Here is a 54,410-nt window from a genome sequence, read left to right on the forward strand (position 1 = left end):
GTGGACGGCGGCAGTGGGACTCTGCCTTTTTAGAGGGGCCGCTCAGGCCCATCCCGGGCCAAGAATCGGCAACCTGGCCGCGTACAGCGGTCTCCGTGACCGGCTGCATGAGAATCGCGTGCCGCAACGGGGCGGTGTGGCCCGGTTGCGGGAAATCTCCGGCCCAGCCCCGGCTGGGAGAATCCCACCCACAATCTTTAATGGAGAGTTGGGAAGGCCATAAGCCATACATATAGGAGCAGAATTAGGCCATTTTGACCTATCAGATCTGCTCCGCCATTCAATCATGGTGCTATGTCCTCATCCCCATTCTCCTGCCTTCCCTTCATAACCCGTGATTTCCATAATAATCAAAAAATCCCCTTATTAATCAAGGAAAACCAGATTTATGCTTGAGGTGCTGTACCTAGAGGGCTAACAGACCAAAAAGCTGGATGGGTGAAATCAGACGCAGAATAGTATTTCTTAGAACTTCAGGAGCAGGAGGAGGCATATTAGCCTCTTGAGCCTGCTGGCACAGTTCAATACGATCAGGCTGAACTCATCAGACCCCCAACTCCACTGTCCTGCCCCGTATCTCTGTAACCCTTCAAATATTACCAGTAACAATGTCTAATTCCTCCTTAAATTTACGCATTGTCCCAGCATCCACCGCACTCAGTAGCGAATTCCACAGATTCACAACGCTTTGAGAGTAGTTTCTCCTCATCTCTGTTTTAAATTAGCTATCCCTAACTCCTGAGACTATGACCTCCTGTTTTAGAATGCCCCGCAAGAGGAAGCATCCACTCCACGTCTACTTTATTACCTTATATACTTCAATTTGATATTCCCTCATTCTTCTAACTCTAAAGAGAATAGGCCTAAACTGTTTCATCTCTCTTCATACAACAAACCCCTCAACTATGGAATCAATCTAGTGAACCTCCTCTGAACTGCCTCCAATCCACTCCATTCTTTCCTCAAAAAAGGGGACCAAACTGTGCACAATACTCCAGGTGCGGTCTCACCAATGCCTTGTATAGTTGCAATGACACTTCCTTACCTTTATACTCTATTCCTTTAGCTATAAAAGCCAATACTCCATTTGCTTTCTTTATTACCTGCTATGCCTGCATGCTAGTTTTCTGCGACTCATGCACAAGGACACCCAGATCCCTCTGCATCAGAGCACCCCAAAGTCTCTCCCCATTTAGATAATAAGTTGCCTTCCCATTTATTGAACCAAAATGCATGACCTCACACTCATCCACGTTAAACTCCAACTGCCACATTTTGGCCCACTCTCCTAACCCATCCAATTGTAAGGTTCTTATTTCCTCCTCGCAACTTACTGTCCTACCTATTTTTTGTGTGGTCTGCAAATCCTCTATCCCTGTATCCAAGTCGTTCATATAGATTGTAAATAGTTTGGGCATGAAGGACTGAACCCTCTGACACCGCACTAGTTACATCTTGCCACCCAGAAATAGACCGATTTATCCTGATTCTCTGTCTTCTGTCCGTCAGCCAGTCTTTTATGTAATGGTGACGGGAAACCAATAGCGTTTGCATCAAGATCCTTGAGCAAAGCAGAAATGAAGTATGGACCGATAGAGGGAACTCTAGGAATCATTTTCAGAATTGTTTTGTTACCAATGCCTATTAGCTCAGTGGGCTAGACAGCTGGTTTGGAATGCAGAACAAGCCTAGCAGCGCGGGTTCAATTCCCGTACCGGCTTACCTGAACAGGCGCCGGAATGTGGCAACTAGGGGCATTTCACAGTAACTTCATACTTGTGACAATAAAAGATTATTATTATGGACAGAAATTTACATTACAGATCATCGACCACTGACAATAGTACTTGGGTTGCACACCAGTATTCCATCCCTAACAGCGAGCCCCATGCAGAGATGGATGTTGGCCGTTTGTCAGCACACACATGCACGATAGAATATCATCAGCCAAATCTCCATGGGAACCTTGATGGACTCTCTAGATTACCTAATGAGTCGTCAATGAATAGTTTGAGTGGTAATAGTTTATTTTTCTATTTCCAAGAAATTGATAACAATCCTGTAACTGCAGGACAAGAAGTATACCAGAAATAATCCACTAGAGAAACCCGTAATTGAAGCCGTAAGTGACCCACTGACTCAAACTATTCGTACAGACTGGTTGACATCCTCTGCGACATGAGGGTTATCATTCCATCAGCATTAAGAGAATGTACCCTGAACCAACTTCATGAAGGTCATTGTGGGATAGTATTGATGAAGGAGATAGCTAGAAGCTATTTTTGGTGGCCCGGGCTTGATAGCAAAAACGAGGAGAAGACGGGCATGGGTTCAGCATGTCCTAAGGTTCAAACCTGCTGCCACTAGCGCCATTCCACCCATGGGAATGGTCAGAAGGGTCATGGTAAAGTGTTCATATAGATTATGCCGGACCATTCGAAGGACGAATGCTTTTCATTATGGCACTCGAAAAGGCCTGAGTCGTCATTATGAAGACCACATCCTCGCCGGGAACAACAGAAAGACTGGGTGAGAGTTTTGCAAGATTGCCTTTCCTGAACACATTGTTAGGGACAATGGGCCCAATTAATTTTGCAAGAATTCACGAATTATCTAAAGGCAAACGGAATGCAACACATCCGTTCAGCTCCTTATCATCCTGCCACAATGGGCTGGCTGAAAGTTTGTTCAGACAATGAAGCATTATTGAAGGTAACTCATGAACAAGGATCATTGTCTAAATGACTAAGCCAATGACTGATGACATACAGGAATACAACACATTCGACAATCCAAAGTTCCCTGGCATTACTCATAATTAAGGGCAATTTAGCGTGGCCAACCCACCTATCCTACACATCTTTGGGTTGTGGGAGCTGTGGGGGAAATTGTGCAAACTCCACACGGACAGTGACCTGGGACCTCGGTGCCGTGAGGCAGCAGTGCTAACCTCTACGCCATCGTGCAGCCCCGGCATTACTCATGATAAGCATCAGTCACACACCGTTTGATTTGCTGAAGCCGCCTAAGACAAGAGAAATTGTTGAGAAGAAACAGCAAAGTCAGGTTTTGCAAAGTGAGAACAGGGCTGAATGCCATGCTTTTCAGAAAGGCCAGAAAGTATTGATAAGGAACTATACCACCAGTGAAAAGTGGCTATCTGCCATCGTCTTAGCACAGACAGGGCCAGTATCCTACATCATTTAAACTCGGGACTATGTAGTGCGAACAAGACACGCTGACCAACTTTTAGCAACTGGAACTAGTTTGCCAGAGACAGGGTCAACCGAGAGTCTGCAACAAACTGTGTCAAGTGAAAACCTAGACATTCCTGAGAGCCTGACAATATGAGGAACAACTGGGGAAGACAGTATCCCAGTTGAGGACACTTCAACACCGAGGCAACCCGCAAACACGCCGTTGACTCCAGTTGAGACAACTATGGATGGCGTCCAAGCTAAACCAAAAACACCACAGGTTTCAGTCTTCACGATAAAACAGAAGCCTGAGGTTCATCAACAAATTAATGACATCATTGGCCATTTGCACGGGCAAACGGGCAATCTATCCTAACAGCCTGTAGGGGAAACTTCTTTCCAATAAAGCTCTTGTTTGTTTGTATCCTTTATGATCTGTCAGCCTATCCTTTAAAAAATACTACACCTTGATTCCCTGGGAGACAAAACACCTGTCTATTTCATTCTTAAATATTGTCGATGATAGAACATCTGCAGCTCTCTGGGGTTGGAATGCCAAAGACCCATTTGACTGAAGTAATTTCTCCTTATACTGAGTCCTAAACGTCCAGTCCCTTATTCTGCGACCTTGCCCCTGTGTTTTACATTCCCTGACCAGCGGCAACAACCCCTCCGCATCTAACCTAGCAAGCCCCTTCAGAATCTTATATGTTTCGATTCAATTGCCAGACAAATGACAGTAAAATCAGCATCAGGGGCTTGCTTCCTGGTAATTGTGGAATGGGGGTGAGGTGGGGGATGAGGGGATTGGGTGCAGGGAGGGCTGGCCCTGATTGTGACATTGGGAGAGAGGCCATCAGGGCTAGTTGTGGAAAGAGGGAGTGGTTGGCCACTGCAGCAGGGAGAGAGACTGTAATCAGCTTAGGGATAAAGGGTTTTTCTCGCCCACAAGGAGTGCTGCTAAAAAGGGACTTAACTTGTAGTGCCAGAAATCAATCCCTTTCACTGCTGCCTACCTCCACACGGCAACTAGAAAATTTAATCTAAGTTTTTAATTCCAGTGTGGGAGTTCAATTTAAATGTTTGGATGAAGTTTCCCACCCTTCAACAGCCAGATATTCAGACTCCTCAAAACCCAGCACCCTCAAAATGGCAATGTACAGGTTGGGAAACTGTTCGCAGTTTTTCTTTAATTTTTCAACTTCCATGATATTTTGATGCTGATAAACAGCATCTCATAGGATACAGAAAGCGTAGCATTACCTGTAACCTAGCAAAGAAGTTCATTAACATATAGTGTCCCACTAGTGTCATCGTCACCTATTTCTGCAAGCATTTTTGAGTGGGGGGATTAATATCGAGGCTAATATTTCCAACAGTAATGACAGTGCAAACAAGAATGTTGATAACCTATCTGCCTGCAGACAGTGCCTACAGAGGCTTAGCAACGATCAACTGTTAGTTTTCTTGGCAGAGCTTGGTCCCGGGGAAGGGAAATCATTATTCCTCAGGGAAATGACACAAGGCACAGATAATGTATGAATTATTCCAGCTGCAATCTCAATTACATTCCACCTTAAATGGTGTAAATTAATTGTTAAATCCATGCCAGCAGAATTTTGAAAGCTACTTGTTGTCAAAGGTGATGACACAAGCATGAACGTTCGTGTTTATTCTTTTCACAACTGTGTCAACAGCACTAACGAGCAGCATGGCTGGAAGCAGAGTTTCAAATCTGAGTCATGGCAATTCCCCACATGGGCTATGTGTGCAATTAGTGTTTTGAAAGTTACTGCCATAAACACAAGTAATTGCAATTGCCACGTGTGAATAGCTTTTTTTCCGCCCTCTGTTAGGTTTATGCATATGGAGGTGTCAAAAGTTTCCAGTTTACAATTACATGCTCAGCACATTTGCTGAAAACATTGCAATCCTAGCCGTACAATACACAACCATGATTAACTCACGCCCTGACTCACCAAAGCCTGTCCACCAAGGCACAAGTTAGGAGTGTGGTACCGTCTGCACTTGTCTGAATGAGTGTAGCTGCAACAGCATTGTGGGCAGCACGGTAGCATGGTGGTTAGCACAATTGCTTCACAGCTCCAATGTCCCACGTTCGATTCCCGGCTTGGTTCACTGTCTGTGCGGATCTGCACATTCTCCCCGTGTGTGCATGGGTTTCCTCTGGGTGCTCCGGTTTCTCCAGTTTCCTCCCACAGTCCAAAGATGTGTAGGTTAGGTGCATTGGCTATGCTAAATTCCCCTTAGTGTTTTAAATTGCCTTTAGTGTTGGGTGGGGTTACTGGGTTATGGGAATAGGGTGGCGATGTGGGCTTGGGTAGGGTTCTCTTTCAAAAGAGCCTGTGCAGACTCAATGGGCCGAATGGCCTCCTTCTCCACTGTAAATTCTATGATAAACATTCAAAAACCTTGACATCATCCATGACAAAGCAGCTCGTTTGATCACCACCTTGTTCACCACCTTAAACATTGACTCAACCACCGATGCAAAGTGACAGCCGTGTGCACTGCCTACAAGATGCACTGCAGCAACTTGCCAATGCACCTTTGACAGCACCTTCCAAATCTACAACCTCTACCACATAGAAGGATAAGGGCAGCAGACTCCACCAGCTGCAGGTTCCCTCCAAGCCACAAAACACCCTGACTTGAAACTCTATCCTGCCGTTCCCCCCACCCCCACCTTACCACCACCCCCGCCGGCTTTCCCCAGTGTGCAGGAGCAGCATCGAATTTCCTGCTGAGAAATGGTGCCAGCAAGCGGAATTATCGGGGAATATAGTGGAGCCTCAAAAAAGAAAAGATTCAAGTTGCAAAACAGAAAATGTAGCTGATGGTACTTCGGCCCTTATTCCCGAATGATGTCTTGTCCACAAACACTTGTCGAGTCGTTAAGTCATCCAGTGGAAGATTGAGTCTGAGACAGATTTTAAGCATATTCATGTAGACCGGAGGTGGGCAAACTTTTCCGTGCAAGGGCCACATTCAGAAATTCACAATTTTAAAGTGCCGCATAGTATATTAATTAATAGTCCCGGTTGTAACCAATTAGCGTGCGGCATATACCTCAGCGCTTCCCCCGGCGGCATCCTGCCTTTAGCCCTCTTTTTCTCTACTTTTCAAAAACGACGCTTCACCCGGTTATGATTCTGGGCGCCTCATAGAGAACATAGAACATAGAACAGTACAGCACAGAACAGGCCCTTCGGCCCTCGATGTTGTGCCGAGCAATGATCAGCCTACTCAAGTCAACGTATCCACCCCTATACCAGTAACCCAACAGGCCCCCCCCCCCCCCCCCCCCCCCCCCCCGCAATTAACCTTATTTTTAAAAAACATTTAAATTTAATGACTTGATCTTGGTGGGCCACATAAAGACCTGCGGCCCGCGGGCCGTAGTTTGCCCACCCCTGATGTAGACCATAGTCTCGAGGAGCTGGTTCCAACAATCTTAAATTTTCTTAGCATGGATTCAAGTACCGTGGTCCTTTTCACAGAAACAAAAGAAAAATTAGGCTGCATTTACACCGCAGCTGTCACATTGGTGCAAAATGGCTTTGATTCGCACTGAAGTGCTGTTATGGTGTAAATGAAGCTTGATGCAAATCCACACTTAATTGAGATGGAATTTCTCCAGATTCAGGAAATATCTTTCATCATGTGGAATTTTCTGCTGCTTAGTGTTATAACCCCATGAGACCCACGGGGATGACCCGATTAATCTCCTCGTGAAGTACGAGCTCTCCCGCTGAGGGGTGGCTCCCTTCAGTGGGCTAGTTAATTCAGTATCATAAAAACCGGTCCAGGTAGGAGCTGAGCTGCAGGGTAGTCCTGAATGTTCCCCCACCATTGGGAACATTCTTTCAGAATCTCCCCGGTTTAATCCTGTTAAGAGTTTTATAAGTTTCTATAAGATTCCCCCCTCACCCTTCTAAACGCCAATGAATATAATCCTAACCGATTTAGTCTCTCCTCATATGACAGTCCCACCATCCCAGGAATCCGCCTGGTAAACCTTTGTTGCGCTCCCTCCATCCAAGAATATCCTTCCTCAGATAAGAACAGCAAAACTGCACACGATACTCCAGGTGCTGACTCACCAATGAGCTATCCAATTGCAGTAAAATATCTCGATTCCTTTTTTTGTAAACGCATTTTATTACAAACTTGTATCAAAGTAGGTTACAGCAAATAAACACCCCGGGAAACATACTTCCCAACAATAGGTTATACAGTTTGTACAGATTTTTCTCCTTTTTCACATCCCCCCTCTCTCCCCATCACCCACCCCCCACCCCCACCCCCCTGCAACGAACAGCTCCTCAAACACAGTCACTAACATCCCCCCACCTTTTCTCAAACTCCCCCGCTGAGCCCCTTAACTCATACTTTATCCTCTCTAACCGCAGGAAGTCATACAGGTCACCCAACCATGCTGCTACCCCCGGTGGCGATGCCGACTTCCACTCCAGCAAAATTCGTCGCCATGGAATCAGAGAGGCGAAGGCCATGACATCGGCCTTCCTCCTCTCCATGAGCTCCGGCTTCTCGGAAACCCCAAATATCACCACCAAAGGGTCCGGGTCCACCTCCACCTCCACCATCCTGGCTAAGACTGCAAAAAGAATCTTCCCAATTTTTTGCAACCCCAAAACATGTGTGCATGATTTGCTGGCCCCCACCCACACCTCTCACTTTCATCTGCTACCCCCTGAAAGAACCCTCTCATTCTCACCCAAGTCATATGTACCCTGTGCACCACCTTAAACTGTATCAGGCTTATCCTTGCACAAGAGGAGGTCCCGTTTATCCTTTGCAGCGCCTCACTCCATACTCCCCAATTGATCTCCATTCCCAACTCCGCTTCCCATTTCTCCTTGATCTTCACCACCCGCTCGCTTCCCTGCTCCCCCAGCCACTTATATATATCCCCAATTCTTCCATCCTCTTCCACATCCGAAGCAGCAGGGTGTATCCCGGCAATCTAGGGAACCCCTTCCAGTCCTCTCATGCAAAGTCCCTAACCTGTAGATCCTGAACTCACTTCCGCTCAGCAGCTCTACCCTCTCCCTGAGCTCCTCCAGACTGGGGAACCCTTCCTCCAAATACAAATTCCTCACCTTGACCAGCTCCACTTCCCTCCACCTCCTGTGCTCAAACCCAGCTCAAACCCATGATTCTTGCACAGCGGCATTAGCACCGATATCCCTTCCACCCTAAAATGCCTCCTCAGTTGATTCCATATCTTCACCATGGACTGTGCCACTGGACTCCCTGAATACCTACTCGGAGCCATTGGCAATGCTGCCGTTACCATAACCCTCAAACTAGACCCCTGACAAAATTCCTCCTCCATCCTAACCCACTCATTTCTATTCCTAGACTCAAATCTTCTCACTATGAAGGCCAACAGACCATTTGCCTTATTTACTGCCTGCTATACCTATGTGCTTACTTTCAGTGACTGATGCATATGGACACCAAGGTCTGACTGAGTATACATCTCTCTTAATTTATGCATAAGAACATAAGAACCAGGAGTAGGAGTAGGCTATCTGGCCCTCGAGCCTGCTCCGCCTTCTGAAAGTCTAAATAAACCACATCCACCGGTTCTCCCTGGTCAATTCTACTAGTTACATCTTCAAAGAATTCTAGTAGATTTGCCAAGCACGATTTTCCTTCCCATCCCCCTGCCATATTAGATCAAACCTCCCCTACCCCCACCACCCCCCCCCCCCCCCCCCCCCCCCCCCCCCCCCCCCCCCCCCCCCCCCCCCAGTCCCAGTCCTGCCCAGGTGTAACCTGTCCAGTTTATACAGGTCCCACCTCCCCCAGTACCAGTTCCAATGTCGCAGGAATCTGAAACTTTCCCCTCGCACCATCTCTTCAGCCACGTATTTTCCAATACATTCTATTATTTCTACTCTGACTAGCATGTGGCACGGTGATAATCCCGAGGACCACTGCCTTTGAAGTCTGACTTCTCAACTTTCTTCCTATCTCCCTATATTCTGCTTTTAGGATCTCATCCCTTTTTTTACTGATGTTGTTGGTACCGATATGCACCACCATCACTAGTTGTTCACCCTCCCCCTCCAGCATGTCCTGTATCCGCTCTGAGACATTCTTGACCCCAGCACCAGGGAGGCAACATACCATCCTGGAGTCTTGTTTGCACCTTACAATTAAATTATCCGTAACTATTTCATTCCCACACTTTTTACTCCTCCCCCCTGCAGCAGAACCAACTGTGATGCAACAAATTTGGCTGTTGCTGCTTTCCCCTGAGAGGTCAATCCCCTCAACAGTATCCAAAACTATATATCTGTTTATAGTTTTATAGGGAATGGCCAAGGAGATTCCTGTAGTGCTTGTTAAAGCCTTTCCTGAAGTACATGTGGACAACATCCACTGCCCTTCCTTCATCAATCATGAATCATCTACAAAACCATGCTGTCTATCGCTATTAAAAGTCCATTTGTTTCCAAATATGAGTAAATTCTGTCCCTATGAACCTTTCCCAATAATTTCCCTACCACTGACGTAAGGCTCACCGGTCTATAATTTCCTGGATTATCCCCGCTACCCTTCTTAACATTGGCTATTCTCCAGTACTCTGGGACCTCACCTGAAGCCAATGAGGATACAAAGAGATCTGTCAAGGCCCCAGCAATTTCCCCCCTTGTCTCCCTGAGTATTCTAGGGTAGATCCCATCAGGCCCTAGGGACTTACCTCCCTTACTGCTTTTTAACACGCCCAACACCTACTCCTTTTTGATATCGACATGACCCAGAATATCTACACCACCTGCCCTTAGATTCATCATCCACCAAGTCCTTCTCATTGGTGAATACTGATGCAAAGTACTAATTTAGTATCTTGCCCATTTCCTCTGGCTCCACGCATATATTCCCTCCTTTGTCCTTAGGTGGGCCAACCCATTCCCTGACTACCCTCTTGCTCTTTACATATGTATAAAATGCCTTGGGATTCTATTTAATACTGTTTGCCAAATACTTTCATTACCCTTTTTAGTCCTCCTAACTCCTTGCTTAAGTTCATTCCTACTTTCTTTATGTTCTTCAAGGACTTTGTCTGTTCTCAGTCTTCTAGACCTTAGGAATGCTTCCTGTTTATTTTGACTAGGCTCACAATGTCCCTCGTTATCCGAGGTTCCCAAAACTTTCCATACTTATCCTTCCACTTCACAGCAACATGCCAGTCCTGAATTCTAATCAACTGATGTTTGAAAGATTCCCACATGTCAGATGCTGATTTACTCTCAAACAGCCGCCCCCAATCTAAATTCTTTAGTTCCTGCCTCATATTGTTGGAATTCGCCTTCCCCAATTTAGCACCTTCACCAACGACTACTCTTATCCTTCTCCACGAGTACCTTAAAACTTACGGAATTATGGTCACTGCTCCTGAAATGCTCCCCTACTGAAACATTGATCACCTGGCCGGACTCATACCCCAATACCAGGTCCTGTAGAGCCCCTTCCCTAGTTGAACTATTTACATATTGTTTCAAGAACCCATCTAGATGCTCCTTACAAATTCTGCCCATCAAAGCCTCTAGCCCTATGTGAGTCCCAGTCAGTACAGGGGAAGTTAACATCACCCACCACATCAACCCTGTTGTTTTTACATCTTTCCAAAATCGGTCTACATATCTGTCCCTCTAACTCCCACTGGCTATTGGGAGGCCTGTTGTAAACCCCCAACACGGTGATTGCACCCTTCTTATTCCTCAGCTGTACAGTAGCACAGTGGTTAGCATTGTTGCTTCACAGCGCCAGGACCCAGGTTTGATTCCCGGCTTGGATCTCTGTCTGTGCACAGCCTGCACATTCTCCCCATGTCTACGTGGGTTTCCTCCGGGTGCTCCGGTTTCTTCCCACAAGTCCCGAAAGACATGCTTGTTAGGTGAATTGGACATTCTGAATTCTCCCTCAGTGTACCCGAACAGGCGCCATAGTGTGGCAACTAGGGGATTTTCACAGTAACCTCATCGCAGTATTAATGTAAACCTACTTGTGACACCAATAAAAGATTATAAGTGATTTTTCTTATAAATCTTGGACAGTGCTTTGATTGCTTAGCTGAAGTTAATGAAAAGTTGTTAAACCCTTTTATGTGGTTTCCACACTGATCCCTTTGTTTAAGATCCTTGACTTTCTAGCCTGGTGTAGAGAAGCTGACACGGGGAGAATGTGCAGCCTCTGCACAGACAGTGACCCAAGCTGGGAATCAAACCCGGGTCCCTGGCGCTGTGAAGCAACAGTGCTAACCACTGTGGTACCGTGCCACCCATATACAAACATCAAAGCTACTGCCTATCATCCTAATTCCTTCTTGGAAATAATGGATAATTTGAAACAAATACAAATAAAACAAATGAAACCAGAGGTATTCAGCTATAAAAGGTGCACAACCCTTTCATGTCTATGGCCAGAAGGTAATCACTTCTAGATTGCTTGACGGTCAAAGTACAAAATGAGATAAAGCTGGTTGAAATATTCTGAGAACAAAAAGATTACAGGAAGAAATAATAAAATACCTATTAAGAATAAAGTAGGAGTGATTTTTTTTAAAAATCCGTTTCTGGTCAAACAGTGAGCACAGTAAGAAGTCTTACAACACCAGGTTAACTCCAGGTCAAACAGTGACTCAGCATAAAATTGTCACCCTTATTTTCAAGTCTTTTCATTGTTTCACCTCTCACTGGGTGGGATTCTCCAATCCCGTGGCAGAGTGTCCACGCCGTCGTAAACTCCGTCGCATTTTACGATGGCACGAACTGGCCGCTCCCACGACTAATTCTGGCCCCTCCAGTGGGGCAGCACGGCACTGACGTGGTTCGCGCCACTCCAGCTGCCGATCCCGGCACTAACTGTGTGCTGCGGGATCCGCGCATGCGCAGTTGCGCCGGCACTAATGAGGACATGCGTAGTGGCATTGGCGCCAACGCAACATGGCGCAGGACTACAGATGCCGGCGCATAGGAAAGGAGGCACCCTGCCACAGTGGCTGGCCCGCCGATCGGTGGGCCCCGATCACGGGCCAGGCCACATCGGAGGCCCCCCCCAGGGTCGCATACCCCCTCCCCCCCAAAGGCCGCCACCCGACCCTTATACGCCAAGGTCCCACCGACCCAGAGCTGGTTAGAGCGACGCCGGCGGGACTCGGCTCTTTTCTTATGGCCGCTGGGCCCATGCGGGTCGGAGAATCGGTGGGCCGGCCGCGTAAAGCGGCCCGCCCTGCTCCCACGCTCTGCGGAGAATTGCGTACCGGCGTCGGGGCGACGTGGTGCGATTCGCACGGCCCACTTGTGGCATCGCGGCCTGGGAACCAAGCTTTGGAATTCCCTCCCCAAACTTCCTTGCCTCTCTACCTCTCTTCCTTCCTTAAAGTCTTTTGGTATTGCCAAAAAAAAGGGACATGCTATCAAAACCTTTCACCTTGTACACATGAAGATAGCTCTTGCAGGAAATTAACACACTCTAATGGGGAACAATAATTTATACTGGCTGAGAAGAGAGCACTGATTAGTTGGCAAGTGGGCTTTATTTCATTAACTGATAGACACTCTCTTCTCAGATAGTATAAATTATTGTTCCCTCTTATAGTGCGGTCATCTCTTGTGAACAATCCTTTTTTTTTAAATTTAGATTACCCAATTATTTTTTCCAATTAAGGGGCTTTTTAGCATGGCCAATCCACCTACTCTGCACATTTTTGGGTTGTGGGGGCGAAACCCACGCAGACACGGGGAGAATGTGCAAACTCCACACGGACAGTGACCCAGAGCCAGGATCGAACCTGGGACCTCAGCGCCGTGAGGCGGTTGTGCTAACCACTAGGCCACCGTGCTGCCCTTGTGAACAATCCTGATAAGTTCAAGAGGAAAAGCTTTGAAAACATGTCTCATTTTTCAGCAATACTCAAGTTCTGTTCCGCTAAATGACAAGTTAACAACTTTTCCATAATCTTTCTCTTTGACCAAGCTGGTGGCCATCTGCCTAGTATCTTAGGTGCCACATTTTGCTTTATTATTTCTGAGAGGTGTCATGGGAATGTCCCTTTAAGAATTGTGTGTTTATCAAATAGCGTCAGTGATGTCATTGTGTGGGTGGAGCTGGGCTGTGGTTCTGTCTTTTACTTTCCTTTTGAGCTGGGAGCTGTTTGTGGCTCGATGTTTTACTTTCGGTTTAGACAGTTGGGAGCTGCATTCATACAAAGAAGGCTTATTTTGGTCTCTCTCTCCAAATGTTAAAAGGTGTGCAGATCACTTGATAATTTAAAAGTGATATCTGTTTTCTGTAAAGAATTCAAACCTACTGTTTTATTAAAACGACGGTGTTTTACTGGTCTTGGATGTTGTTATCAAATTGAGACATTTGAAAGGGAAGTTATTGAGGGATATATTCTTCTAGAGAACTGTAGCTGTGTGGGGGATGTATGTTAGTAGCTGACAAAAATGCTTATTGTGTGGGTTTATAAAATGTTAACTGAATTTGTAGAATAAGCTTTGTTTTTTGATTTAAAGTGCTTAAGGCCTCTGTTCCATAATCACCTGCAGAGTAGGCCCTTGTGCATTCATAACCAAAATCTATAAACAGTTGTAGGTCAGGTGAACTCCATGATATACTTTGGTGTTCTCTTATCCCTGGCCCATAACAGAGGGTGGCATGGTGGCGCAGTGGTTAGCACTGCTGCCTCACGGCGCCGAGGACCCTGTTTCAATCCCGGTCCCGGGTCACTGTCCGAATGGAGTTTTCACATTCTCACCATGTTTCCATGGGTCTCACCCCTACAACCCAAAGATGTACAGGCTAGGTGGATTAGCCATGCTAAAATTGCCCCTTAATTGGGAAAAAAAAAGGAATTGGGTACTCTAAATTTATTTCAAAGATAAATTACTTCTGTGAGATGTATTATTACAATAATATAAATATATGTAGTTGTCGTTGTCTCTAACAATATGCAGAACATTAGTAACCAAATGAGCAATAGGTCAAAGATGTCAGAAATATATATTGATGTATGGATAAGGGAGGGTAAGTTACCCAAACTGGGGTTCTATACACAAATGCACATATTATAAGAAATAAGTCAAATGGATTTGAAGCAAAAGAAGGATATAATGTATTGGCTGTTACAGAGACCTGGCCACAAACTGGGCAAGATTGAGAGCTTAGTATTCCAGGCTACAGAATCTTTGAAAGGACCAGGAAACTGGGGAAAGGGGGAGCAATAGCAAAATTTGATCAAAGGCAACATCAAAGTAGTGGAGAGAATAGAAAAGGGTAAGGGTAAACAGGTAGGGGAACAGTCCAGATAGAACTCAGGAACAGTAAAAAGACAAGACTCTGATGAAAGTTATCTAATGACCTGCTGACAATGGGCAATGTATAAAGATAGAGATTAGAGAAGCATCCAGTAGAAATTATGTGGTTATAATGGGAGGCTTTAACCGAAAAACAGAATTATTCATTGGGTTTTATCTTCAGTTGCATTTTACCCTTCATTGAGACTGCCCGAGTCTCGGCTAGCAGCCTGCCTTTGATCTCCATCTCCGTCCAAGTCACGGGTGGGATTCTACGGTTGCCCAGCCGCGTGTTTCTCGGTTGGGTGTCATTTGCTGGTGGCGGGATTCGATCCTCTCGCTTGTCAATGGGATTTCCCTTGAGAAACCACCCCACGCCGCCATGAATCCTGACGACCAGAGAATTCCGGTCCTGCTCTCCAGGAGGAATCTGGTATTTAAGGGACAGTTGGCCTACTCCTGCTCCTAGTTCTTATTTCGCCTACAGACTGAACTATTTTCCAGGATACAAGAATACTTTGCTGCATCTTCAACGGACTCAATCCCCAACCAAGTTCCGAGATCCAAGACCAGGAATTCTGCCAGCCAAAACCACCTGAAAGAACCCTCATTGGACATTGACTTTTACTGGACTCATGTGAAACCATGATCCTTATTTTTATCACGGTCTTTCCCCTGAAGCCCCTTTCTTTCCCTCATCTGTCTTTTATTGTGTGAATGCAAAAAAGGGCGGACATTGCGAAACTCCCTCCCGCGTTTTGGCTGGGTGTAAAATAAACCAACCTTCTTATGTGACTTCATTGAGAGTTTGCTGTGGGGTTACTAATAAGGCATGAGACGCCCCAATACTGAAGGGTTGAGGAAAGTACAACTCCGCTTATAAAGGGGGAAATCAAAAAATCCTTTCCGGTTATGGGTAAGTGATTTTAAAAAATGACTTTCTGAAGTATATTGAATTCACTATTTCAATTTGTCTTTGTTATAATCAGTTTTACGCCTCCAATTGAATCTTGCCTATTGTGAACTAAAAGCATCAGCACCCAAGAATTATCAATCCAAATGTTTCCTAGTCAGTTATTCTTGTATCGGAATATCCTTTCAAAAAATACACCTTTCGCTGGGTAACCTTTTCTGAAAAGTTCCTTTATTAGTCTTGTGCAGTACAACTCAGGTGCCAGATACAGAAGCAATTGCAGGACATGAACTGATCAGTCTGAATTTTAACATTTTCTCTTACACCTGAAAGGCATCCAATAATTTAACCAGGAAAAAAAACCAGTCAATCTGCCAATGCTCAGTAGCTACTATTGAGAGGAAACACTTTCACAGTAGGTTCAATACAAGAATTGATGGTATTCACATTATTGGCTCTGCCAGGGTCTTGGAATCCTTTGTAGGTTCTTCCAGTTTCGTGCTGTTGCTGACCTCCTCTGATAACTCTGGAGTTGTTTGAAAGTAAATGAGAAGGCTGTTCAGAATTGCCATTGTCTTTAAATCAGACCAAGTAAATGCTTTGTAAAATGAATAATATGACCAAATTTCTGCTCCCTGCCAATACGTTTTTAATTATTGACAGATACATGGGGTGGAATTTTCCCATAATTTGTCAGGGTGTCAGGCTCTGACTGAAAACCGGCCAGTATCTCTCCAGATCCACTGCCAGGTTTTCAGACCAGATCTTGAGTAATTCTGACAAAACAAATCGGGGGGGGGCGTGCTTTACACCGTCAGTCTGTCGGGGCTGGGCCTGATACAAGTGGCAAGGCTGGCTTCACTGAGAATGGAGAGCCATTTTATAGGGCGCCCCGCTCAGAATTGAGGTGAAAATTCCCTCCAGCACTGCACCCCGCGCACCCCCCCCCCCCATCCCTCCCCCCCAGCCATGAAGGTATCAGGTTTCTACCCCCACAGCAAAATTATCAGGGCCCCTCCGTCCTCCCCCATAGCACAATTATCATGGGCTGTACGCCCCACAGCCAACAACCAGCACGGCAGTATGATCGGCGCTCCGTCCCACACATAACAGGAACACCCCCTCGCCCCCAATTTGGGCAATCCAAAGGGTCCGCTCCTGGCACTGCTCCCAGGCACAGATTGACACAGTCTGATACTGCCAGTTTGGCACAGGTTGGCACTGTCAACCTGCCAGTGCCAACTCCAACCTGCCAGTGCCAACTCCAACCTGCCAGTGCCACCTCCAACCTGTCAGTGCCAACCTGTCAATATTCAGTTTGAGCGGGCAGCACGGTGGCGCAGTGGTTAGCACAGTCGCCTCATGGTGCCGAGGTCCCAGGTTCGATCCCTGGGTCACTGTCTTTGTGGAGTTTGCACATTCTCCCCGTGTTTGCGTGGTTTGCGCCCCCACAACCCAAAGATGTGCAGGGTAGGTGGATTTACCATGCTAAATTGCCCCTTAATTGGGAAAAATGAATGGGTTCTCTAATTTAAAAAAAATATTCACTTTGAATATTCAGTGCGGTCGGGGGGGGGGGGGGGGCTTATATGACAGGTTGGTCTTTAATAGTACGCAAATTTGGCAGCACGGTGGTGCAGTGGTTAGCACTGCTGCCTCACGGCGCTGAGGCCCCAGGATCGATCCCAGCCCTGGGTCACTGTCTGTGTGGAGTTTGCACATTCTCCCCGTGTTTGTGTGGTTTGCGCCCGCACAACCCAAAGATTTGCAGGGTAGGTGGAATGGCCACGCTAAATTGCCCCTTAATTCGAAAAATTAATTGGGTACTCTAAATTTTAAAACAAAAAAATAATAATATGCAAATTTATAAAAATATATTTAAATGACTTTCCTGCGCTCGTTATGTCACTGGCAGGAGGGGGGGGGGGGGGGGGGGGGGGATATTGGCCAACAAGATTCTCGCCAAAGAGAATTCCATCTTCCAGCTCTCACGGTATTTTGCGCCCGCATCGCTATTCTCACTGACAGTAAGCGCAGGCACAAAATCACCCCCATAGAAACATTCAAAAATGACGGTTAGTCTCTTGTATTCAATAAAAGCACTGATTTCTGCAGTTTGGGTAGGGAAACAGACAAAAGTTTAAGCCAATCTTTTAGTATTTTTCTAATTCATCTTTATCTCCACTTTAATACAGTTGGGCATATTGGAGGAGTGTTTGTGTAAGTTAGTTGAGATCATTTGGTGGTGACTCACAGGTAACTATCCTCAAGAGGAATTTCACAGAATATGTCTGCCCTTGTCTGGAATTGGCATTATTAATGCTTACGATGAGTTTTGATAACTTAACAAGTCTTTTCTCAGCTTACTGTTCGTTTGTATTTTTGTATTTTGAGTGCAAGCACTGGTTACAATTCCAGGCGTTTTGCTAACGTGCGTTCTTCTACCCTCCTCCACAAAAAAGCCCCCTTCATGGCTTCCAAAGTTTATTTTTAGATCAAAAAACATTATTAAATTTCATTTCTGTACAGAATTCTCCCATTTTGAGGCTAAGGGCTGGATTCTCCCGCCCCAAGAACGCCATGGGTGGGCCGCCATTGCTCTCGGGCGGGATTCTCCGGTTGCCGGGCAGACGCGGCCGGAGAATCACGCCCTTAAGGGTGCAATCCAATGACCATGCTGTGCCGGAAAAGCAGCTCACCGCCGTGCGGCGCAGCGAGGTCGATAAAACAGGGAGATCATGGGATCTACCCGGCTCACACTATTCGCAAGATACAATGCAATGTTGGGAAACATTGCGATTCAAATCCCGCCCATTGTGGGGGGGGGGTCATTGTTTGGCAAATCTGCATATTAGAGCGAGACAGTAAGCCAAGTGACTTGGTGCTTTGGGATTCATCGCCTTCACGTCGGAAACCTTGGGCAGGCACCTTTCACCAGTGGATTGGAGGCTGCCAGCTGCATGCCCTTTGGACAGGGTGGTGTCCTGGCACTACTGGTGTCCCCTGGGCACCTGAGCAGTGCCAGCCTGGCACCTTGGCAATGCAACATGGGTGCCAACCTGGCACTGCTAAGGTACCCAGGTGGCACTGCCAGGTTGGCACTGCCATGCTGCATTTTCTTTGCACATGTGTTTGGGCTGGGGGTGCCGTGTGGGGGTTCCAGAGACCCTCCCGTACTGCATTCGGTCTGGGGGGGGGGGGGGGAGAGGTCGGGGATTGCTTTGGGGGCCTTGGGGACAAGGACACCATTTTTAAATGGCGTCCTGATCTCTCGCTATAATGGGGAGTTCCGGCGAGCGAAATTCCCCACTGTACAAAATGGATCGATGCGCAACTTCGGCCTCACGTTCCCCGTTCAGGCCTCTTGTACAACACGAGCTGCGTTGAATAACCATGTGTTTCTCGGCAGTGCGAGCGCCGGGAAGCACAAGGCTAAATGTGAATCTTTGGAATTCTTTACCCCAGGAAGCTGTGGAGGCCGAGTCCTTGAACATTTTCAATTCTGAGATTGATATGTTTTAATCAGAAGGGGAATTAAGGATTACGGAGAGAAGTCAGGAAAGTGAATTTAGTGAGTGCTAGATCAGTCCTGATCTTATAAAATGGCCGAGCAGGCTCGAAGGGCTGAATGGCCCATTTCTTAAGGTCTTATGATCTTAAACTTGTCAAGCTGTAATTACACTGCCCCAGTGGGAGTGCTGCAGCAAGGTGACTGGAATTCATGCCAGCAATAGTGTTATACTTTACAGTTTTTCTTCAGCTTACCTTAAATGCTGTCCAGAGACTCATCCTAGAAACAGAGAATTTATGCAAAATTAATAAGTAAAAAAAGCAGGAAATGTTGAACATGCAAATGAAAGACAATGAACAACCTCATGGTGGGGATGGGGGGAGGCAGGCTTTTAAAACCCCAGCCCTGCCTCATGGATGAAACCTGCTTGGGAGCTTGGCAAGAAAGATGGTCAAAATAGAATGGGGAAATCAGTTCCCTGAGTCTCTTGAGTCATGGGTATAAAATGTTTGTTTCTTCATGCATATGAGGTGTTGGCTTGAGTCAGACAAGAGTCCTAGCCAGGGAAGTGGGATGGAAATTTTCGGAAATGGGAGGAGAAGGGGATTAAGACACTAAAAGATCTGTTTCTTAGGACCCTGGAGCTGTGAAGCAACTGTGCTAACCACTGTGCTACTGTGCTGCCCTATCCAAAGCTGGAGGCTTACTGGAAGGAGGTTTTTAGGGTAATCTCGAAAGTGGCGCACATGAAATTGGACCTGGGCCCTCGGGAGGCCATATTCGGGGTGTCGGACCAGCCAGAGTTGGAAACGGGTGCAGAGGCAGATGTTGTAGCCTTCGCCTCGTTGATCGCCCAAAGGCGGATCCTGATGGGTTGGAGAGCAACCTCTCCACCCTGTGCCCTGGTGTGGTGGGGGGACCTGCTGGAATTCCTCACTCTTGAGAAGGTTAAGTTTGTACTGAGGGGAAGGACGGAGGGGTTCTACAATTCATGGCCATTATTCATTATGCACCTTCAAGAACTGGATAACATCGAACATTAGTTGGGGAGGGGGGGGGGGTTGTGGGAGGGTTGGGGGAGGGGGCTGTGTGTGTTAATGGTAACTATGGGTGATTCCTGATTCCTTTTTGTCATTTGTTTATGTAAACATGCGGGCTGATGTTTGGGGGTTGGTGGGAGGATGGGATCGTTGTCATTGATATGGGGATTGACAGATTTGTTAATGATTATTGTTTATTGTTGGTGGGTGTAAATTTGGGAGAAAATGTGAAAAAGGAGAAGAATAAAAATATATTTTTTTAAAAGACAAGAGTCCCATACTTTTATCCAAATGTATCTCCTACTTCTTCAATAAGCCCTGAAGCTGTAACCAGGTAACCAGTAGGTGTTCCGATGATACGAGGCTGATCAGACCACCAGAGAAGCCCTGTCGGTGGGTTTAAAGCTTTCCTCTGAGGAAGAGCAGGAAATCAGCCTCAGGAGTCATTGTATCATAAAGGGCTACAGCACAGGAAAGGCCCTTTGGCCCATCGCGTCTGCACCAGTCAAAAAGAACCACCTAAGTATTCTAATCACATTTTCCAACACTTGGCCCAGAGCCTTGAATCGCTGGCATCACAAGTGCACATCGAAAATGTTATGAGGGTCTCTGCCCCTATCACCCTTCTCTCCAGGCAGTGAGTTCCAGAGTCCCACCACCCTCACAGCCCCTCTAAACCTCCTGCCCCAAACCTTAACTATCCCTTCACCAAGGGAAAAGGTTTCTTCCTCTCTACTCTATCTGTGCCCCTCATAATTTTATACATCTCAATCATGTCCCCCCTCAGTCTCCTCTGCTCTGAAGAAAACAACCCTGGTCTATCAAATCTTTTTTCAGAACTAACCCTCTCCAGCCCAGGCAATATCCTGGTTAATCTCCTCTGTACCCTTTCCAGTGCTAACACATCCCTCCTATAATGCATATTCCAGCATTGCACACAATACTCTCGCTGTGGCCTAACCAACGTTTTTTTTTAAAATTTAGAATACCCAATTTTCGTTTCCAATTAAGGGGCAATTTAGCGTGGCCAATCCACCTAACCTGCACATTTTTTGGGTTGTGGGGGTGAAACCCACGCAGACACGGAGAGAATGTGCAAACTCCACACAGACAGTGCCCCGGGGCCAGGATCGAACCTGGGACCTCGGCGCCTTAGGCAGCAGTGCTAACCACTATGCCACCGTGCTGCCCTAACCAATGTTTTATACAGTTCCAGCATAACCTCCCTGCTCTTAAACTCTGTGCCTCAGCTAATAAAAGCAAGTATACCATATGCCTTCTTAACCACTTTATCCATCTGCCCTGTTGCCATCTTCACGTGACCCAATCTTTAAAATAGATTCAGCCTCCTACCGCCACTCTTGAGCAAGCTGGCTGTCCCCAAGGCTGCTTTCTTGCCCAGCAAAAAAAATTCCCATCCCTTTGATGAGCTGGAGAAGGGGCAGATTGGGAATATTTACGAGTGGTTGATGGAGATAGAGAAGGTGCCAATGTAGGGGAAAAAGAGGAAATGGGAGGAAGAACTGGGGATTGAGCTTGGGTGGGGGGCCTGGTGTGAAATAATGCACTGGATCAATTCGACCTCATCCTGTGCTAGAATTTAAAAAAAAATTTTTAAGTGCCTAATTAAGGGACAATTTAGCATGGCCAATCCACCTACCCTGCACATCTTCGGGTTGTGGGGGTGAGACCATTGCAGACTTGGGGAGAATGTCCAAACTCCACACGAACAGTGACCTGGGGCTGGGATCAAACCGGGGTCGTCGGCACCATGAGGCAGCAGTGCTAACCACTGTGCCGCCCCATCCTGTGCGACGATGAGCTGTATACATTTCAAGGTGGCATATAGGTCTCATATGACTCGGGCCCATGTGAGTGGGTTTTTTGCAGAGGTGGAGGACGTATGTGAGAGATGTGGCAGGGGACTGGTGGACTACGCTCATATGTTCTGGGGACGTGCAAAGTTCAGGAGGTTTCTGGGCAGCGATTTTCAAGACCCTGTCAGAGGTAGTGGGGGTGAGGATGCTGTCCTTAAGATCCATTTGTCGTCAGCGTAGAAGGGTGGGGAGTGGGTTGTGGGGATGTTGAGGTGGTTTAGGGAAGAAAAGGGGGAAATTGACAAACTGTTTGAATCATGTTTGGTTTAGCACAGGGCTAAAGAGCTGGCTTTTAAAGCAGACCAAGGCAGGCCAGCAGCACGGTTCAATTACCCTACCAGCTTTCTCGAACAGACGCCGGAATGTGGCGACGATGGGCTTTTCACAGTAACTCTATTTGAAGTCTACTTGTGAAAATAAGCCATTTTCATATAATGGGCTGCTGTATGTGTATGCTACTAGTTGTGTTTGGAATAAAATATGTTTTTAAAATAATCCCCATCCCTGATATTCGGGCAACTGTTTAAATTTTAAGTATCTCAAAATAGAAGCTTCACTGATCAACATTGCCTCAATGTTAACATAGCCTACAGACTTTCTCAAAGGTATTGTTACCACAGGTATTGTTACCACAGGAAGTAGCTGAGACCAAAACATAGGTTTTCAAGAAGCAGTTTGGAATAGCACTTGGGGCAAAGAGGATCAAAGGATATGGGGGGGAAGCAGGATCAGACTATTGAGTTGGATGATCAGCCATGACCATAATGAATGGCGGAGCTGGCTCGAAGGGCCGAATGGCCTCCTACTGCTCCTATTTTCTATGTTTCAATGTATCACTGCCAAAGTCACACCTGGGATGTGAATGCTTTCCCACCCCATGGAAGAAATGAATATTGCCACCGAGAATTCCATTCTTACAAGAAATTTGTTTTAACACTGAAGTACCGAAAGTGCACAGGAGAAGTTTAAACTGAATCATAGGATGCTTGGGCTTTATGGCAGGCCAACATGTTTAGGGGAGCATCGTGATGTTACTGGACTGCTAATCTTGGCACGGTGGCCTGGCAAGGCGGATCGATTGTGCCCCTGGTCTTATAGATATAATAGGGTTGAGATAGATAGCAGAGCACCACAGATTTCCTGAGGCGTGGCAAGCCAAGACGATTCCGGAAGAGGGATCACCCGGCATCTATGAGCCGCCACACCTTTCGGGCGCAACGTGGCCGGTAGATCACATCCAGCAAATGTGTCAACTACAAGTAGGTCCAACCAGGCACATTGATGGCCAGTTGGGTTATTAAAGCGTTTACCATTCAGCCCACAAATAATCAGATTTATTGAATTCAACTGTGCAACTGGTCATGGTGCTATTTGAACTTCTGTACTGTAATGACCGCATTAATCCACCCTCTCCTTTCCCAAGAGAATGCTGCTCCCGTTTAATGTAACTAAGGACCAAATATAACCCTGGAAAAATATATTCAAATGTTGTCATGCAACACAGGAATAAATGGTCTTGGTGACATTTCAACACATCTCTAGGCGGTTTCACACCACTTCCTGATACTACAGGGCAGGTCATTCTCAGATGTTTGTTGCCTGAGCCATTTATCAAGAAGTAACTGGTTTACTCTCCCTAATAAAAGGTTAACATTGGAGTAGTAATAAAGCCATACATACTGGGCAATGGCTCAGTTGAGAACACTTTTGTCTCTGAGCCTGAATGGTCTGGGTTCAGGTCTTAGGACTTGACCATAAATCTGAAGGCTCAGTTGTACTGAGGGAATCATAGAATCTCTATAGTGCAGAAGGAGGCCATTCGGCCCCTCGAGTCTGCCTCGACCCTTGCAAAGAGTACCCTACCCAGGCTCACACCCCGACCCTATCCCCGTAACCCAGTATCTCCACCTAACCGTTTTGGACACAAAGGGGCAATTCAGCATGGCCAATCCATCTAACCTGCACATCTTTGGACAGTGGGAGGAAACTGCAGCACCCGGAGGAAACCCACGCAGACACGGGAAGAACTTGCAGACTCCACACAGTCACCCGAGGCCGGAATTGAACCCAGATCCCTGGCGCTGTGAGGCAGCAGTGCTAATTACTGTACCGCCATGCCGCCCGAATGCTACACTGTTAGAAGCTTTGGGCAGGGTTCTCTATGGGACGCTCCGAAATCGGGGAAGACGATTGGGCAGAGAATCGGTCGTGAAACCAAAATCGGGCCTCGACACTGGAGTCAATGCATTCTACTCCGCACGTACAGTAAAGGCCGTTTGCACATCATTCGTGGGCCTGACCTGATATTCTCCAGAGCCTCCGCAATGCTGTGCCTCCGACGGGGGGGGGATTTCCCGACGGCGAGCGTCAATTGTGATTTTAAAAGTGACAACACTTCAAAGGTACTTCATTGTTTGCAAACAGCTTTGAGTCATCCAGTGGTCATGATAGGTGCTAAATAAAAGGCAAGTCTTTCTCCCTTTTATTAGATATCATGGTGTGAGAATAAAGTTCCCAGTTCCAGCATCTAAAACCAGTGGCAGCCTCCCGAACAAGGGAATGTTCTTCACACCTGGTTTTTTTCCTGTACTCACTGTGCCCAACTGATCAAACAACGTGAGGAACAGGAAATCTGTCCTGTGGTTTTCACTGTTGGCAATGTAGGTTCAGACATTTTTCTACTTCTTGCGGGAATGTGTCATTTTGGTCAGTTGAGGCAACGACAATAAGTTAAAGAAATTGGACTCTGTGTGTCTTTGTTAACTAAAATCACTTCCTATACGGTTGAATATTTACATCGAGATCATCCATTGTAGGAGGTGGCCCAGTATCCTTCAGATCTTTCAGCATCTGGAAAAGAAAATGTTAAGCTGAGAAAAATAAGATCCCATCGCCAGAGTTTCATTGTCTCGTGGATTTAAAATTCCAGTAAATTTTCCAGCTTTGAAAAATGCACGCAGTGAAGATTTAGGAATATATTTTGGAAGTCACATTTTAATGTGATTAATTTTTTTTCACTGTAGGCATATACCATGGAATGCACTTAACTCCAAAGTTTTGAGTGGAATTTTAAGCAACGAGAATCTTAAAATGTTCATTTGTCAACAAAAATAACATAACCATCAAAAATAAAACCAAACCACCTGGGACTACAAGTGAAATTTCCGCACATTCCAGGTGCTCTCAGCAGACATTCACCTCGGTGTTGGGAGGGACTATATTTTGTCACAGGTATTTGTTTTTTAATTTAGAGTACCCAATTAATTTTTTCCAATTAAGGGGCAATTTGGCGTGGCCAATCCACCTACCCTGCTTATCTTTTTGGGTTGTGGATTCTCGCTATTTCCCAGAGTTCAGTTGCTCGATTATTGAGCTGTTGAGCCCTCCAGACCCCAGAGAGCGAGCAGAGGGTCAAAGGTCAAGCCCTTGATTTCCTGTTAATGGGGAGATCCAAGGGACAGGGAAATGCATGCTTTGGGTTGTTTGGGAAGAGTTGCTGAGATGAGGCAAGTAGAGAGGATAGCCAGCCTGAAGAGCTATGTTGGTCCAGAGCAAACAGCCCCTGTTGTCTGTGAATCATAGAATCATATAATTTACAGTGCAGAAAGAGGTCATTCAGCCCATCGAGTCTGCACCGGCCCTTGGAAAGAGCACTCCACTTAAGCCCCACACCTCCACCCTATTCCCTTTATCCCCACCTAACCTTTTTGGACACTAAGGGCAATTTAGAATGGACAATCCACCTAACCTGCACATCTTTGGACTGTGGGAGGAAACTCGAGCACCCAGAGGAAACCCACGCACACACGGGGAGGACGTGCAGACTCCGCACAGACAGTGACCCAAGTCAGGAATCGAACCTGGGACCCTGGCGCTGTGAAGCAAATATGCTAACCACTATGCTACCCTGCTGCCCCGTGCAGCGAAGGTTAACTAAAAGGAAGTTTTACTGAGCCAACCGGTGGAGACAGTCTGGCATATCCGGTAATCATACAATCTTACAGCATAGAAGAGGACCACTTGCGGACTGGAAAATGAAGTAAATGAATGATTGGAATCTAGTTGTGTTTAATCAGTCCAGCCTGTGGAGAGTTAGAGAAATATAGCATGGAGGAATGTGCGAAAATTAGAATATCTATTTTATATAAGGGAATTTCAGTGTTATATTTTGAAGTATTTTTGGATACATCAGATGAGCTGACTCTAAGGGGTGCAGGGCCTCCTTGTGGATGAGACCAGTAGAATCATAGAATTTACAGTGCGGAAGGGGACCATTCAGCCCATCGAGTCTGCACCAGCCCTTGGAAAGAGCACCTTACTCACAACCCAAACCCTAACATTTATGGCATTAAGGGGCAAATTAGCACGGCCAATCCGCCTAACCTGCACATCTCTGGACTGTGGGAGGAAACCGGAGCACCCGGAGGAAACCCACGCAGACACGGGGAGAAAGTGCAAACGCCAAACAGAACTGAACACAAGAGGCATCATAAGATAGACCCAACAGTTTTTACATTTGGTGACTGCTCCTTGATTTCCACTGATGATAAAGGCAACTTAAAATGTCTCAAATTTAAAAGTGAACAGAACAGAAAAGAGTTTTTTTTAGGTTAAAATGTTAGCCAGAAAAGAGGATGACTGGTGGCGGAGGAGAGAATTTCAGTTGAAGGAGTCACAATGAGAAACTGATTGTTGGACAAGCCTGGCATGTGTGGTTTAAGAGGCCATTCATATTGAAAAGTCAAGCATCAGGAGCAAAACAAAAGCAGCATGTGTTGAGTGAGTATATCAGGAGAATGGGCTTAGTGGGAGGCAGGTGGGAACAACAATATGTAGCTGTTGAAAGGAGGGATTGGGAAATACAGGACATGATAGTCACTTCTGCATTGAGCACAGTGCAACAGTCTGCACAGGTACATAGGAGCTGTTACAGCAGTGGATCCCAACCTGTGGTCCAGTCTACGAGTGCTGCAGGTGCTCCGTGGAAAAACATTATTCCAATACATGTATATGTATCGTAATCAATGTTACATTATTATTTGCAATTTAAAAAGCTTCAGATAGCCTTATGTAATATAACCCTCAATGTATTAGAAATAGCTGCGTTTTTAGGTTTGACACCCATCATAGAACATAGAACATAGAACAGTACAGCACAGAACAGGCCCTTCGGCCCTCGATGTTGTGCCGAGCAATGATCACTCTACTCAAGCCCACGTATCCACCCTATACCACTAACCCAACAACCCCCATTAACCTTATTTATTAGGACACTAAGAGCAATTTAGCCTGGCCAATCCACCTAACACGCACATCTTTGGACTGTGGGAGGAAACCGGAGCACCCGGAGGAAACCCACGCACACACGGGGAGGATGTGCAGACTCCGCACAGTTGTAGGCTTTGTAAAAAATAATGGGCTGGATTCTCCGCCGTCAGGATGCTCCATTTTGCCAGCAACCCGGGGGTTTCCCAATGGCCTGGGGCTGCCCCACAATGGGAAAGCCCATTGACCAGCCAGTGAAATGGAGCATCCCGTCGCCATGCTGAACCAGAAATCTGGCACGGCGTGACGGAGAATCCAGCCCAATGTTTAAAATCGCTTGTGTGCATTGTAGTCTGCAAAAACTTTTTTTAAAAGTTTTTTTTCCAATTAGGAGGCAATTTAATGTGGCCGATCCACCTACCCTGAACATCTTTTCGGTTGTGGGGATGAGACCCACACAGACTTGGGGAGAATGTGCAAACTCCTCATGGACAGTGACCCGGGGCCAGAATCGAACCCGGGTCCTCGGCGCCATGAGGCAGCAGTGCTAACCACAGCGATACCACAACAGCTTTTGATGACGAACTGTGGTCCGCATAAGTGGAAAGGTTGGGAACCGCTGTACGAGAGGGTAAAAACCCAGACCCATCTAGATTGCTTTCTACACATGTCCCAATGTTAACAGAGTTGCTGACAAACCCAGAAATGACACAGGTTGCAGTGGAGACTCCACCTCTAAGCTGTCTAGCTGTAGAGAGTTTGCGTGAATCAGAGAATGAGTACTCAAGTAAGCATATAGATCAATAAAGTATGAGTAGGGAATCTATCCATAGGGAGTCACACACAGCTAGAGGAAAAACAAGGAGCATGCTTGGATAAGGAGAGCTGGTGGATTAAGTATGGTTATGATCTTCTGGATGGTATTTCTGAGGGTAAACAGAACTGTTACAAAAGCCGCATCTCCGAGAAGTTTTTTTTGTTTTGCTGAAATGCACTTGAGCAAAGAAATTAAATTAAAGTAGGAAGCAGTCTTGCAGGTTTTCCTTAAACACACTGATGAATGCAGTTAAACAAAAAAAAAAAGAAAATAACTGTTTAGAAAGGAGAAAAACCATAACTTAAACTTTCATCAGAAAGACTGAAGAAAACATGCATAAACTTCTGGTGCACCAATCAGTTTAATGAAATAACCCACAGCAAACTGAACTGGTGGGGCAAGAAGAAGAGGGGGTTCGGAGAATACGGTGCTTTAGTCGCAAGCTATAATATTCTGACATATGCATTTGTAATTATTATTGCGCAGCATACTCGCTATGGTGAGAAGCATGAATTGCTAACCACAAATGATGTCATGTAACTGGATACATATTTAAGCAATAGGAGTCCAAGTGGTAGGAAATATTGAAAGGCACATTACCAAAACCAACAAATGATATGAAGAAAATAGTAACAGAAAGTCATATAGTTACAGAGCCATGATGTAAAATTACAGGCTTTACATGTTTAGAACCTTAGACTTCTACAGGTAAAGCCATCTCCATATTTAAGAGAATGTGCAGTGCAGACCATTTATTTTTCCAGCTGCCATTCTTTAATAGCAACTGGTCATACTCCACAGAGGTCGGACATACATTTGAATAATGTTCCAAGTCAATCATCTGCTGATCATCATCGTGCCAGTCCCTCCAGTTATCAAAGTCCACAACTAACCAGGCATGCTGTGGAAGAAAAATACACACCGTTTTATACAAGCTTCAGTCAATTCTGTATAAACAATGCAGGAACACGCTCCCCAGTGCATGACGATGTCATCTTGCCTTTGGGACATGGCTATACATGCAATTATCACAAAAACAAATGACGTCAACGGCAAAAATTTATTTTGTACCTGAAAGTCAGGAGGTAGAACTACTGCTCATTAGCCAGTTACTCTTATTTAAAGATCATGGCGACCATTTTAATTTGCTCACTAACCCCATTCAATAGGGTCGTGGGCCAACAAAATCGTCCACTCATGCCAAACAAGTGTCTCTCAAAGGGGCGCCTTTTCAAATGAATTAGTAATGAAGGACTTCCAACTAAATTATATACTATAATATTGAAACGCTGCATGCAATCCGTGTTAGAATAATAACATACATTTGTCAGTAAAATGCGGGCACCCGCTTCCCTTTGCAGAGTCTGACTATCCTTATCAGAAGCTTGTAGTGAGGAGGAGCCCAGGGAGAGCAGAACATGGGGAAAGCCGGATTACGGGGCGTGTAGGAGCACAGAGAAAGCCCAGAGCATAGTGAACCAGGAACATGAGAGGGCAGAAGAGGAGCAGGGACCGACCAGGAGAACATGGGAAGCAGAACGGGCCTCCAGCTTCATTTCATTCATTTACTCTTGGTCACAGGACGCTGGGTGGCTGCTCACGTCGTCTACCTGTGGGCCAGCTGTGAACACAGAATGCCCAGAAGGTCTCTGCGGATACCACAGACCCCAGATGAGAATTGCTACAGTAGCCATCTGAGACCTATATTGGGGGCAATCAGTGTTCCTGTCTGAAACAGGAGAAAGCGTTATTTAAATGGAAGTGCTACAGACAATAGGAACCTGGCCCTATTTCTGGTGCACACGGGGAGATTGTGTGCTATGTATGCTTCTTCATTGGTATTGGAGCAGCCTTAGCAATGGCCAATAAAGGAACTACTTGAGGCCCGTCCAGATGCAGCACAAATAGGTTTTCAAAATGATTTTTGTCCGGCCAGGAGCAGAATCATGCTGCAAGTTTGCCGATATTCTGTCGAGGTAACCCAACCATCAGTATGGTTCATGTCTTTCACTGGTGCTCCCAGGCAGTAGTGGACTTGCTGGCGATCTAAACCGAACAGAGATTCAAAACTGAACCCATATACTCCCTAAAGCCAGATGGTGCAAGAAGCAGATGTATCATATTGATGCTGAAGCTGAAATATACTAATCCCATTAATGTGCCTACAATGACAAATCAAAGTGCACAACAGACAATGGGCATGATTTAACGGAAACATTTCTAAGTGTTATTTTGGGTGTGTTTGACAGGGTGCTTCTCCCAGCTTTTTCAGTGAGATCCACACTGGTATTTACCCATACTTTAGTAATTCTTTGGGTTTTGGGGAGTTTCTCTCCAATCTAGCAAACGGCAGTGGGGAGTTGAACTCATTGGCAACACCGGCTCCTCAGAGGTCAGGCTGCCATTTTGAAAGGTTCATGGACAATGTCACCTCCCCTGCACACATGTGCATTACCCCACACCCCTCCAAGTGAGGACACCCTGCTATGGGGTCTCTTAGGGGCACCCACTTTTCGGACCCCATTTCAGGACCCCCATCCTTAACCCTCCCCCCATCTCTAGGAGGCCCCTTCATACTCACCCTTCAACCCCCCACCCCTCATACCCCCTCAAGCCCTGGCCATTTGCAGTGCCACCCTGGCATCTGGGCACCAAGGCACTGACATCATGGTACCCTCCCAGGTGCAGTTATACCTGGTCCAGCTTTATGTGGAACAATGCTAAACGCCACCCTGTATGGCCTGGCTGGGGAGGTCATTCGTTCCCAGGCGTTGGGATAATCCGGGGCAGCCATATATAAATGAGCCATTAATATGTTAATCTGGATCTCGCCCAGTGTTACGAGCATTCCTACAAATAGGGGTTGACAATGACATGGAGCCAAGCCTAAAATGTTGCCTAAACTGCCTCCAGATCCTCAGCGTGGACAGCACTACCGGACTCGAGATAAACAGAAGCAAAGCAGTTTCCAAGGCCCCCAAACATGAACCCCTACAAGAGCCCGCCTCCATCAGCCCCCAGATGGAACTCGGAAACTTGAGCCACCCCAGTACGTTTTCAATATTAGCTGCCCAGTAATAAAATAACAAATTAGTTAAGGCTAAGCATCCGACTGTCCCTCTCTCTCTCTCTCTCCTGGGGGATTCACTGCAAAGTATTCGCTCGTATCCAAATTCAACTTATACCCCGAGAAGGAGCTGAAAATCCTAATGAGGTTCATCATCTCAGCCATGGTGGAGATGGGTTTGTGACATAAAGAAACAGATAATCTGCATACTAGGACACCTTATGCTCCCTCCCTGCCACTTTACCCCCTCCACTCATTGGAAGATCTGAACGCTATGCCCAGTAGTTCAATTCCAAAACAAACAAAAGCAATGACAATGCACAATCCTTCCGTACCCCTATTCAATTGAAAGTAACCCAATCACAGGTTGTTTGTGCGAACACTAGCGGTGGGAGCCCTATACACCAACCCAATTCAAGATATAAACTTTGACCCGAAACCAAACCTCCCAAGAATCTCGTAAAAATACCCCCACTCAACCCTATCAAACACCTTTTCACCATCCATTGAAACAATCACCTCCAGTTCAGGCGCTGTAAAGGGGGAAAGGGCGATATTTAAGAATCAACATATATTGGCCGACAGCTGTTGACCCTTGCCAAAACCCGTCTGTTCTTCTGAAATCACCCCTGGAAGGCAGGTCCCCAATCACATTGCCAACACTTTAGCCAGCAATGTAGCATCAGCATTCAAAAAAGAGAAGAGATGATACGACCCACATTCAGGGTCCTTATGCTTTTTCAAAATCAGGGAAATATACACCTGCGCCAATGTCACCAGCAACACCCTCCGGACCAAGGAATTATTAAACGTGTCCAAGAGTGGTGTGATCAACTGCCCCAGAAATGTCTTACAGAACTGTTATGGGGTAGGGTTGAGAGAACCCCAAAGTGTATCATGGAGTTCACCTGACCCACAACTTTTAATAGATTGTGGTATGGAGAGCACACAGCCCGCTCTACAGGTGTGGTACAGCAGAAATGGAAAAGTATTTTTTAAAGCAAAACAATGTTTATTCTATGAATTCAAGTTAACCTTTTTAAAACATACAGTGAACATCTTAGCAACCATCAATTCAAATATAACCCCCAAAGAATACAACACTAAGTAATCCTTAAGCTGTCCTTTTAACATCCATAAGACTTTTTTAAAAACCTTAAAACAGAAGCACATCAGGTTAAAGTCACTACTGAGAACAGTTATTAGTTTTAAATCACCATAGGATTGATTTACAGTCTTTAGATTACAGAGAGAGAGACTCATACACCTTCTGGCTGTGACTGCAGTTATCCAACCCTGAAAACGAAACCAAAACACACCCTGCAGCAAACAGCCTAAAACGAAAGTAAAGAGCTGACAGACAGCCCAGCTCCACCCACACTCTGACATCACTGATAAACATACATTTCTTTATGGTACATTTCTTTAAGGTACATTGCTTAAACACTCATTTCTTAAAGGTACTCTCACATGACACCATCCCCAAGAAAAATAAATAAACCATCAATGTCAAGATGGTTTCATTTTTCACCTTTTCACTATCCTTACCACAGGGTTAAATTGCTGGCTTTGAAAGCAGACCAAGGAGGGCAGCAGCACGGTTCAATTCCTGTACTAGCCTCCCCGAACAGGCGGCGGAATGTGGCGATGAGGGGCTTTTCACAGTAACTTCATTTGAAGCCTACTTGTGACAATAAGTGATTTTCATTTCATTTTCATTTCATTTCATTTCCTTTAAGAAATGCGCACAATAGATATACATTTTCGTTTCAAAAAACACAACACGCGAACAGGTATAATAATATAGTCCATTTTTATTCTTGTCCCTCCAACTGAAACTGCTTCCATTCATTTTGCTACGCCTCAGCATTTCTCTTTAATGTCAGATACTTTAGTTCAATCTGATCACAGAGTCCCTTGTAATTTTCCAACACAGGAGCATTGATTATCACAATTTTCAGGCAGTCAAATGCCTGTTGAAACTCCGCTGTCCACTGGAATCAATATGTACCGCACAATTGGGTAATCCTGAAACAACTTTGTTAGTTAACCGTTGAAATGTGGCTGGGGCATTTTTCATGTCAAATGGCATAACTTTGAATTGGTATATACCATCTGGAGTCACAAAAGCTGAAATCTCCTTCACCCTTTTGGATAAAGTAACCTTTAAGTAAATCCAGTTTGGAAATAAAAGCTGATTTTCCCACTTTCTCAATAAAATTCTCCAAACGTGGGATAGGATAAGAGTCCTTTCTTGTAACTGCATTAACCTTTCTATCGTCCACACGCAACTGTTGGGTACCGTCTGGTTTAGGTACCATCACTATGGGTGAGCTCCATTGGCTGCAACCCACTTCAATTATGCCATTTTTAAGCATACTCTCAATCTCTTTTTTAACCTGTGCCAATTTTAAAGGGTTATGTCTGTATGGATGTTGTTTGATTAGAACAGCCTTTCCCACATCTACATCATGTATAGCCATTTTAATACTTCCCAATTTATCTCCACAAACTTGCCCTTGTGATATCAATAACTCTTTCAGGTCAGTTTGTTTTTCCTCTGGAAGGTAACTCAACACTTTATCCCAATTTTTAAGAACATCCTCGGTTTCTAATTTAATTTGAGGTATGCCAAATTCCAAGTCATCTGGATTTGGTTCGCCACTTTGAGTTAGAATCATTAAAACCTCCTCCTTTTTCTCTCCTTCCCTTTCAAAGTACCTTTTAAGCATATTCACATGACACACTCGGTGAGTCTTCCTTCTATCTGGTGTTTTTAACACAATATTCACCTCACTTAATTTCCTTTCAATCTGATAAGGTCCACAAAACCTAGCTTTTAAAGGTTCACCTACCACTGGCAACCATACTGAAACTTTATCTCCACTGGCAAAACTACAAAATTTGGATTTCTTGTCCGCGACCCATTTCATCACATTTTGTGCAACTTTCAAAAGTTATTTAGCCAATTCACCTGCTCTATTTAATCATTACCTAAAATTTGACACGTACTCCAATAATGTAAGTTCTGATTTCTCACTCACCAATTTTTCCTTAATCAATTTAAGTGGTCCTCTTAACTCATGACCAAAACTTGGTTCAAAAGGACTGAATTTGGTTGACTCATTAGGTGTATCCCTAATTACAAACAATACAAATGGAATTCCTTCATCCCAATCCTCTGGATAATCATGACAATTAGCCCTCAACATTGTCTTTAATGTCTCATGCCACCTTTCTAACGCTCCCTGCAATTCTGGATGGTACGCACTTGATTTGAATTGTTTTATTCCTAAACTATCCATAACTTCTTTGAATAACATTGAGGTAAAATTTGATCCTTGATCCGATTGTATTTCTGTGAGTAGTCCATATCGAGTAAAGAATTTAAGTAACTCCTCCACAATCTTTTTAGCTGTAATATTATGCACTGGAATGGCCTCTGGAAACCTAGTGGACACATCCATTATAGTCAAAAGATATTGATTCCCATTTTTTGTTTTAGGAAGCGGTCCTACGTAATCAATTAGGAACCTTGTAAAATGTTCCTCAAATGCTGGAATGGGTATTAAGTGTGCTGGTTTTATCACTGTTTGAGGTTTCCCTATCACTTGACATGTGTGACATGACTGACAAAATTTAACTACATTTTTATTTGGTCCAGGCCAATAAAAGTTTTTCTGGGTTTTAGCTTGAGTTTTCCTTATTCCCAAATCACCTCCCACTGGTACCTCATGTGCAACTCGCAACACCTCCTTTCTATACCCTACCGGCAATACTACTTGATGAACTTCTGTCCACTTTTCATTCTCCTGCGTATGTAAAGGTCTCCATTTTCTCATCAAGGCATCACTTTTACGGTAATCACACTCTGGTATACACTCAGATTCCTCTTCCGTGTATGCTTTCTGATACATCTGTTTTATTTCTACATCTTTCTGTTGTAACTCCGCCAATCTTTCTGAACTAAAAATATCCGCCTCATCCTCCACCTGTTCTTGTTCTTTTTCAACCATCTGATCAAAAATAGTTTCTGATAATTGCATTTAAACTTCATCTTCACTCTTTGATTTCTCCTCTTGTCTTAACCTATGACTTTGCGACCTTGTTACTACACAATCCGGATAAAAATCCCAGGATATTCGTCCTTCAACACTTCAGTTGTCTGATTTTCCACTGGCTTATCAACCACAGTAGGCATCACACCCACCTGTGATCCAGCTATATCATTACCCAAGATAAACTGTATTCCTGGACAAGATAGTTTCTCTATTACTCCTACTACCACTTCACCACTCTTCACTGGACTTTCCAACCTACCTTATATAATGGAACACGACTCGTCTCACCTGAATTCCACATATTACCACCTTTTCTGGCAACATTCTTCCCAAACGACATAACTCCAGAACTACATAAACTCATCTCTTAACATTAAAGATTAACTAGCTCCCATATCTCTTAAAATTGTGACTTCTTTTCCTGCTCCTCCTGATACACAGAGTAAATTTACCCAGACAAGTAAATTCTTTAAAGAGATCTGGCACCTTCTTATGAATCACCTCTTGATCAGGCTGTACAATCTTTTGCCCCTCCTTCGCTTCACTTAGGCGTTCCTCTACCACTTTAACAAACCCCACTGTCTTATCCTATTTTACCACATCACCCTTCCCAGTGCTTTTCTTCAACCACCAACACTGTGACTTTTATTACAGTGAAAACATTTGAAACTTTTCATTTCTTTTCCACCCTCCTGGATTTATTTTTTAGTCTGAGGTACACTCTCCTTATTATCTCCCATCAGATCACCTTTGCCTCTACCACTTGAGTATTTCTCACGTCCCCAGTGTCTATCCTTCACAGGCTGAAACTGATGTCAGAAACCAAGCTTTAATTTATGAACTAATTCATAATCATCTGCCATTTCTGCTGCTAACCTCGTGGTATTAACCCTCTGTTCTTCCACCTGAGTTCTCACTACATCAGGAATTGAATTTTTAAACTCTTCCAAAAGTATAATTTCTCTGACAGCTTCATATGTTTGGTCTATTTTCAAAGCCCTTATCCGTCTATCAAAATTTCTGTTTGAGCCTTTCAAACTCCATGTATGTTTGACCAAATTGTTTCCTTAAATTTCTAAACCTTTGTCTGTTGGCTTCAGACACCAGTTCATATGCACCTAAGATGAATTTTTTTCACCTCCTCATACGTCCCAGATACCTCCTTCAGTAGTGATGCAAACACTTCACCAGCGCTATCTACCAGCTTTGTTTGAATCAGTAATATCCACATGTCCTGTGGCCATTTCATTTGTTTAGCTACCTTCTCAAATGAAATGAAAAAGGCTTCTACCTCCTTCTCATCAAACCTTGGCAATGCTTGGACATACTTAAATAGATTCCCACCAAGCCTTCGACACTCTTTCTCACTATCCTCTTCACTATCATCCAACTGTACGTTTCACTAACCCAATCCAATAGATAGACTTTTATCCCCCTCGAGCCCCCAATTTGTTATGGGCCAGGGTTTAGAGAACTCCAAAGTGTATCATGGAGTTCATCTGACCCACAACTTTTAAGAGATGGGATGATACGACCCACATTCAGGGTCCTTATGCTTTTTCAAAATCGGGGAAATATACGCCAATGTCACCAGCAACACTCTCCGGACCAAGGAATTATTAAACGTGTCCAAGAGTGGTGTGATCAACTGCCCCAGAACTGTCTTATAGAACTGTTATGGGGTAGGGTTGAGAGAACCCCAAAGTGTATCATGGAGTTCACCTGACCCACAACTTTTAATTGATTGTGGTATGGGGAGCACACAGCCCACTCTACAGGTGTGGTACAGCAGAAATGGAAAAATATTTTTTAAAGCAAAACAATGTTTATTCTATGAACTCAAGTTAACCTTTTTAAAACATACAGTGCACATCTTAGCAACCCTCAATTCAAATATAACCCCCAAAGAATACAACACCAAGTAATCCTTAAGCTGTCCTTTAAACATCCATAAGACTTTTTAAAAAACCTTTAAATAGAAGCACATCAGGTTAAAGTCACTACTGAGAGCAGTTATTAGTTTTAAATCACCAAAGGATTGATTTAGTCTTTAGATTGCAGAGAGAGAGAGACTCTAATATACCTTCTGGCTGTCACTACAGCTATCCAGCTCTGAAAACGAAAAAACACACCCTGCAGCAAACAGCCTAAAATGAAAGTAAAAAGCTGACAGACCGCCCAGCTCCACTCACACTCTGACATCACTGATAAACACCCATTTCTTAAAGGTACATTTCTTAAACACTCATTTCTTAAAGGTACTCTCACATGACAGAACTCGATGGGAAATCTATCCGGGCCCAGAGCTCCCCCCCCCCCGCCCATCTGCTCCATAAAACCAATAATGCTTTTGCCACCCCTGATGGAATAAGAGATTTAGGCCTAGATCGGTCCAATCGAGGGTCTAAAACACAATTTAAGTGCCACCTAAAATTAGTTGGTGTGAATCCAAGTGAGGAATGGAGCCAGTAACGTGTTAATAAAAGGCTGTAATCATCTGAATTTCGAGCACATACTTTAATTAGGACCATCGAGGTGCCCGCCAAAGACCCACTGATATTCACATGTCTCCCATTCGGGTCCGCCAGGATCTTAACAGCTGAAAAGGTAACCCTTTCATTAATCAAAACTGTAGCCCAACTCCCCCCCGCCCCGAGCCCTCCCATCGAAACCCAAGTAGAATACCCTGTCCCACCCAGCCCTTCAGTAATCTTGTCTGGTCCTTCCCTGCAAATGGTTGGCATTTAAACTCATCAGGTGAGCAAATATCCTCGACGTTTTTACTGGCCGTTCAGCCCTCTTACATTCCAGGTGACCAACTGAATTGGTGGCCTCCCTCTCCCACCCCACCGAGCACCCAAGTCAGCCATTTCCACCAAGAGAGATAATCCAACAATTACTTAGTAAGTGCAGGCCTCGAGCCCACCCAAGATGGCCGCCAAATCCTTCATCAAGATAAAACAAAGAGCAAGCTGTAGTCACCATCAGCAAACTCTCCCTGCCCCCCTCAAACCCCGCCTCTCAACAGCACCACAGCCAAATACACAATCAAACAACCGGAAGGAAAACACAAAACCCTTACCCCTACCTCCATTACCCCGGACCTCAAACGAAACAAAAACGCTAAGCTCATTATCTTAAACTACACTAAAATAATGAGCTGCAGTTACCCTCACCACTTTGCTTCAGTTAGCTAACTTCTTCAGCTAGCAGGGCGGCCCCTGTCCAGAGTACAGACAAATAAATAGCCATAACGACCAGCTCCCCATCCACATCCAACTTTACTAAATAAAGAAAAACACCTATCCCACACAGGAACAAGGAAATACAAACTGGTACAAGAAATCCCAGCAAGTTCCCATAACCACATGCCCTCGCCAATAATATCAAAACCCCATACAAGTTACAAATAACTCACCCAAAGCTCATGTTTCCTAACAAAAGCATCTGCCTCTTCCGACACATCAAAATAATAATCCTTCATATCATAAGTTACTGGGAGGTGTGCAGGGTATTCCCAAACTGAACTCCACTCTTATACAGTGCGGCCATGGCAAATGCTACCCATCTTTGAGCCCGCTCTGCTCCTATATCTTGATGGAGCTGATGGCGTGGCCCTCCCATTTGCAATCTCGGTGATCCTTCACCCACCTCAGGACTCGTTCCTTCTCCTGATAGCTATGGAGCTTAATTATGCTTGAATGTTGTGGCTCGCCGGAACAGGGCTTCTGCCTAAGTCACCGGTGGGCTTGATCCAGCTCAGGAGGGGACATCAATCCACCCTCCCCCACCATCCTCACAAACATCTTCGATGTGTAGTTAATCGGATTTGGGCCCTGCACTCCCTCCAGCAGCCTCAAGATTCTAAGGTTCTGTCTCCTGGAGCCATTCTCCAGGTCATCCACCGTGGCACACTGTGTTTTATTCTCACTGGCCAACATTGCCATCTTAGCCTCCAAGGAGACAATCTGATCGCTTTGCTTCTAGAGAGCCGCCTCCACATCCTGTAACACTGCGCCTTTACCGTCTCATCCGTCTTAGCCAGTGCCGATCGAATGGGAGCCAGGACCAATTCTATTGACTTGTGCAAGCCTGCCGCTGTTTCCTAAATTCCACTGCCAAGACGCCTGCAAGCATCTCGGCCATCAGTGGAGTGACCTGAGTCGCGGCAGCGGCCTCCGCCATTTTCCCAACAGAAAAGCCTCAAGAGACTTCCAAATCAGTCGACGACTCTTTACTGGCTGGCTTCTTTGACTTGGACCTTCTGGGTATTTCTGTTATTTTGATAAATGTAGAGTTAGAGGCAATTTAGCATGGCCAATCCACCTAACCTGCACATCTTTGGGTTGTGGGGGCGAAACCCACGCAGACACGGGGAGAATGTGCAAACTCCACACGGACAGTGACCCAGGGCTGGGATTCGAACCCGGGTCCTCAGCACCGAAGGCAGCAGTGCTAACCACTGTGCCACATGTTGCCCCCTCCCATTGGGGTACTTGTCTTGTTTGGTAACATTATCCCATCAAATTAGTTAAGTTTCAAGCCAAAAGCCCCCAAAACTGGGCAAAAAGAGTTAAAGCTAAAGTACACAGGTGGGGGCCAACTCGTGTGTAACTGCTCCCTACATACTGCCATCAGAAGTCCTCATCGCCACATGTTTAAATGGGAGGGTGGGGAAAAGGGAAATGAAAACATTCTCCATCTATACTACAAGATCTCCTCATAGAATCTTCCATAGTTGTTGCAATTATGCAACTAAATTGATCCCAGTCATAACCAATTTATCTATTTAATATTAGTCGAGAGCCATACCTTGGTTTTCTCTTTCGTCAGTCTTGGCCAAGCTTTTTTACCATCATCTTTCCTCATGAAGAGAGTTATAGACCTATCAGAACGTTTGTGTCTCGAATCCTGTCAATGGAAAGAGAAACAAAAATTGACTGAACTCCTGTAGTCCTATAATACACATCACAGAATTTGCTTTAGTGAAATTGATGGTGTTGAATGATCACATGTACACTATAATACGGTAAAAACAAATGACATAAAAAGCCAGCTCCGTATTTCACTTTGCTGCTGTCTGGACGTGTATGTTGAGTCTAGGTCTGATTTTAGGGCTAGATTCAGCACAGTATGGCCAGTGCGTGACTGAACTGAGTGACCTGTGGACAGATGGAGATTCGTCCTGCTGACTGCATCAATGCAGTCAATGACAATCTTGTAATTACATGGTCACTATTCCCGATACTAGGGGCTAGATTTTCACCACCGAGGTTGGGAGCTGAAGTAGGGAAATACCCTGGCTCGGCAGACCAGCCTCGGTTTAAAAGGGCCACTTAACACGCACATTTCACTCCAGGGAGGCACGGGGCAGGATAGAGTCAGGCACATAGCCGTAAGATGCAGATCTTTGGCCTCAAGGCTGGACAAGTGCCAAGGTGGGCTGATTAGAAAACCTGCCTTTGTTCTCTCAGACTTCATCCCAGCTGTTTTAGAAGCTGTTAGGTCCTCTAGTCTCTCACCCCTGCTCACTGTCAACTCATGCCCCCACCCACCCCTCATATCCCCATGCCCCCTCCATGGCAACCCACGTTCCTATCTATCCACCATGCACCTGATGTGTGAGGCAGGTTGGTTCGACGTTGACTGCAACTGGATGCAGGGAAGCTAGAAACAAACGTCTAACACCAGAGATGATCCAACATTGTTTTATTTAAACTATGAACTGCTGTACATGTTCAGCTGTGTGTTGGCACTCTACTAATCCTACTGACGACCTTTTACTGGCTCGACCAGACCTACTAGCTACCACATGGCAATAATGTCCACTGAATTGTGCACTCTGACCTTCTCAGTGTCTGGGTCCCAAAAAGAGCGGGAGTCTCAATGCCCTGTGGGCTTTATAGTGGTGGTGTCTTGTCTGGTGATTGTTTGTTCTGTGTTGTGTGTTCATTGGTCATCCTATGTGTCAATCACTGCCTGTCTGCTTCTCATTATATACATGAGTGAATATTATGACATCTCCCCCTTTTTTTTTTAAAGTAAGCTATGGAACGTGAAGGTATATACATGCCTGACTATGTACAAGTGGTGAGTTAACGAACATATTTACATGGGAAGGTGTCTATCGTGCAGATACAGAGCAAACTGAACAGAATTTACAAAAGTAAAGTCTATAGATTCAGTCTTTAAGGCGGGCAACGAATTCTGGTCGATCGGCGCAGAGGTGGAGCAGGAGACGCTGGCACTTGGACAGGCGGGATTGCCGGCATTGTGGCGGTGTCGTGAACATGGTGTGGACTCGCTGGACCAGATTCAGGAGCTTGCAGGCGCGAGCACCAAGCAGGGACGCCCTGTCAGACCGAACGATCTCGAATTGTAAAGTTGCCTTGAAGTCCTTGTGAGATAACCCTAACCGACACAATCCACTGGCAGCTATGGCATTGCCATTGTAGTCAAGGAGTTGGCATGCTGGTGGAAGAATGCTAGGTCGATCACGGATGCTGTCGAGATCTGACTGCGATATGAGGTTCGCAGACGCGCCGGTGTCCAGTTTAAATCAGATGCGAGCCTGGTTGACTGTGAGGATAGCACGCCACTCATCGTCGGGATCCACACTGAGGATCGAAAGGCGGGTTACCGGTGCAGCGGGGACCATCTCACGTGTGGTTAAGATGCCCACCCGATATGGAGACTCGAGCCAATCAGCATCGGGATCCGTTGGGCTGTCGGGATCAGCATCCTGCATGTCTTTTTGTACCATGCGGATACTTCTGCGCCGTATCTGGGACTGCTAGCTGATAATCGGTGGAACGGACCTGCAGCAGGCCGCATAATGGCCAGACTTCGCACACTGTAAGCATCGCCGTCCTTTGACTGGACATTGCCGCTTTAAATGGTGGAGCCACAATTCAGACTCGTCATAACGCTGATGTCAGCGCGTTCCGTGCGCCAACGCGCATGCGCAGTGCGGTCGGCCAACGTACGCACCTGCGCATTAGGGTTTTCGGCCTCGTCGGCCACCCGGTCGTGGCGCACATGCGTAGGGACACAGGAAAAGCGCGCGAAACGGCCACTCTCCTCGATACTCGGGCCTTACATTTTTTAAATGGCCTGCACCCGTTCTGCCTCGTGGGAGGCCAGTTTTGCAGTTTCCACCGCCCTGATGTGGGAGTAACGATTCTTGGCATGCTCATGGACTACGCACGTCTCGATAGCGACAGAGAGGGTTAGCTGTTTGATTTTGAGGAGCTGCTGCCACAGGGAATCGGAGGGGACCCCGAAAATGATCTGATCCTGGATCATGGAATCAGCCGTCGAGCCATAATTACATGACTGCGCCAGGATGCGGAGCTGGGTCAGGAAGGACTGAAAAGGTTCATCCTTACCCTGAAGCCTCTGTTGGAAGATGTACCGTTCAAAGCTTCATTCACTTCAATGTCACAGTGGCTATCGAATTTGAGCAGGACTGTTTTGAACTTCGTCTTGTTTTCGCCATCGGCAAACGGAAGCGAGTTGTAGATGTAGATGGCGTGATCCCCCGCGGTCAAGAGAAATAGTGCGATCTTCCTTGCCTCCGATGCTGCCCCGAGGTCGGAGGCCTCGATATACAGGAGGAACTTTTGCTTGAAGATCTCCCAATTGGCAGCGAGGTTGCCAGAGATGCGGAGCTGCGGAGGAGGCTGGAGGTTTTCCATGTCGCTGGATGGCCGCTTGCTGGTCGCTGCAGAGTCACTCAAGGTAGGTTCGGCAGGATTAATAGCACTCTTGTACCATGATGTGTTAGGCTGGTTGGTTCGATGTTGACAGAAACTGGATGCAGGGAAGCTAGAAACAAACGTCTAACACCAGAGATGATCCAACATTGTTTTATTTAAACTATGAACTGCTGTACATGTTCAGCTGTGGGTTGACACTCTACTAATCCTACTGACGACCTCTTACTGGCTCGACCAGACTTACTAGCTACCACATGGCAATAATGTCCACTGACTTGTGCACTCTGACTGTCTCAGTGTCTGGTTCCCGAAAAGAGCGGGAGTCTCAATGCCCTGTGGGCTTTATAGTGGTGGTGTCTTGTCTGGTGATTGGTTGTTCTGTGTTGTGTGTTCATTGGTCATCCTATGTGTCAATTACTGCCTGTCTGCATCTCATTATATACATGAGTGGATATGACAGCACCCTCATAATCCCATGCCACCCCATAGTCACTCGCCCGATATCCACTATGGGAAAATCTTAGGAATCATGCAGAAATGAAAGAAAAATAATCTCCCAACAATTAAATAAGCTCTCATTCATATACAGTTGATAATAAAAAAATCTCCCACTCATGAAACTCATTCAAAGATTTTAAAACCCTCAAGTACTCAATCTATTACAAAAACAAATAAAGAGCTACACAGTAACCATATCAAAGAGAGATAATCCTTTAATACCTCGGCTGAAATCAGTATTTTTGTAGTTTTTGAAACTCAGCCCAGCATTCATAATTACCTCAATTTTAATAACAACCCTTGGGAAATGTTAACAAAGAACTCTATTGAAACTTCAGGAACAGATGGAAAATGTTTTGTACCTCCTACAACCGTTGGCCTATCAATCAAAGCAGTCCAGCAGCGGGTGGTTTTCTTAACTCTAACTGGCAGCTTAAGCCTTCTTTTTTCATGTTTAAGGGGCGGTGGTTTTAAAAAAAACTTTGGATCATGACACTTAAAAAGACCTTATCCATCAAAAATGTTTATGTCTACTCCATACATTTGTGACTTATGGCTGTGGTTTAAGTCCCTTGGAACTGTGAAAATAGGGTTGGTTTAAACTCAGCACTAACTTTAAGTGACCCTGCTGTGTCTTGGTTTCCAGCCTGTGTGACTTAAGCCTTGCCCCCTTTCCCCCTCAGTAAGAATGGGATCTATCAGAAATGGGGGTGGAACCGCCATTTGTGATTTATTCAGGAAATGAATTTAAATTCTCCAGGTGCCGCCGTGGAACTTGAACTCATGCCTTGGAATCATTAGGCAAGGCCTCTGGGTTATTGGTCCAATAAAATAACCACTATGCTATTGTTCTCTTGTAAGCGAATAGCACATGGGGGCGGAGGTTCTCCCAGGAACAGAAGCAGGACACACTGGGATTTAAAATGTGGGGAATTTAGGTGGTAACCGATAAACAGTAGCTTTGATGGTGAAACCACAAAATAAAGGGGCCACAGGAGATAGTGTGGATTTGGGGGTGGAGCTTGAGTATGGATAGTAAAGTTTAAATGGATGGAGAAGTGAAGGGAGAATGAAGGACAGTGAAATTTGGATGAGACAGAGAGCAAGGGAGGCTGTGGAGAAGATACCAAGGAGAAGTTGCTCAGTGTAGACGCTGAGGAAAAATGAAGGGGAAATACCACATGAAATTACACAGAGGGGCTGTTTAGCACACTGGGCTAAATCGCTGGTTTTGAAAGCAGACCAAGGCAGGCTAGCAGCACGGTTCAAATCCCGAACAGCCTCCCTGAACAGGTGCCAGAATGTGGCGACTAGGGGCTTTTCACAGTAACTTCATTGAAGCCTACTCGTGACAATAAGCGATTTTCATTTCATTTCATTTCAGATGGACACAAAGTTCCCACTCCTGAAATATGCAAATCTAGATAGAAAACATTTCCAATAAAAACAAATCAGAAAGCAACAAGGATAGGGAAACTAATTATCTTTCCCCCTCTTCAACTTGAGGATCTTGTACCAGCTAAACCGCTGCTCAGACTTGAGTTCAACCAAATCAGCACAGACAAGGAATTAAGGCTACACTGGGGTAGCTGAGCACTCCACCAGCCCATGCCTTCAATCACTAGGGTAACAGTGGGATTGACTTGATGGACTTTAAAAACAGAATGAATTCAAGTAGTAAAAGCAATACATTTCACAAGACCCAGAATGGGAGTGCCAGAGTTTCTACTGAACACATGCCTGCAGGACATGCTTTAGACTATCAGTTTATGCAGGTTAAAGTGACGCATGTCCACTTACATTTGGCTCCACTCTGCTGTATAATTCAATGTTGTTATAGAGTTCCAGGTTATCCGCTGATTTGCATCTGTTAAAATTCAAGTGTAAAATAAATACCGATGATCATATTCATCCATATTACTTGTATTTACAAGCTACATGTTTCATTTTCCACAATGAAAGCTACCCTCCGTGGTTTACCAGTTAACAGTCATGCACGACTGACAGAAGCTCATTTAGGTCCCAGCCAGGTTCTTGGGCGAGGTGCCTAAACCGAAGCAAGATGTTCCACCTCAGGAATCAAAATGAGCACAGTTACTTTTGAGTTTACCCTCCCTGCCCTGCAACACGACCTATGGAAATTTAGGGTCATCCAGCCAGTGCCCCCATGTCAGACCTTCTGATCTCAGTTGACACAGCTGGCCAATGAGCAAGGTGAAGGCAGCACAAAAGTAACTAGTTCATATTTCTCCCTCAGCGAGCAGCACCTTACATCTGCTCCTCACAATGGCATGACTGAAATCGAGAATCCACTAAGCTGAGAGTAAGTCTTCCTACTCCATGACACAGAACATTGGAATTCCACAACACTGTGCCATCTGGCTGCGGTTAAAATATTTAGTCGCAATCAACAACCACATTCAACTTTTCTTGTAGCTAGAATTTCAGGCACTATCTAGCAGTTAAAATAAACAGACCTTTGGGCAGACTGACTAAAGTACAACTCTAAAAGAGTCCATTATTAACTGTGGATTCTTGCAGCCCTCTCGGTGACAAAGAGCACACAAGAACAGGAAGTTATTTGATGACAGATTAGTATCATTTAAGCATCATCCTAGTGTTAGCTCTTCACAATGCACTGTTGTGAGTTCAAATTTGCATTTAAATATACATGTACCAGTGATCAATACGACAAAGTAAATAATTCACAGTTAGCACAATAGTGTCTTACCTGAAGACCAGCCTGAATCTTTCAATTGTAACATCAACATCCTTGCTATCTTCCACGCAGAACTCAACAAACACATAGTTCTTACGGTCATACCATTGTGTCTTTGCTGGCAGGCTAACGAAATAAAAGTGAATCAAACAGCAGTTAGTCATTCTTTCATTCTTAAAGCATCAGGTGTTAAAAGTTGAAGCATAAAGAAGTGGGCATTTATTTTGAAGTTTAAGTTTTAGATGGTGACTTAACAGTTAAATTGGGGAATGATACTGTTTTTAAAAAAAAAATTAGAGTGCCTAATTAATTTTTTCCAATTAAGGGGAAATTTAGCATGTTCAATCTACCTACTTTAGGTTGTGAGGGCGAAACCCACGCAATCACAGGGAGAATATGCAAACTCCACATGGACAGTGACCCACAGCCGGGATTGAACCTGGGACCTCGGCGCTATGAGACTGCAGTGCTACCACTGCGCCACCGTGCTGCCCCAAATTGGCGAGTGGTACTTTCTTTTTTTTTATATAAATTTAGATTACCCAATTATTTTTCCAATTAAGGGGCAATTTAGTGTGGCCAATCCACCTACTCTGCACATTTTTGGGTTGTGGGGGCGAAACCCACGCAGACACGGGGAGAATGTGCAAACTCCACACGGACAGTGACCCAGAGCCGGGATCGAACCTGGGACCTCAGCGCCGTGAGACGGTTGTGCTAACCACTAGGCTACCGTGCTGCCCTGCGAGTGGTACTAAGGTGATGTTTTAAATGTGCATGAGCCCTTTGCACGTGAAGTTTAACCCTATAAAGCCAACGGACCAGTCATGAATCCCATATATTCCCCTCGCTGGTTTAGCACAGCGGGCTAAATAGCTGGCTTGTAATGCAGAGCAAGGCCAGCAGCGTGGGTTCAATTCCCATACCGGCCTCCCCGAACAAGCGCTGGAACGTGGTGACTAGGGGCTTTTCACAGTCATTTTCACAACTTCGTCGAAGCCTACTTGTGACAATAAGTGATTATTATTATATTATTATTATTCATTGGTGTGGGGCATGATGGCCAGCAATCTTCAAGGCAACTACAGGATAAAAGTCTGGAAATGGCACAGTTCAGTTTTTGAAATGTTTTTTGTGTGGCCTGAAGGAGTATGAAGATTGTCAGCTCGCTGACATTACATAGATCAGGCATAACCGTCAATGTGCAATTGGGTACAGTAATACTTTGTTAACCGGTCCTTGGTTCAATAACAAAAATCTTTCAATGGAGAAAAGCACCCCAAGGCATAATCATTTTTTAAATGGCTGCTGAGTCAAGGTGGCAGATATTAGGAGCGAGGGCAAATGCTTAGGTTTTTAAGGAGTGTTTTAAATTTGGAAAAGTGGAAATGTTGACTGCTTCAGGTAAAAATTCCAGACCTAGGCTACTGACTATGGCCAATAGTGAGGTGAATGGAGGAGCAGTTATCCAAGAGGCTAGAATCTCTGAACTGGGCAGCTGTGAGGGCGGCACAGTGGTGCAGTGGTTAGCACTGCTGCCTCAAGGCACCCAGGACACGGGTTTGATCCCGGCCCCAGATCACTGTCCGTGTGGAGTTTGCACATTCTCCTTGTACCAGCAGGGTAAGCGGGTTGCCAACGCTAAATTGCCCCTTAAATGAAAAAAAAGAATTGGGTTCTCTACATTTATTTTTTAAAACTGGGCAGCTGTGGGGGCAACAATAGTAGTAACATTGGTAATAATCACCTTGTGCAGCCCTGCAATACTCTCAGAATTCCTGTTCCTCTGTCTTTGGCCTCTTACACATCCTCTTTGCTCCACTGTTTCTTGGTTGCCACCAACTCAATTCCCCTCCCTGGTAACTGTCCGAATCTGAACCTGACTGTTCATGCACTTGGTGCACAGTCTAATGGCTGCGTTGCGCCCAGCGAGGATCCACGCAAGCAGGTTAGATCGTAGGAGAGGCCGAAATTGGGTCCCCCGCGCCAGGCACCGATTGGTCTAACCAGCCTGCTCCTGTTGGCATGTTCCAGACCCCGCCTAGACCTGGCGAGAAACCAATTGACACCAATTGATGCCAATCTCCATATCGTTAACAGGACAGAACCCCTATCTAACGGCCTTCCAAGAACTACCCGGCTCCCCAGCGAGCGTCATGTGGGCACCCTTTCGCACACCTATTTAAAAACATGAAGCTAGCGCAATGTCTGCTCAGAGGAGTGGAGGGGGTGAGTAGCCACCTGCAATTTTGAGCAATCATCTGCTACTTCGGTGCTTGTGGCTGGGGGGTGAAAGAGGGGAGGCAGGGTGCTCCCTGGATGGGAAAGTGCCCGGTTGGGGGGAGGGTGCCATTGGTTGGGGGTCGCCCCTGGGCTAGGGGGTAAGGGGCCTAGCACATGCAGGTCCAACAGGCCACCCCATGGATAGTGTATACCCTTAACAGGAGCAACTTCAGCTGCTGCATGTCCGTCCCACTGACCATCCCCTGTCCGTGGTAATATGATGAAGGTCACTTTAACTCCCACTGACCCTAGCTGCCCTCGCGGTGGTGGTGGTAGTCTGGGCAGCCAGGCGCTGGAGAAGGCGGTGGCAGCAGCGTCGGCGCAGGCTTGAGGCAGCAGCCCATGTTCAGCAGCCCGCCCCACACTCTGAGGACACGGCCACCCATCAGGCCAGGGAGGGACTCAGACGAGGAGGCCAGCAATGGAACAAGCTGTACGGGCGTGGCTGGTCGTCTGAGGAGATGTCAGACAACATATTCCGCAGGAGTCTCCACCTCAACAAGCGGATAGTACCATAGCCTTGCTGACTTGGAAACACGTGGAAGAGGAGGATACTCACTCCCGGTGGCAGTCAAGGTCACTACGGCCCTGATCTTCTAAAATCTGGGTTCATTCCAAGGCTCGAATGGGGACTTGCGCTTCATATCCCAACCTACAGCCGAAAAGTGCATCCGTGAAGTCATGGATGCACTGTTTGCGCAGGCAGCTGACCATATAAACTTTGACCTGGACCAAGCCCAACAAGATGCCCAGGCAGCAGGATTCTCCACCATCGTTGGGATACTCCAGGTCCAGGGGGTAATAGATGGTACGCATGTCACCTTGTGCACACCGGGCTAACAGGGAGTGCCTTTCATCAACGGGAAGAGGTTCCACTCCCTGAATGTTCAACTCGTGAGCGACCACCAGCTCCGGATCATGCAGGTGTCTGCACCCTTCCCCGGGCGTGTGCATGACAGCTACATACTGGGGCAGTCGGAGATCCCCGATATCTTCGAGGAACCCCCCAGCCCCAATACACTACGGGACCAACAACAGTGCAGTGCACCCCAGGCCCGATCGCACCCATAGAAAAAATGCCAGCTTTGCACTTTGGCAGTGCCAACCTGGGCACCTTGGCAGTGCCAGGCTCCCACCCTGCCCAAAGGGAATGCACCTCGGGGCCTCCGATCCCCTGGGAGACCCCCACAAGTGTAATTCCATCTGGTCTCCATTTCTGGAGACCAGTACTGAACAGCGCTCACCCAAGGTCTCCAAGGTGAGGGAGATAGATCCTACGCCTCGGCTACCTCGGGAATCTGCACATATAAATCAAAACCAGCTGTCTCGTTTTAATATGCAGGTTTGCTAAAAAGTGATCTCACCCACAACCCGGCCCGCAACGTTTTGAGAGATCGCGTTAGATCTCGTGAGGCGTTGCAAGCCGGGTAGATCCCAGGAGCGGGGTCTCTCAGCTCTAATTGGCCACGCTGCGCTGCTTTCCCCCAGACTCGAGCTCTGGGATGCGGGCCGAGGGCTCCCGTCTGTGTTGATGTCATCCTCGGCACTGCTCAGCTCCTGGGGTTCTAGCTGGCGGCTGGGGGCAGCGGGCACTTGAAGGGCCCGCCTCATCATTAGCAGCTCCTGCAAGACACATGACAGGATCATTGCGGGTCGGGGGTGCGGGGTGGTGGTGGACATGGAGCGGGGGTGTAGGGGTGTTGTGGGAGTGGTCTGGGTGTGGGTGTAATGTGAGGGTGGTGGAGGTGGTGGGGGGTGACACACATGCATGGGGAACCCCAATTCAGTGGGGTCTCACTTCCTCGCCCGATGCCAACTTCCACCCTGGTGTCTGCACTTTCTTTTGGCCCACATCCAGTTCCCTCTGCTCTGCAGCGATGAGGAGCCACAGGTTCGGCAGTCCCCCTCGAGTCTTCCACCGCTCCCGCGGGGGGAGGGACACAGAAAACACAGCCCAGGGGGTAGCTCGATGGTGGCTTCAGTGACCAGGGCACCCGGCCATGTTGCCAGTATAGGTGCCGGCATGTGGTGCAGGGTGGGGGTTCGGTCTCCCTCTGGGTGGGGTGTACAACACTGGAGTTGGTGCCAGGAGCATAGTGCTGCCTACTCATCCTGCTGCCCTGAGGTATCATGCAATTTATTCCTGCTGGCCGGTCCGGGCGGTGTTGCCCACATCGCAGACCACCTCTGCCACCTGCGTCCAGGCCCAGTGAACAGCGGCGGCTGGCAGCCTCCTTCCCACCCCAGGGTACAGGGTCGCCCAGCTCACCTCCATGGCGTCTAGCAAGATCCCTAGTTCCGCATTGGTGAACCTCTGGGCCCCACGTCTTGCTGCCATCTTGTCGGGTGGGATGATGTGTAGGGAGTGAAGTGTGTATATGCAGCTGCAGCCAGTCAGCCTCCTGAGAGCGAATCCCGGACCCGGTGAATCCAGGACTCATAGGAATCGATTGTGTTGCACGTGGCGCCAGTGCTAGTCCCTGAACAGCCGTTGAATCGGTCCAGGTGCGTCGCCAGTTTTGCTGTCGTAGAACTCTGCAAATCCTGCCCCGACGCCAACACTTAGTCTCAGGAACGGAGAATCCGGCCGATTGGATTTGAAGTACAAAGACCCAGAGAAGAATCAAAGATCAAAGTATCCACCCCAGAATCCAGCAACTTCACAAAGACAACATGGAGGCCTCCTAGCATCATTCTGAAGGCCACAGAATACAAAGGTTCAAATGCCAGCTCTTCAGTTTCCAATCCCCTCACAAAATAACGTCAGCAGCTCTTACATTGGGAGAAGTGGCATCTTAGATTTGTTAAGCTTCTCGGTGGGGTGTAGCCACTTCTAACGAATGAAAAGGTTTGGAGGGCTCGCGTACATTTAAAATAATACCTCTTGTTACAAGTCACAATAAGTAAACCTGGGACATACATTTTTTTCACATATTATCACCACTGTTACATTACCTGTAATCAGTTTCTCCTGAAACCGACATAGTCAGCTCACCAAGAAATTTCCACCAAATCGTCTGTAGAGTGATAGTGTAAAACTCCTGTGGCAAGCCGGAGTGTTGGGAAAGTTTACTCAGCGTGTGCCTGGCTTCCAGTGCGTCAGGCAGAAACAGATGCTGCTATTTTTAGCTTCTCCTTCCCATCTGTCCCGATGTTTCTCCTGCACCCTCCTCCCCAGCCCCGGCCTCTTACCGACTGCCCTTCAGCTCGCTCTTTCCTTTAGTTTATTAGTCACCGACTGTTGCAATGTGGAGAAGGACCCGGGGAAGTGTGGAGCTGTGTGTCAACTCCAGCAGATGTTTATTCACGAGATTCCAGGCACTTCATGGTGGCGATGATACAAGTGGGAATGATATGGTGGCGAGGCCGTCACAAACGACAAATCCATATAATCCTGCACATAACTTCATTACCATTTAGGGTAATTATTTGAAAATCCATTTTGCCTCTGGTACAGCCTCCTGAAGTTGAATCATACAACCAGGAACTAAAATGCCATCTGCACTTACAAGTTATTTTAGATAGAGGTGATGTCACAGTTCAATCCATATTAATGTTGGATAATTAAAAAATTCTCTGTATAATCAGTGACATTTGTTTTTCATGTCAAAATGATCTTGGCTGTAAATCAATGATTGGTGTTTCAGTGATGTTTTTATACCACACCTATTGAATTTAGTTGGCACCTTTAATAAAATATCCCAAGGCACTTTCACTTTTGAAGTGTCATTATTGGATAACTCAATACAGAATATCATCAGGAATAGACTGTAACTGCTGTGTATGAAGCGTCGTCTCCAAGGCCTCACTTCTCCCTATCTTCTTCGGCCCAAAACACAGAGCTGTGGGTTCCTCCAATTCTGGACGCTTGGTCCATCTCTCGTTTCTTTTATTCTGCCATTGGCGGCCTGGCCTTCAGCTGACAAGGTCCTAAACTCTGGAATTCCACTCCTAAACCTTCCCACCTCTCTCCCCATTTAAGACACTCCTTAAACCGAACCCTTCGGCCGAGCTTTCTCAACTTTTCCTAATATCCTCAAGTAGCTCAGAGGGACGTTTTTTTTTGGTCCGGTCATATTTCCATTGCACAACATCTAAAAGGTGCTGCATAAATGTAATTTCTTGCCTCTGTGGTGCACGCATCACAGCAACAGTATGCTGATGCTACAATACAGTGTCAACAGTCACCATCAGTAACCCAGCACCTCAAAGTAACCTGCTTCTCTTAAGAATGGATGGAGCGCTCATAGGCTCTTCAGTTGTGGAAGGTCTGCATATTTTAAATGGTGAAAACTAATTCATAGAATCATTGAATAGGAACATAGAATTCCTACAGTGCAGAAGGAGGCCATTGAGCTAATCGAGTCTAAACCAACCCTCTGAAAGAGTACCCGCTCCCCTGCCCTATCCCTGGAACCCCACCTAACCTGCACATCTTTGGACTGTGGGAGGAAGCTGGAGGGGCCGGAGGAAACCCAGTCCCTCAGTATCAGCAATGTCCCGTCAAGACAAAAGACTCGCTCGCCCCTTATATTAATAAATATTTTTAACTATTCACTGCATCTTGCAACTCAGTGGATGACACTTCATGCGGCATGAAATTTTTATACACACTAACTTTCGCACAGATGCAGCACATATGCAGAGCAGTATGGGGATTTTTAACTCTTTACATATTTATTTAGAGATAACATAGAATGGAATTTTAACTAGGTTCATTATTTTTGTGACTGGAGTCATACTGCTGAACATGTTTCTGGCAGCTGTCACAGAATGACAGAAATTCACAGTGCATAAGAGGGCCTTCAACCCATCGAGTCTGCACCAACACGTGAAAAACAGCGGACCTACCTACCTAATCCCATTTGCCAGCACTTGGCTCATTGCCTTGAACGTTACAATGTGCCAAGTGCTCATCCAGGTATTTTTTTAAAGGTTGTGAGGCAACCCGCCTCTACCACCCACCCAGACAGTGCATTCCAGACCGTCACCACTGTCTGGATAAAAAATCTTTCCTCACATCCCCTCTAAACCTCCTGTCCCTCACCTTGAACTTGTGTCCCCCTCGTGACTGACCCTTCAACTAAGAGGAACAGCTGCTTCCCATCCACCCTGTCCATGTCCCTCATAATCTTGTACACCTCGATCAGGTTGTCCCTCAGTCTTCTCTGCTTCAAAGAAAATAACCCAAGCATGTCAAACCTCTCTTCGTAACTTAATGTTTCCATCCCAGGTAACATCCTGGTGAGTCTCCTTTCCACGCCCTCCAGTGCAGTCACATCCTATGTGTCCTGTGTTCCTTCATGCATGGAACGATCTACCTGAACTGTATGCAGAACAATACTTTTCACTGTAAATCTAAATCCTTCCTATAATGCGTCAACCAGAACTGCACACAGTACTCAGCTGTGAACTCATCAAAGTTCTATACAACTCTAACATGACCTCTCTGCTTTAGTAATCTATGCCTCGATTGATAAAGACAAGTGTCCCATATGCCTTTTTCACTATCCTATTAACCTGCCCTTCCATGTTCGAGAGATCTGTGCATAAGCATGCCAAGGTTCCATTGTTCCTCAGAACGTCCCAGTGTCATGCCGTTCATTGAATACTTTTGTTGTCAAATTGCTCCTTCCAAAGTGTATCACCTCACACTTTTCAGGGTTAAATTCCATCTGCCACTTATCTGTTCATTTGACTATCCTGTCTATATTTTCCTGAAACCCAAAACACTCAACCTCACTGTTAACCATCCAGCCAATCTTTGTGTCATCTGCAAACATAATGAACCTACCCCCCACATAGTCATCTATGTTGTTTATATAAATGATGAACAATAGGGGTCACAGCACAGATCCCTCTGGTGCGCCATTGGACACTGGCTTCCAGTCACTAAAGCCTCCTTCTGTCATCACCCCCGTCTCCTACAACTAAGTGAATTTTGAATGCACCATATCAAATTACCCTGTATCCCCTGTGCATTTGCCTTCTTTGTAAATCTCCCATGTGGAACTTTGTCGAATGCTTTGCTGAAATCCATGGAAACTACATCGACTATCTTCATCTACAAACCTGGCCAACTCCTCA

At 45.9% G+C, this 54,410-nt stretch overlaps 1 protein-coding gene across 1 annotated transcript; it reads right to left on the minus strand.

Annotated features, from left to right (window-relative positions):
* Positions 1-15,676: 15,676 nt before the first annotated feature.
* Positions 15,677-51,746, minus strand: ptges3l (prostaglandin E synthase 3 like). Its single transcript, XM_038778924.1, has 8 exons — positions 51,279-51,746; positions 46,053-46,166; positions 45,122-45,188; positions 39,918-40,016; positions 28,792-28,878; positions 24,692-24,745; positions 19,233-19,257; positions 15,677-15,993 (listed from the first exon to the last, which is right to left on the minus strand). Exons 1-7 carry the CDS (start codon positions 51,305-51,307, stop codon positions 19,234-19,236), a joined length of 474 nt encoding a protein of 157 aa, XP_038634852.1. The 5' UTR covers positions 51,308-51,746; the 3' UTR covers positions 15,677-15,993; position 19,233.
* Positions 51,747-54,410: the final 2,664 nt, after the last annotated feature.

The sequence above is a fragment of the Scyliorhinus canicula genome, chromosome 19, assembly GCF_902713615.1.
Source record: "Scyliorhinus canicula chromosome 19, sScyCan1.1, whole genome shotgun sequence".
NCBI classification, from domain to species: Eukaryota; Metazoa; Chordata; class Chondrichthyes; order Carcharhiniformes; family Scyliorhinidae; genus Scyliorhinus; species Scyliorhinus canicula.

Coding starts and splice junctions, on each gene's coding strand:
- ptges3l (XM_038778924.1), bottom strand. CDS start 51,307: ATGTCGGTTTCAGGAGAAACTGATTACAG. Junction 40,017..45,121: donor ACAGCAGAGTGGAGCCAAAT/GTAAGTGGACAT, acceptor TTCCATTGACAG/GATTCGAGACACAAACGTTC. Junction 28,879..39,917: donor TGACGAAAGAGAAAACCAAG/GTATGGCTCTCG, acceptor TTTCTTCCACAG/CATGCCTGGTTAGTTGTGGA.